The 60,948-nt window shown below is 43.7% G+C and overlaps 1 protein-coding gene and 2 long non-coding RNA genes across 6 annotated transcripts; 1 reads left to right on the forward strand and 2 right to left on the reverse strand.

The window, feature by feature from the left end:
- Positions 1 to 10,224: 10,224 nt before the first annotated feature.
- Positions 10,225 to 17,840, reverse strand: LOC147370634 (uncharacterized). The gene is made up of 2 exons (XR_015165388.1): positions 17,288 to 17,840; positions 10,225 to 12,899 (listed from the first exon to the last, which is right to left on the reverse strand). It is a non-coding gene; the product is annotated as an uncharacterized LOC147370634 (long non-coding RNA).
- A 9,095-nt stretch (positions 17,841 to 26,935) lies between these two features.
- Positions 26,936 to 58,944, forward strand: HOPX (HOP homeobox). Of its 4 annotated transcripts, none has more exons than XM_086405621.1 (3): positions 26,936 to 26,969; positions 50,014 to 50,173; positions 58,134 to 58,944. In XM_086405621.1, the coding sequence occupies exons 2-3, from the start codon at positions 50,030 to 50,032 to the stop codon at positions 58,209 to 58,211; spliced, it is 222 nt and encodes a 73-aa protein (XP_086261747.1). In that variant the 5' UTR covers positions 26,936 to 26,969; positions 50,014 to 50,029; the 3' UTR covers positions 58,212 to 58,944. The 4 variants fall into 4 exon arrangements, with proteins under 4 accessions (XP_086261747.1, XP_086261750.1, XP_086261748.1 ...); XM_086405624.1 differs by lacking the exon at positions 26,936 to 26,969 and adding an exon at positions 31,373 to 31,461; XM_086405622.1 differs by lacking the exon at positions 26,936 to 26,969 and adding an exon at positions 49,356 to 49,570.
- On the reverse strand, positions 45,344 to 50,681 carry LOC147370636 (uncharacterized). The gene is made up of 2 exons (XR_015165389.1): positions 50,328 to 50,681; positions 45,344 to 45,624 (listed from the first exon to the last, which is right to left on the reverse strand). It is a non-coding gene; the product is annotated as an uncharacterized LOC147370636 (long non-coding RNA).
- Positions 58,945 to 60,948: the final 2,004 nt, after the last annotated feature.

The following is a 60,948-nucleotide window of genomic DNA, read 5'->3' on the forward strand; positions in this document are numbered from 1 at the left end:
TCCTAGCAATTGAATCCAGTTCCCCTGCATTGGGAGCTCAGAGTCTTAGCCACCAGGGAAGTCCCAGGACTACTATTTTTAATATGAAGTATCCGTACCGAGTCCATACTGATGGACGAGAAGAATACAAAGACCCCAAATGAGGGGGAGTCTCTGTTATTTGCATACATTACCTTATTCAGCTATTACCTCAGTTGTCTTTTTTTTTAACATTTATTTATTTATTTTACTTTACAATATTGTATTGGTTTTGCCATACATCACCTCAGTTGTCTTTTAAGCAGGTGCTATGTTTTCTCCGCCTGAGGAATGTGACGGACAGGAGAGGATGACCATCACCCAGTGGTGGAATTAGGGTTCAAACCAGGAGCCTAACTCTGTAGACATGGTCTTGACGAGTATGTGGTATATATAAATATATATATATACATACATATATATTTGCAGTTAAAATATTTATGAAGACAATTACAAACATTAAAAATGCTAATGAGATAATGTTACCTGAAAGGTGAATGCATGTGCACAGTGATTTGTGATTTTCCGTGTACATGAATCTCTGAAGAGGCCGTAATCATGATATGCATGATGGTGATCTTTTCTTTTATTTGTCAAAGTCCAGAAAAGTAAGTATCAATCGTGAGCTGAGGAGTGAAGTCATTCGTATACAGTTCAGGTGTCCACACAGGACCAGCTCCCTCTCCTTCCTACTCTAGCACCCTGCCGCATCATGCCGGGCTGTCATTGTTGGTGTCGTTGTTTGTCTCCCCAGACAGCACCATTAGTTCAAAAGGGAACTAGGGATCAGAGAGGTAAAGTGTTTTGGCCAAGGCAGCACGGGTGGGAAGAAGCCAAGCATGGACTTAAATCCAGGGTCCTCTAGATCTGACCCTAGTTTTTCTGACTTCTATTAAAGTTTCTATTTCCATTCCATTATTCTACTTCTTTGAGAAACCTATATGCAGGTCAGGAAGCAACAGTTAGAACTGGACATGAAACAACAGACTGGTTCCAAATAGGAAAAGGAGTACTTCAAGGCTGTATATTGCCACCCTGCTTATTTCACTTATATGCAGAGTACATCATGAGAAACACTGGGCTGGAGGAAGCACAAGCTTGACACCTGAGCTGTATCAAGATTGCCAGGAGAAATATCAATAACCTCAGATATGGAGATGACACCACCCTTATGGCAGAAAGTAAAGAGGAACTAAAAAGCCTCTTGATGAAAGTGAAAGAGGAGAGTGAAAAAGTTGGCTTAAAGCTCAACATTCAGAAAATGAAGATCATGGCATCTGGTCCCATCACTTCATGGGAAATAGATGGGGAAACAGTGGAAACAGTGGCTGACTTTATTTTTCTGGGCTCCAAAATCACTGCAGATGGTGACTGCAGCAATGAAATTAAAAGACACTTACTCCTTGGAAGAAAAGTTATGACCAACCTAGACAGCGTATTAAAAAGCAGAGACATTACTTTGCCAACAAAGGTCCGTCTGGTCAAGGCTATGGTTTTTCCAGTGGTCATGTTATGGATGTGAGAGTTGGACTATAAAGAAAGCTGAGTGCCAAAGAATTGATGCCAAAGAACTGTGAGTGTTGAAGCTGAGTGCCAAAGAACTGTGGTGTTGGAGAAGACTCTTGAGAGTCCCTTGGACTGCAAGGAGATCCAATCGGTCCATCCTAATGGAGGTCAGTCCTGGGTGTTCATTGGAAGGACTGATGTTGAAGCTGAAACTCCAATTCTTGGCCACCTGATGTGAAGAGCTGACTCATTTGAAAAGACCCTGATGCTGGGAAAGGTTGAGGGCAGGAAGAGAAGGGGACGACAGAAGATGAGATGGTTGGATGGCATCACCAACTTGATGGACACGAGTTTGGGTGGACTCCAGGAGTTGGTAATGGACAGGGAGGCCTGGCATGCTGTGGTTCATGGGGTTGTGAAGAGTCAGACATGACTGAGCGACTAAACTGAACTGATCTATCTAGGAACTGAAGCCTGTTTTTAAAATACGCTTTTTATTCTGGAATAATTTTAGACCTATAGAAGTGTCTCAAAGATAGCATTGAGAATTGTGTATAGTCTTCTCCAGTTTACCCTAAATGTTAACATCTTTCAAACTTAACTTTTTCAAAGTTAAGGAATTGGTATTATTACTATTAATTGAACTCCAGACTTTATTCAGATTTCACCAGTTTTCTCACCAATAATCTTTTTCTGTTCTAGGAACCAATCTGCATGTGTGCATGCTAAATCATGTCAGTCATGTCTGATTTTGTGACCTTACAGACTGTAGCCTGCCAGGCTCCTCTGTCCATGGGGATTCTCCAGGCAAGAATACTGCAGTGGGTTGTTGTGCCCTCCTCCAGGGGATCTCCCAGCCTACAGATCTAAACTGCATGTCATAAGTCTCCTGTGTTGGCAGGCAGGTTCTTTACCGCTAGAGCCACCTGGGAAGCCAGAAACCAATCTAAGATACTGTATTTAGTTGAAACCCATTTTTTTTTCATACATTAAAGCATCAAAACCCACACTTTAATTCCAGTGGAAAACACTGTACAATTCTGGCTGTGGTTTTCCAAGTCTGCTCAAACAGCTTTTGGTTTTTTGAACATCTTTGGGGAACCGTGATTCTGACTATCATGAGGGCTTTGAGCAATGGAGTAATGATTATTCTAGCTGTTCTCTTGAAAACAGTTTTGGGAAGGGGTAGGGAGGCCAAGAAAGAAAACAGGGAAACTGGTAAAGAGGCTAAAGCAATAATTCAGCAGAGAAATGCTGGTGGCCAGGATCAGGGGAGGGGTTGTGGAGGAGGGAGTTGAGGTTGGATAAGTGATGGTAGGTTTTATGTGTCAACTTGACTAGGCTACAGTCCCCAGTTATTCAATCAAACATTGATCTGGGGAACTTCCCTCATGGTCCAGGGGTTAATAATCTGCCTGCCAGTGCAGGGGGACACAGGTTCAATCCCCAGTCCAGGAAGATCCCACGTGCCATGGGACAACTAAGCCCGCGTGCCACAGCTACTGAAGCCCACACACTCTAGAGCCCGCGCTCCACAACAATGAGAGGCCCGTGCACTGCAACTAGAGAACAGCTCCCACTCCCACAACTAGAGGAAGACCGAGAGCAGTAAACAAAGACCAGAGCAGCCAAAATAAATTAATTTAATTTTTAAAAATTATTTTTAAAAAACCACTGATCTGGGTGTAGCTGTGTTGACGTGATTAAGTTTCTAATTACTGTTTTGTTGCTAAGCCATATCTGACTCTTTGTGACCTCATGGACTGTACCAGGCTTCCCTGTCCTTCACTATCTGCCAGAGTTTGCTCAAACTCATGTCCATCGAGTAGGTGATGCCATCCAATCATCTCATCCTCTGTTGTCCCCTTCTCCTCCTGCCTTCTATCTTTCCAAGCATCAGGGTGTTTTCCAATGAGTCAGTTTCGAATCAGGTGGCCAAAATATTGGAGCTTCAGCTTCAGCATCAGTCTTTGCGATGACTATTCAGGGTTGATTTCCTTTAGGATTGACTGGTATGATCTCCTTGCAGGCCAAGGGACTCTCAAGAGTCTTCTCTAATGCCACAGTTCAAAAGCATCAATTCTTTGACACTCGGCCTTCTTTATAGTCCAACTCTCACATCCATACATGACTATTGGAAAAACCATAGCTTTGACTATTTGGACCTTTGTCAGAAAAATGATGTCTCTGCTTTTCAATACACTGTCTAGGTTAGTCATAGCTTTTCTTCCAAGGAACAAGCTTTTAGTTGACTTTAAATTGGGGAAATCATCCTAGATTCAGGGTGGGCCTGATTCAATCAGCTGGAAAGCCTTGTAAGTGGAACTAAGGTTTCCTTGATGAAGAAGTTCTGCCTGTGGACAGCACATTTGGCTCATGCCTGAGCATCTTCTCCTGCCCTTCCTCACAGCCCACGCCACAGATTTCAGACTCATCTAACCAGCTCTGCAATCATTTAAGCCAGTTCCTGGCAATACATCTCCTACAGGTTCTGCTTCTGTTGTTGAACCATATATATAGATACAGATATTGAATACCTTTTGTGATTTAGGTTGTTTTAAATATGAAACAAATTTCTAACGTGGAGCTGATAGGATATGCTGGTGGACTGGAAGTGGGATGTGAGGAAGAAAGGCATCAAGGATGATTCCAAAATTTTTACCCTGAGCAGCTAGAAAGTTGCTTACTAGTCTCTTTCTAAGGTAGGAATCAATCAACTATGAAAATCATCCAAAGGAGCCCATTCAAATGATATGAAAGAAGATACCCCATTTCCTCCCAAGGAAGCCCTTATTGAGAGAGGGTGTCACAGGCAGGAATGGGCAGGAGAGCCTAGCCAGCCTTGAGGCGGGCGGGCTTCAATCCAAGGGGAAAATAGGGACTAGAGTCCCCCTGTGTTTCCTGCCCCTCATGCAGAGATAGTGGGGTTTTATCCTGACTCTGGAAGAGCAGATCTTTTCACTGTCCCCTGCTGTGAACCCTACCTCCCCCGCTGGTGTGCACTGTGTGGCAACAAGTTAGCTAAACCCTGAGCCAAAAAACAAGCCAGGAGGGCTCAATAGAGACTTTATGAGTACATGCTGCTCTTTGGGCTTCTTTTTCCTGTAAAGGAACAGGGTGTGCTTGAAAGCAGAAAGTGACCTGGGTTTTTTATTTTGTTTTTTTAAAAAATCTTCCTGGAAGGCAGAAAGGAAAAAGGAAAGCACAGCATTTGTTTGTCACTCTTTCTGCTCTGATGAACACAGCGGTGGGGCCTCTGACCCCAACCTGGCCCTGAACAAAACTGAAGAAATGAAAGGGGCGCTTCCATAATTCTGGCTGCTCAGAGAGACACTGAGGCGGCAGAGCTGTGAGGTACCAGCCCACACACCAAGACCTCCATTTCTTCTACCTTCCAGAAGGCAACCAGCAAACTGGCAGTCCTGTTTCACCAAGCCTCACCGGCACATCAGCTATTCACAGAGAATGGAAACCTCCACCCCTGCGGGTCTGCAGTGGATTCCTCAGTTTCTAGCCCAGTCGTTGCCAATATAAACGTTTAAGGGGTTCTCCAGTAAATAAGTCAATGGACTTTCCATGTGGCACGTTAGTAAAGAACCTGCCTGCCAATGCAGGAGACTCGGAAGACGCAGGTTCGATCCCTGGGTTGGGAAGATCCTCTGGAGAAGGAAATGGCAACCCACTCCAGTATTCTTGCCTGGAGAATTCCAGGGACAGAGGAACCTGGAGGACTATAGTCCATGGGGGTCACAAAGAGTCAAAGACGAATGAGTGACTGAGTATATACACACACACAGGTAAATAAATCAATAGAGCATCTTTCATCTGAAGGGGCCAGATACTGTGCTTCTTCAGTCTCAGATCGACAGCTAATACTTTCATGCCGGGAAGCACTTCGTTAAACCAGCTAGTTTCCAGAACCTTCTTCCTCCCTGTCTCTCCTTCTGCACTGGACCTCCAGTGAGAAATCAGGAGCAGATCCTTTGACCCAGAAAAGTATCAGGTGTTTGTTTTTCCTAAAAAAGCCAAGTCTGGGACTTCTCTGGTGGTCTAATGGTTAAGAATCCACCTTCCAATGCAGGGGACATGGGTTTGATCCCTGGTCAGGGAACTAAGGTCCTAAATGTTTTGGAGCAACTAAGCCCATGCATCGCAACTAGAGAGTCCATGCCCATCAACAGAAGATCCTGTGTGCTGCAGCTGAGACCCCATGCAGCCAAATAAATAAATATTTTTTTAAAAAGCCAAGTACTCAGGTTTCAGGTTCACTTTGAGTGATTTCTGCAGGGTCACTGCTTCCTCTCCATCTGAAAGTCTCATTGCTGAGGGAAAATTGGACGAGATCCTAATCGCTCAGGTCTGTGCTGCAAAGAAAGTGAAGTATTTTTGTCCTACCTCCCTCTGCCCTTGATCTCTACAGGAAAGGGGGAAAGCCCCAAGGAGTCTAGTTTGGGGTAAAAACATGCACCATACAAGATTTTCATGAAGATTAGACAACTTGGGCCAAGGGCTTGACAACTTGGAAGCTGCCAAGGGCTCTACAGATGAGATATACAGAAGTCTTGGCTGAAAACCGACTTAGATTGACAAGCCTAATGCAGACACAAGAAACTGAAATGGTCTCTGTGGTCTCTGGAGGGGTGGGGGGCAGGGGGTGTTAGCCAGGCAAGGATGGGAACGAAATCTCCCAAAAGAAGACTAGAAGAATTCTCGACCCAGCAAAAAGCTGCGGAGAGGGGACTGCAAGTAATATAAGAGAATCTGTGGGGTTTTCCCATTTCTAGTCTCTAGGGCTTTATATGTATGAAGGACACACTTGGTGCCAAGGGCACAGCCCAGGGGCCTGTGGGAAACAGCTCCGGGAGCCCGTCATCTCCACAGTGCACAGGGTGAAGGGCATCCAGAGCGTGGGATCTGGGGAGCATAGGGAATTTTGGCTTCTATATGGTGTTTCCAGACAAAATATTTCTTCCTTTCTGTTCATGAAGCTTCTTTTCTGATGATCCTGGCAATGCAAGCTAGCACAAGGACTAAGCTGACCATGTCTGTCCCACATCTTTCCAGCTCTTTCCAGCGGTGCTTGGCAAAGGAAAACGAGGATGGAAAGTGTGACAGCAAAATGCCTCAGAAACATGCAGAAGGGGCCACTGCTGGGGAGGATGAAGACAAAGCTAATGTAAATTGATTGATGACTTGCTATGAGCCAGGCATTCTTCTAAGTATTGTTTATGTATTAAAGAAAGAAAGAAAGAAAGAAAGTGAAGTTGCTCAGTCATGTCCGACCCTTTGCGACCCCATGGACTATAGCCCACCAGGCTCCGTGGTCCATGGGATTCTCCAGGCAAGAATACTGGAGTGGGTTGCCATTTCCTTCTCCAGGGGATCTTCCCAACCCAGGGATCAAACCCAGGTCTCCTGCATTGCAGGCAGATGCTTTATCCTCTGAGCCACAAGGGAAGACATTGTTTATGTATTAGCTCCCTTAATTCTCAGTCCTATGAGGCAAGATAATTCTTGTCACCATTTAATGGATGAGGAAGCTAAGACACAAAAAGTAATTCTCCCAATGTCATGAGGGTAAAGTCAGGCTTTGAACACAGATCACCTACCTACATAATCTTCCATTCAGTGGATATAACATATTTCCCTAGCTTGTCATCAGAAAATGAGGAAACAACATGCCAGAAAGTGTAAGACACAGGGTGGACTGACTATAAAGATATAGCTAAAGATGTACTAAAGATGTAGCATCACAGCTTAGAAGGTAAAATGGTTTTGGCTACTGTATCAGTAAGTTACTCTACAAATAACAGAATATCTATGGGGCTTCCCAGGTGGCGCTAGTGGCAAAGAACCCACCAGCCCCTGCAGGAAACTGAAGAGATTCGGGTTTGATCCCTGGGATGGGAGATCCCCTGGAGTAGGGCATGGCAACCCACTCCTGTATTCTTGCCTGGAGAGTACCACAGACAGAGGAGCCTGGCGGGCTACAGCCCACAGGGTCGAAAAGAGTCAGATACAACTGAAGCGACTTAGCATGCACACACAGAATATCTAACCAAAATTAATTAAACATAAGGACATTTATTCTTTCACATAGCAATAAACCTAGATTCAGTCCAACTTTAAAGGACTGGATCAGTGATGTCTTCATGGATCTAGATATTTCCCATCTCTTGGCTCTGCCTTCCTGGGTATCTCAACCATGTCTCCCTCCTAACAACATGGCTGCAGCAGTTCCAGGCAACACATGTCAACAAGAATATATCCAGCAAAGAAGGAGTTTCCCATAAGGCTCTCAGCAGATGTCACAGGTCAGTTGTACTAAATTGGATCTCATGTCTGTGTCTTATGCTGCAGGAGAATCTGAGGATGTGAGTAGCTACAATTCACAGCTCTACTGAAAGACAAGCACCTCCAACAAGTCAGAATGAGGTTGGGGTAAGGGATGTGGTGCCACTAATTTGACCACCTAGTTATTGTTTTTATATTTTCCTTGTCTTCATCTCTAAGGTGTGGATGCATGAAGAACAAATCAAGGCCATGACAACACAAATTGCTAAACCATGACCCAAAGCCAGCTCCAGTCACGTTCCTGATCTGAGGCTGGGTTTAGATTCACATTGTGCAAAACATCCATTTCTGGTGCTGCTGTTGGTTATCTGAAGAAACTGTGCCAACAGTGAGACCCAGTGTCCCCATGGTGTTATGGATGATTGCAGCCTAGAGTCCCTAATTTTAGTCCTACTTTTTCCCACCCATTTAGAAAGAATCTATGCTTCTCTTTTATTCCTCAATCAAATATCTTCCTGCTCAGTCAAAGAGAGAGCTGAACAGTTAAATTGGATCATTTCCTCTTAATAGAATGTTTGTAAAATCCTAGAAATTTCTCATGGCCACCAGAGAGATGTTAGCTGTGTGCAGCACTAGAGTGACAGGAATCGTGACTGTTAGAATTAAGTTCAGCTGCAATAGGGATGTTAAACATGGCTTAAATATGACTGGTGTGTATTTTTTGTCTCGTGTAAAAGTCCTGATTTAGCATTTCAGGGCTAGTCAGAGGGTTCCACAGCGGGGCTAGCTAGGGCATGATCCTCTTACTTCATAGGGCAGACGTTCAGATTAAATAAGGTCATTTATACAGTGTCTAGTATCGATACATCATAAACCTTCTTTTGTTTGATAAAGAAAATAAAGGTAACTAATATTAACTGAGCTTTATCTATTAATATGTGTCCGTCCTGGGTAAGAGCTCTTTACATATTCACTCATTTAATCCTCACACCACCACTATAAGGAAAGGACTGTCATTATCCTCACTTTACAGATGAAGACACTGAGAGATCTGTTGTTGTTCAGTTGCTAAGTCGTGTCTGACTCTGCGACCACATGGACTGCAGCATGCCAGTCTTCCCTGTCCTTCACTATCTCCCGGAGTTTGCTCAAACTCATGTCCATCGAGTTTGTCATAGCTTTTCTTCCAAGGAGCAAGTTCTTTTAATTTCACGGCTGCAGTAACTGTCCGCAGTGATTTTGGAGCCTAAGATTAGGTGTCTTAATGAGATTGTGTCTTTAGTTAGTGCAGAACTGAGAGGTGAACCCAGCTTATGTGATTTCTGAGCCCAAGAGCATAACCACCCATCTGTACCACTGTAGCCCACGTCACAGGCCTCCCACCACCCCTCTCCCTCAGTCCTCTGGCTGTAAGACAGTCACAACAGGGAAAGTAAAGCATATGCTAAGGGCTAATTGGTAATATGAGGCAGTAGGGGCTGAGTGCTGAACGTGCTGTATGATTCGAACAGGGAGAGGCTCCATTCCCTGGAGTGAGCAAGGGAAGGCATCACAGTGGGGAGAGAGTGAGCTGGGCTGTGACAACTGGAGGAGGGTGAGCCAAATGTGGGGACTGGAGTGGGTAAAGGCTTGGATTCCCAGGTGGCTCAGTGGTAAAGAACCCTTCTGCAATGCAGAGATGCAGTTTCAATCCCTGGGTCAGGAAGATCCCCTGGAGAAAGAAATGTCAACCCACTTCAGTATTCCTGCTTGGAAAATTCCATGGACAGAGGAGTCTGGAGGGTTACAGTCTGTGGGGTCACAAAGAGTTGGACACGAAAGAGAACGCACCACCAAAGGCTTGGAGGAAGGAAATAGCATGTTTAAGAAATGACAAGGAAACCCTCCTGGCTAAATCATAGGATTCTTACAGAGGAGTCCTGAGGAAAGCATTTGGAAATGAAGATTGGAATTAGATTAAAAAGAAACTTGAATGTTGTTCTAGAAAGCTGAGCTGTATTCAGTAGACACTGGGTAGTCATTAGGGGGTTTTGAACAGTGAAATCACATGATGGAAGCAGTTTCTTGAGGAATAATGTGGTGGTGGGAGGGGTGACATGGAGCTTGGGAGACGGGCTAAGAGGCCCTCGAAATGGTCTGGACATGAGGTAATGTGAACTTGAAGTGTTAGCATAAGGTATGGATGGAATGGAAAGGACATGAGAGGCATTGCTAGAGCAGAAATGAGGTGACTGGTGACTGGAGCTGGGAGTGAGGGAACATGAGGGGTTGGGAATGACTGCCAGTTTTTAAGGGTGAGTGATGGGAGAATACTGTCATAAACAGAACCTCTGACTCTCGTAGTCAGAGGGGAACCCTGTGTGCCATCCTCTGAGAGGTCTCTATCAAGGTACCCGGACCAGCCAGTTAGTTGTCTTCTCTTTATTCTTTGCTGCAAAGTCCCACTTCCTCCAGAGAAGAATCTAGGGTAACAAGGGAAAGCATGGATTTAAAGTCAAAGATAGGAATTTAAATCTTCCCTGATTGTTACCAGCATGGGCACATTTCTTATGGCACATTTCTGTCACCTTGGACACATTTCTCCATTTCTCTGAGATTCAGTTCTTTTAAGTTAAGGACGATAACACATACTTGATAGCATTTCCGGGGGTTTCAATAACACAAAGCAACCCAATTGGTGAAGTGGTAAAGAATCTGCCTGCCAATGCTGGCAGTTTCAGTCCTTGGGTCAGGAAGATCCTCTGGAGTAGGAAATGGCAGCCCACTCCAGTGTTCTTGTCTGGAGAATTCCATGGACAGAGGAGCTTGGTGGGCTACAGTCCATAGGGTTGCAAAGAGTTGAATACGACTGAAGTGACTTAGCATGCATGCAAAACATTGTGAAGATTTTATAACTGAAAACCTAAACTAAGACTATATAATGAAGCTGAGCACTAAATTGGGCTCTGAGTTTCTCAGCAGCCAATGTGAAATGAGAAATAGGATGAATTTCCCAGTAGTGATTATGAAAATAGGCCTAAAAGATTATATCCACATGCTTAGGATTTGTGTACAAGACACAAAGATGGTACCTTGATATGAATATGAGATGCCTCAGTTTATATTCTTGCTCATAAAGAAGTCCACATCATGTACTGTTCCACCTTCAGTTCAGTTCAGTCGCTCAGTCGTGTCCGACTCTTTGCGACCCCATGAATCACAGCACGCCAGGCCTCCCTGTCCATCACCAACTCCCGGAGTTCACTCAGACTCAAGTCCATCAAGTCAGTGATGCCATCCAGCCACCTCATCCTCTGTCGTCCCCATCTCCTCCTGCCCCTAATCCCTCCCAGCATCAGAGTCTTTTCCAATGAGTCAACTCTTCGCATGAGGTGGCCAAAGTACTGGAGTTTTAGCTTTAGCATCATTCCTTCCAAAGAAATCCCAGGGCTGATCTCCTTCAGAATGGACTGGTTGGATCTCCTCGCAGTCCAAGGGACTCTCAAGAGTCTTCTCCGACACCACAGTTCAGAAGCATCAATTCTTCGGCGCTCAGCCTTCTTCACAGTCCAACTCTCACATCCATACATGACCACAGGAAAAACCATAGCCTTGACTAGACAAACCTTTGTTGGCAAAGTAATGTCTCTGCTTTTGAATATGCTATCTAGGTTGGTCCTAACTTTCCTTCCAAGGAGTAAGCGTCTTTTAATTTCATTGCTGCAGTCACTATTTGCAGTGATTTTGGAGCCCCCCAAAAATAAAGTCTGACACTGTTTCCACTGTTTCCCCATCTATTTCCCATGAAGTGATGGGACCAGATGCCATGATCTTTGTTTTCTGAATGTTGAGCTTTAAGCCAACTTTTTCATTCTCCACTTTCACTTTCATCAAGAGGCTTTTGAGTTCCTCTTCACTTTCTGCCATAAGGGTGGTGTCATCTGCATATCTGAGGTTATTGATACTTCTCCCAGCAATCTTGATTCCATCTTGTGCTTCTTCCAGTCCAGTGTTTCTCATGATGTACTCTGCATATAAGTTAAATAAGCTGGGTGACAATATACAGCCTTGACGTACTCGTTTTCCTATTTGGAACCAGTTGTTATTCTATGTCCAGTTCTAACTGATGCTTCCTGACCTGCATACAGATTTCTCAAGAGGCAGGTCAGGTGGTCTGGTATTCCCATCTCTTTCAGAATTCTTCACAGTTTATTGTGATCCACACAGTCAAAGGCTTTGGCATATTCAATAAAGCAGAACTAGATGTTTTTCTGGAACTCTCTTGCTTTTTCCATGATCCAGCAGATGTTGCCAATTTGATCTCTGACTTTTCTAAAACCAGCTTGAACATCTGGAAGTTCATGGTTCACATATTGCTGAAGCCTGGCTTGGAGAATTTTGAGCATTACTTTACTAGCATGTGAGATGAGTGCAATTGTCTGGTAGTTTGAGCATTCTTTGGCATTGCCTTTCTTTGGGATTGGAATGAAAACTGACCTTTTCCAGTCCTGTGGCCACTGCTGAGTTTTCCAAATTTACTGGACTATTTGGTGCAACACTTTCACAGCATCACCTTTCAGGATTTGAAATAGCTCAACTGGAATTCCATCACCTCCACTAGCTTTGTTCATAGTGATGCTTTCTAAGGCCCACTTGACTTCATATTCCAGGATGTCTGGCTCTAGGTCAGTGATCACACCATCATGATTATCTGGATCGTGAAGATCTTTTTTGTACAGTTCTTCTGTGTATTCTTGCCACGTCTTCTTAATATCTTCTGCTTCTGTTAGGTCCATACCATTTCTGTCCTTTATCGAGCCCATCTTTGCATGAAATGTTCCCTTGATATCTCTGATTTTCTTGAAGAGATCTCTAGTCTTTCCCATTCTGTTGTTTTCTTCTATTTCTTTGCATTGATCGCTGAGGAAGGCTTTCTTATCTCTTGCTATTCTTTGGAACTCTGCATTCAGATGCTTACATCTTTCCTTTTCTCCTTTGCTTTTCACTTCTCTTTTTTTCACAGCTATTTGTAAGGCCTCCTCAGACAGCCATTTTGCTTTTTTGCATTTCTTTTCCACGGGGATGGTCTTGATCCCTGTCTCCTGTAATCAAAGTATCATATAATCAAAGTGAAGCATACCTTACTAAATATACTTCTGCCTAGTAATAAGCCAGTCATAGTTTTAAAGTAAATGACTAAAGAAAAAAGCAAGGAAACGGTATGTTTGATACCTCAGGAGAGGAGAATGCAGTTTAGTAAATGTAATTTTGCTTCAATGGTCTGCCTAAGAGGAACATGCTGGTCTGAGTGGCATCTTGAATTATCTTAAACAAGATAATGTGCATGCCATTGGTTTCCCTTCACTCAAGTATAAGACCAGCCAATTACATGCAATCTTTCCTCACCAGAGAAATAACAGAGAACTTTGCAAATACTACAGGGCATTATGGTGCCTACCAGTCCTCAGGGAAAGGCTGCCACATAAGATGTCTGGAACTCTTTCCTGCAGAAACTTCCTTGAATTAAGAATAAAGGTTGCTATTATTGTTTTTGGCATAACACAAGACCAAAGTACTGGGGGTGGGGCTTGTTTCTAATAGAGTCGGTGATCAAGAAGATGACAGCATTATAGGACTAGAAGGAACACATTCCGTATCTTCAGTAGTATTATTATCATATGGCCTGAAGTTCCCAGATCTCACTACTCAGTAAGTACCAAAGAAACTGCACTGGGATGCCCACCTGCTGACTCATATTCCAAAGTCTTTCCTTTAGATTTCTGGGACTTACAGGGGAAGTTTTACAAACACTAATAACAAGCCTACTCCCAGTGGGTATCTGCTAGTCATCCTCCTTGTTTGCTGGGCATGGGCTAAACTCTGCCTTTCCTGCTGCCCCTCTAATGACTGCACAGCAAGGGGGAAAGTGGGCATGTGGCTTCTGGGAAGAGAAGATAAGGATGTGGCCATGAGAATCTGTCCCTGGGCTTGCCCTGGACAAAGCTTTAGTTCAGGGAATGGCAGACCTCTGCGTCTACTCCTGATTTGTTACCTCACCTTGCACAGGTCACCTTGGTGCCTTGGCTTCAATTGCCTTTACTAAAAATGGCAAGAGTGTTCACATTTTACAAAGATGTAGTGGGAACTGGCTATTTAATGATCGAATGGTATTTTGAAAACAAGTGCAAGGTAAGTGCTAGGTCAAGAAAGCCAAAGACTTGTGGCTTCCCTAATGAGACAGTGGGATGAGCCTTTTTTTTTTTTTTTTTGCTTTAGACATACAAAGAAAATAAAATTTAAAATGTGTGTATAATATTGAGAGAGACCAATATCAAATCCCCAAAATCAATAGATTTTTCTTTCAGTCAGTTCAGTTGCTCGGTCATGTCTGACTTTTTGCAACGCCATGGACTGCTGCACGCCAGGCTTCTCTGTCCATCACCAATTCCTGGTGCTTGTTCAAACTCATGTCCATTGAGTCAGTGATGCCATCCAATTGTTTAAGCCTCCTTAAATGAATTAGGTTGCTACATATGTGAAACCCAGGTTACAAGGAGACCAGATGGTCAACACTGAAATCAGATTGATTATATTCTTTACAGCCAAAGATGGAGACACTCTATACAGTCAGCAAAAACAAGACCGGGAGCTGACTGTGGCTCAGATCATGAACTCCTTATTGCCAAATTCAGACTTAAATTGAAAAAAGTAGGGAAAACCACTAGACCATTCAGGTATGACCTAAATCAAATCCCTTATGATTATACAGTAGAAGTGAGAAATAGATTTAAGGGATTAGATCTGATAGACTTCCTGATGAACTATGGACAGAGGTTTGTGACATTGTACAGGAGACAGGGATCAAGACCATCCCCATGGAAAAGAAATGCAAAAAAGCAAAATGGCTGTCTGGAGAGGCCTTACAAATAGCTGTGAAAAGAAGAGAAGCAAAAAGCAAAGGGAAAAAGGAAAGATATAAGCATCTGAATGCAGAGTTCCAAAGAATAGTAAAGAGAGATAAGAAAGCCTTCCTCAGCGATCAATGCAAAGAAATAGAAGAAAACAACAGAATGGGAAAGACTAGAGATCTCTTCAAGAAAATCAGAGATATCAAGGGAACATTTCATGCAAAGATGGGCTCGATAAAGGACAGAAATGGTATGGACCTAACAGAAGCAGAAGATATTAAGAAGACGTGGCAAGAATACACAGAAGAACTGTACAAAAAGATCTTCATGACCCAGATAATCATGATGGTGTGATCACTGACCTAGAGCCAGACATCCTGGAATATGAAGTCAAGTGGGCCTTAGAAAGCATCACTATGAACAAAGCTAGTGGAGGTGATGGAATTCCAGTTGAGCTATTTCAAATCCTGAAAGGTGATGCTGTGAAAGTGTTGCACCAAATAGTCCAGTAAATTTGGAAAACTCAGCAGTGGCCACAGGACTGGAAAAGGTCAGTTTTCATTCCAATCCCAAAGAAAGGCAATGCCAAAGAATGCTCAAACTACCAGACAATTGCACTCATCTCACATGCTAGTAAAGTAATGCTCAAAATTCTCCAAGCCAGGCTTCAGCAATATGTGAACCATGAACTTCCAGATGTTCAAGCTGGTTTTAGAAAAGTCAGAGATCAAATTGGCAACATCTGCTGGATCATGGAAAAAGCAAGAGAGTTCCAGAAAAACATCTAGTTCTGCTTTATTGAATATGCCAAAGCCTTTGACTGTGTGGATCACAATAAACTGTGGAGAATTCTGAAAGAGATGGGAATACCAGACCACCTGACCTGCCTCTTGAGAAATCTGTATGCAGGTCAGGAAGCAACAGTTAGAACTGGACATGGAACAACAGACCGGTTTCAAACAGGAAAAGGAGTACGTCAAGGCTGTATATTGTCACCCTGATTATTTCATTTATACACAGAGTACATCATGAGAAACGCTGGACTGGAAGAAACACGAGATGGAATCAAGATTGCCGGGAGAAGTATCAATAACCTCAGATATGCAGATGACACCACCCTTATGGCAGAAAGTGAAGAGGAACTCAAAAGCCTCGTGATGAAAGTGAAAGTGGAGAATGAAAAAGTTGGCTTAAAGCTCAACATTCAGAAAATGAAGATCATGGCATCTTGTCCCATCACTTCATGGGAAATAGATGGGGAAACAGTGGAAACAGTGTCAGACTTTATTTTTGGGGGGCTCCAAAATCACTGCAGATGGTGATTGCAGCCATGAAATTAAAAGACACTTACTCCTTGGAAGGAAAGTTATGACCAACCTACATAGCATATTCAAAAGCAGAGACATTACTTTGCGAACAAAGGTCTGTCTATAGTTTTTCCAGTGGTTGAACTGTGGTGTTGGAGAAGAGTCTTGAGAGTCCCTTGGACTGCAAGGAGATCCAACCAGTCCATCCTAAAGGAGATCAGTCCTGGGTGTTCATTGGAAGGACTGATGCTGAGAGTGAAAGTCCAATACTTTGACCACGTCATGCGAAGAGTTGACTCATTGGAAAAGACCCTGATGCTGGGAGGGATTAGGGGCAGGAGGAGAAGGGGACAACAGAGGATGAGATGGCTGGATGGCATCACCGACTCAATGGACATGAATTTGGGTAAACTCTGGGAGTCGGTGATGGACAGGGAGGTCTGGCGTGCTGCGATTCCTGGGGTCGCAAAGAGTCGGACATGACTGAGCGACTGAACTTAACTGAACTGAAAGTCATGAAAAATTCTATGCCATGTGAAGTTACATAACTAGGGGCATTAGGATGATAGAAAATTTGGGAGGGAATGAAATCCCATAGATAACATTTGATCATTACATTTTAACAAAAAGGACATTTAATCCTAAAATATTCTAATGACATTAACAGCCTTAATGAAAACCTTTCCTTAAAATTTAAAGAAGGTTTTTAGGACATGCAAGAATACTGGAGTGGGTTGCCATTTCCTTCTCCAGGGGATCTTCCTGACCCAGGGATCAACCCTGGGTCTCCTGCATTGTAGTCAGATTCTTTGTCCTTTGAGCACTACGCTGCTAATGGGTATGGCTTAACAAGTTACTCTGATAATCAAATTTCTTGACTTTAAACTAATTATTCTGGATTTTAATTGTCTTTTGAAAAGAGTAGAGCACATAGGAGAAAAGATGATCTGGTAACCTAGAAACATCTACTTCTCAGATTTCCCCAGAATCTGGGGGGCAGTTTTGTACACTCCCTAAAGCCAGCACTGCTGCTCTCCTTGCCATTCTTCCCCTTCGTTAGAGAACGACATGTGAATCAGGCTGAGAACGAAAATGTGAAGAAGGTACTGTAGGCTGGCTTTGACACCTCCGGTTATACTCTTGTTTGTGTAAATCAGTAAATTCCTCATTGCAGAGTTCTTTTTTCTTTCTACTCCCAAAGGTGTCCTAACTATGCAAAATTATTCCATCAATTGCCTTGAACTTCCCTCGTGGCTCAGATGGTAAAGAACCTACCTGCAGCTCAGGAGACCGGGGTTTGATCGTCAGGTTGGGAAGACAACCTGGAGAAAGGAAAGGCGACCCACTGCAGTATTTCAGCCTTGAGAATCCCATGGACAGAGGAGCCTGGCGGGCTACCATCCATGGGGTCACAGAGTCAGACACGACTGACTGAGTGACTAACACTTGCCTTGGACACAAGCTAGTTAGTTATTATTGTCCCAGAGTCTTGCATGCTGAATTTTCCAACTTTTGAAGACTTCTATTTTCAGTTAGACCCTGGCACTAATTGCAATGATTCTTATTTCATTTGCAGTCAGGGTGAGAGGGCTGGGGTGGTGATGATGTTTGAACTTTAAATAATCTCCTGGTCTTGGGGATCTTCCTAAAAAGGGCCTCCTCCTGTCATTAGCACTGACAGAACTCTGCTCCATTAATGAAGGACCATTTTCCCCAGTCATTTCCTTCCTTTCAGAGAAAGCCTGGATCCCTTTGACACCTTCATGTTCCAAATACTCCCTATCAGCCTGTGGCTTGTTTTCTATAATAGCGTCTTTGATTAAGGCCTTCTTCTATCAGGGCATTTGAATACACAATCCCCACCCCCCACCCCCACCACCCCGCCTCTCTTTTGTCATCCAAGTTCTTGCTTGATGCTTCTGGTCTCCAAGACAGCCCTCAGCCACTGCCAGGGATTAAGATGCCTCTGAAATCCACCCTTGTGCTGCAAATGCCTTGCAAAGAGTCTTTTGAAAACACTGACTTCTTTTCCTTTTTCATCCCTGAAACAGTAGTTACCAGGAGATATTCGGAACATGGCTATTAGGTAAGACACTGCAGACAATAGCTAAGGGGCAGCAAAGAAATTGAAAAGGCTTCATAATCCTTTACTTGTGCCTCCCAAGTGGTAGCTGCTAAAAGCGACTTCTGCAAACAGGCATCTGCTTCTGCCATTTACACTAAATCAGATGATCATAGAGCTGGGAGAGCCCTTAATCTGCCCTTTCACATTAGCCAGGGCCTGCAAGACTTTCTGTAGACTGTTCCAGGATCTTCAAGTGCTGTCCTCACGCCTACACCTGGAAAAGGAAAAACGCCTGGGGAGATGAGACATCCACTTCTTCTGGGACCAGAGGAAGAAAGATATAATTTTTCTCACCCAATCCTCTTTTCTTCCTGAACAATCTCTGGGTGGATATCAACCCCAGCCCTCAAATACCATATAAGATTGTTACCATTATCCTCATTTCACATATGGAGAAACAAATGTTCAAAGAGGTTAAATTACCAGCTTCCCTGGTGGCTCAGGCGGTAAAGAATCAGCATGCAATGGGGCAGACCCAGGTTCGATCCTTGGGTTGGGAAGATCTCCTGAAGAAGGGAATGGCAACCCACTCCAGTATTCTTGCCTCCTGTAGACAGAGGAGCCTGGCAGGCTAGAGTCCATGGGGTCTCAGAGAGTCAGACACAACTGAGCGGACTAACATTTTGACACTTTCGATGAAGTGAAAGAACTAGGGACAAGTGACCACACCAGACTGCACAGGACTAGAGGGTTTTCTGGGACAAGGGACTTTGAGAGCTAAAACCAGGACAATGCTGGGAAAGGCAGGAAGATTGTTTGCCCAAAGGTTGAACCAGGTCTCTAGAGCCTTTCCCCTGAACCCTGAATCATCCTCAGCCTGACCTCTGACCTTGGAACAGTTTGGACACGATGCAAAATGCAGAGTTCATTTCCCTTTGAGTCAGAGAACAAAGGGCCATCAGATTTGGGAGATCAGCTCGGTACAGCCAGTTGCAGGCTCCTCAGAACCACCGGGATGATGAGTTCGGGAGCTCCCTCTGCAGAGAGGTGAACGCCAGACACAAGAGCATGCACCAGCACTTATGCAATTCCCCACATCATGAGACATTTACAGGAGACCTCAAATCACTGCCCACTGCACTGCCAGGGCCTCATTACAGAAACCTCAGAGAAGGCCACGGAGGAGTCAGGCTTTTGCTGAAACGCACAGAGCAGGATTGAGCTGAATTAGTTTACAAAATCAGACCACAGCATACTTTTTTCAGGGATGATCTACAGTCCCTTCCCTCTTTTCTCCCCGCACCGCCCTCACCCCCAGGCTTTCTCTTTCAAGATGTCTCCCTGGATGACAGCAGACTAAACAATGATCGACTAAACACGTGGTGGAAGTGTCGCTGGAGCCCAGTCCTGAGTGGGTGGTCCCCCTACACACACACACACACACACACACACACACACACACACACACTGTGTCAGGTGTTACCCTCTCATTGCTGGATCCTAGGAGGGTAGGGGGTCCCAGGTTATTGAGGGGGAGGACCAGGGAGTGGATACTTACCAATGATAAGGGAGTGGCGGGTTTCAATGTTATAACAAGTGGTAAAGCTGGGCCTGGGTATTGAGTCTCCTCTCAGCCCTAAGTGGGGGAGCCATCCTTCTACTCTAGCTGCTGAGGGTCCCTCCTCTCCACCCACCCACACCTGACTCTGTCTTCTTGGAGGACAGAAGATTAAGATAGAAAGGGCTTCGAAGAGATCATTTAGTTGGACTCCCTCCTCACACAGGGCTGAGGCAGGGGAGGAGCTGAGAGCTGGCAACACGGCCAGCCCCGGAGTCCATGGGCGCCTCTGGGGTGGAGAGGAGGAGGCAGGAGGAAGAAGGTCTGTAGCTTCTGATCAAAACTCTCCTCTCCCTTCTGCTGATCTGTAATTTTAGCCTGAATTATTTTCAACCCTTTTTCCTCCACTATATAAAACATGCAAATCTCTCTGTTTTGTTTTGTCTTAAAACATCATATTTTTGTTAGCTCTGTCCTTTCTTCTTCCTCTCTGTTCCCAACTCAAATCATTCACGGAAGTCAAGTGTCTTAAATAGATGGAGCTCAGAGCTGGGGGGGACCGGGGGGAGGAGGAGGGGCCACTCTTCCTCTCCTTCTTGGGGCCCTGCAAGTTGCTGTTAGAAGAGGCTGCAGCATGGGCTCTGGGGTGCGTGGACTTCAGTAGTTGTGGCACATCGGCTCAATAGCTGTGGCTCATGGGCTCACCGCAACTAGAGAAAAGGCCCAGCAGCAACCAAGACCCAGCACAACCATCAATAAATAAATAGACTTATTTATTTAAAAAAAGAGAAATGGCTGTAAAGATCATCCCATGCAGTGGTCAGGAATGTGGACTATGCCTGGGTTGGACACCCAGTCAAGCAAGTTTTTACCTAAGGGTTTTGTTTTTCTTTACTCCAGTCTCCACCGCCTGTTTTCTAAAAGCACAGGGCCCATCCCTGAAATTTCAGTAGTGGGTGTGGGGACTCTTTCCTCACCCCATGTGTTAGGGGATTACGAGCAGGCTGAGGTGGCCCCAAACCTGCAACATCTTCCCATTATTCATGAACCAGGAAGCCTCTCCAGTGAGGCTCCACCCTGAGAAAGTCACCATGCTGCTTCTCTTGCAGCTCATGTCAGAGATGGTAGGTCCTCATGTTGAGGGAGGCAGGGGTGAAGCAAGGCATCTGGGCTGAAGAGATGCCCCCCTCCATCCTCATTCCACAGACAGGGTGATGTTCCTCATTACCAAGGGCCTTTTCCTCCTCTGATCATTAGCTGAATGGAACTTCAAAGGAAAACAAGGCCCCTTCCCTCCCCATTCATTAGACTCTGGATGAAACTAAATGGAATGAGAAGAAAAGGCAGCACGGGCCATACCAGATGGAACAGCCTTACCCAGGCCACTTTGTTAAGGGGTGCTGCTTACAGGCGGCAGCATTCTCACCCCCAGTCATCCGCTGACTCAGAACTCTGTACGGACAACAGATGGATTAGGTAAGATGATGGATTCCACACTGACAATGGAATACCTATGGTTCACTGAGAAAATGACCTAATCACTACTAGGTATACAACAAACTACAACGAATAGAGTGTGATTATGTTGTAACTGCCAGCCCCACTTCACCAGGGAAACTGTGACACCCACTGATGGGAGCAGCCAAGCGAGACACCTCCTACCCAGGCCAACTGGCATCCTTTTCTGGATCCAGGTTCTCTGTCGTCTGCAGATCCTTTTCTGCCTCCCACAATGTTCTGTTCTGCACCCCAGACAGGCTGGACCAGGAAGGGCATGCAGGAGTCAGAACTTCCACATCATCTATAGAGAATTCTCAGTCTCTCTGTCTACAAGTTCATACCTTGAGGGCAGAACTTCCAGCAAGTATGCTTCTGTATTTTAGTTACCTCCTCTTCCCCATCTGCTTCTGTACAAGTCAGATATTGGCCTTTGGGAAGTTTGTATCCTTCACAGTGAATTTTCTTAAACACTTTTGATAGTTTCCTGACTCCCAGGGAATAACTTCTCTCTCTGCACTATTGCTCAGTTGCATGTGCTCCCCATTCATACAGGGATGCACCCAGTGACGTCTAGCTTTGGACAGGAAGACAATGGCTATTCAGACATCACTGTCTTCTATGCGACTCTACCAAACATCTTTGTTTGTTGTAGTACTTGGGGGTTTTAGGCTCAAATACTTTATGCCCACCATGTGTGGGTTCCACAAAGAAGACCAAGGAAAATCTGGGGTCCTGTTTTAAGTATTAGCAGTAGCTACTAATTGTTGATTATATACCATGTTCTAGGCACTATGCTGTAATTTACCTGTATTATATCTGGTCTTTATGGCGAACCTGTGAGATAAGCATCATTATTCCCATTTTACAGCTGAGGAAACTAAGTCTGAGAGAAGTTACACAACTTTCTGTGGGTCACATGGATGGAAAGTGGCAGAGATGGGGCTTAAATCCAAGTCTGTATGATTCAGGAGCCCATACTCTTTCCTTTCTACCATTTTTCCAGTAGCTCAGCAAAAACACCTTTTTTTTTTTTTTTTTTAACCAATTCCTGGACATTGCTCCTTCCTTGTAAAGCATAACAACTAGCTCACTTCATCCTTTATCCTAATTCTCTCTCTTTTGTTTTTTCTTCTGCTAAGACAGCAAAAGAGATGATTTATTGTACATGTTATATTCAGCCACAACGGGGAAGAGAACTAGCCCAGAATGTCATAGGTCCAGGGCAAAGGAGCAAAAGGGACAGCTTCCATGTGAACAAGGTGAGTCTCCCAGAGGTGGTTGAGGGGATCAGAACGGCCATAGACATTCCAGATCCACTGACTGGTGGTCGAGGGGATCAGAACGGCCATAGACATTCCAGATCCACTGAGACAAGTTCTAGATAGTAGGCAATTCAGCAACTCGTGCCAGCGCCCCTGGCCTCTGGCTTCTCTTGTTTCTGCTTTGGTGGCTTCCATGGTGTACAAGTTTACTTGGACCTCTGCCTCATCTTTCTCCTTTTGCGCTTTAGCCTGCACTTTCACTTCTTTCCTCCACTCTGTTCTGCTGTTTCTCAGAAGATGGCACTGAGGCTGAGAGCCATCCTAATTCTCTTGATGGTGACAACAGATAATTCCAGAAGCTCACCGCAGGGAAGAGGTCTAGAACAGCAAAGCAAGGGAAAGTAATTACCCATCTGCAGGTGTTAATTTGAAGTGTGTTAACCACCAGGAGAAAAAAAAACACACGTGCGAATTACTGTATCAACCATATATTTCTAATTCACACATCCCAGGCAAAAGCTGAAGCTCTCAGGCAGAGGCAGATGCCAACATGTGGGATTATGTTGTTCACCAAAAAATAATAAACAAGAGGAGGAACAGGAAACTGAGCCTTAAACCCCCATACCTTGTTTTGCAATCCTTTCTATAATTAGTTGCATTATTGGACTTGATGTTTCTAAGAAGTCAACAGCTCTATCAGCCCCATTTGATATAGGAGAAGATGAGAGGCTAACAGATTGCATGCTATTCCTTGGATATGCAGAAAATCAGTGGTCATATAAAGACCTAGGATCTAAATCTATAGGAAAAAAAACCACTGTGGTCAGCTACTTCCCTTAATTATGGGTTGATGAAATCGTTTTAATTCTGCTGAGAGCGAAAGCAAGATTTTCTCATTTAAAACAGGTGCATGCATGCATGCTAAGTTGCTTCAGTTCAGTTCAGTTCAGTTCAGCAACTCAGTCATGTCCGACTCTTTAAGACCCCATGAATCGCAGCACGCCAGGCCTCCCTGTTCATCACCAACTCCCGGAGTTCACTGAGACTCACATCCATCGAGTCAGTGATGCCATCCAGCCATCTCATTCTCTGTCGTCCCCTTCTCCTCCTGCCCCCAATCCCTCCCAGCAACAGAGTCTTTTCCAATGAGTTAACTCTTCGCATGAGGTGGCCAAAGTACTGGAGTTTCAGCTTTAGCATCATTCCTTCCAAAGAAATCCCAGGGCTGATCTCCTTCAGAATGGACTGGTTGGATCTCCTTGCAGTCCAAGGGACTCTCAAGAGTCTTCTCCAACAACACAGTTCAAAAGTTCAATTCAATTCAAAACTTCACAGTTCAATTCTTCGGCGCTCAGCCTTCTTCACAGTCTGACTCTCACATCCATACATGACCACAGGAAAAACCATAGCCTTGACTAGATGAACCTTTGTTGGCAAAGTAATGTCTCTGCTTTTGAATATGCTATCTAGGTTGGTCATAACTTTCCTTCCAAGGAGTAAGCGTCTTCTAATTTCATGGCTGCAGTCACCAGTTGTGTCTAACTCTTTGCAACCCTATGGACTGTAGCCCAACAGGCTCCTCTGTCCGTGGGGATTCTCCAGGCAAGAATACTGAAGTGGGTTGCCATGCCCTCCTCCAGGGGATCTTTCTGACCAGGAATGGAACCTGCATCTCTTATGTCTCCTGCATTGGCAGGCAGGTTCTTTACCACTAGCACCACCTGCGAAGCCCCCACTTAAAACACACCCACGCAAATTGAAAATCCAATTTTTGAGTCCTGGATGGTTCCTAAACACTAAAGCCGTTGAGGCTGTCATACTTCAAAGGACCTCAGATAGACAGAACTGTTGGTAGCACTTCTGTACCACCTCTCTGTTCACTGGACCCTGATTTTGTTCAGATAACAGGGAAACTTGTCTGAGGAATATGGAACCTTTCCTCCGGGTTCATGAGATAAATTTTGATCAGTGTGATTCATTTCCTCCCTGCAGATGATGGATTTAGCCAATGTGGTATTCATGTGATCCACTTCTCAGCAAGAAGACATAACTGGAAATTTGCTGATGGTTTCTGGATAGATTTTTCTCTCTGACAAAGAGAGATACTAAGGAGAAAGCCCACATCACCTCCTACCTGTCTTGTTGTTGTTTAGTTGCTAAGTCGTATCAGACTCGCTGCAACCCCATGGATTGCAGCACGCCAGGCTTCCCTGTCCTTCAGATCTTCCAGAGTTTGCTCAAACTCATGTCCGTTGAGTTGGCGATACCATCCAACCATCTCGTCTTCTGTCATCCCCTTCTCCTCCTGCCTTCTATCTTTCCCAGCATCAGGGTCTTTTCCAGTGAGGCAGCTCTTCACATCAGGTGGCTTCAGCTTCATCTAAGGATGAAATGTGCCAAACTACTGCAGCAACCTGGCCACCATGAGAGGTGGTAACACTGCCACTCTGAAGCCTACAGAATGAAAAATAGAAAAAGTCTGGGTCTTGAGGACCTCATTGCACCACTGGACAAACTGAAACCACATACCTGCAGAGTTCTTAATTGATGTAAAACTGCTCTATGGTTTCAGCCACTTTTAGTTTCATCCCCATGATACACTGGATAACGAGAAATAGCTTGTAACCAGTGCATTTATACAAGAGCGAAAAAAATGCGTCTGGAGCAAGATAAGACTCTGCTGATGTCAGACTCTATCTCTTGGGATGCACAGCCTTCAGAGGAATTTAGAAACTGAACAAGTAGCATATATTTATTGAGCAAGCACCTGCTTTGTTCCGTACACTGTGCTGGGTGCTGGGTTTACAGGACTGGACAAGTAGGCAAGGTCATTAAGTCAAGGAAATCACATTCTGGGAGACTAATGATAAACAAGTAAACAAATAAGAATAGGTGAAAACATTCTTAGGCAACTTTCAAAATATTGCTTCAAATCAATCCTGAGTATCATCAGACACTGGAACCAGAGGTAGGGATTCAAATTCTACCTCTACCACTTGCTGTGACCTTGGGAAAGTCATTTAATTTTTTCTGAGTATCAGTTCCCTTATCTGTGAAATGATGATATTAAAAAAACTAACTCATAGAATTGTGAGGATTAAATAAGCAAGCAAACTCTCTATAAACCATTTTGCCCAGGTGCTGGCGCGTAGTCAGTTTCTCTAGATCCTAGATGATGACGATGATCATATTCATTGTCACAAGAATTTGTGCCAGGCACTGTGGGTGTCAAAAGATGAACAAGACATAGACCCTGTATTCAAGAAGCCTGGGAGGCGAGAATCCAGATTTGGCCACAGAACAGTCAGAAGTTAGGCAATGAATTAGGAGAAACAAAAGAATTCCTCTGGTAACCAGGGATGGGGTGGGCTAGGCTCCCTGTCTCCGCTTTTCTCCCACACATGTTTTATGACCATTATCCCCTTTTCCAAGAGAGAAAGAAATATTCTGAATGATTGCTGCTCTTCTTTCACCTATAGCCGCTGTTCCCAAGAGAATCAAGTGGGCCTTTTCTTTCTCCAGTGAAGTGAAAAATATAGGTTGTGTTTATCTGGATGGTACTTACCAGTATGGGCTACGTACCAGCAAATATACACAGATGCTCTCATAAATGATCTCACCAAACCCTGTCTCCCTTCATCCTCTTAAAATCAAACCCACTTAATGTGTTTAGTGTCATGCAGTTGACTATTAACTCCTGTATCTAGCTGTCAAATCCAGATAAACACTGACTACCTGGGTCCCCACACCCACACACATACCCTCACCCTTAGGAAGCTTTCCTCTGATGGCCACACAAATCACTGAACATGCACCCTGAGAGTGCATCTTCCCACAGCCTTGCTCACCCACTGGTTATTTATTTGAGCTCTCATGGGGAATCCTGCAACTCTCAGCTAGGAATTTCATTAACAAAGGGAGAGGAGGGACAACTGGGAGGACAGTCTAGATGCAGAGGGAAAGAAATTAAAATCTCTTTCAAAGGAGACCTCACATTGTATCATCCTAGCCTGATCCTCCCTTATAACTTATTTGTACATTCTGTGCCTGAAGAAAAAAAAAAAAAAACAACTTTTCATTGATTGGGCTATTGCCCAGGCTTTTAGTTTGTCATCCTGTCCACGGAGCTGCAAAATCAACCTCAAGCCTATGCTTTGAAATGAGGCAACATTTAACTGGAAGTCCATTCAAAATAAGGAGCTCAGGCCAAGGGTCCAGGGTCCTGCATTTCTTCCTTTTTCTCTCAGCTGCACCTCTCTCATCCGATCTTGGTGAAGAGTTCTCCTTTGCCAAGAAAGAGATCAGGGATAAGAAGGCAGTGCCGAGAAAGTTCCACGAGACTCTCAGAAGTCACCGCCTGAATACCAAACCTGAATTACCAGGAGAGATGGAACGCTCGGCTGTTCTCCTCCTGCCCACGCTGCAGGTTTTTCAGGTCCCTGCTTGAGCGTGCACTCACAGGCGTAAATAAACGTGCTATCCACAGCCTGCGTCAGCCAACCCAGCTATTTAAGCAGGCTGGCATCAGCTAACTCAGCATCCAAATCCAGCGCTTGCCTTTGCCGCTTCCACGTAAGTAACTTTCAGAGGTTTGCCTTTCAGGCAGAGGAATGAACTTGTGTAGAGACTGGACTGAAATGCTGTTGTGACCCTGTTTGCTATTCTGATAGGAAAAGGTAGAGACAAAAGGGAGAATTAAAGAGCCGGCCCCAAGCAGGGAGCCAGAGAACGATGAGGGGTGTGAGGCATCAGACGTTGGCAACCCTGCCTGGGGGTGGAGGGGCATTTGGAGCCAGGGGGAGTCTGTGTTGACCTTTTGACTAGCAGGTGAGATGTTTTTTATATCTCTCCTATCTCTGAAAGACACAGTGAAAGCAGCGCTTGTAGGACTGTGCTCAGCGCATATGAATTTCTATCCTTTAGAAGTCAATATTGCTATTCTACACCTTAGTCTAAAATCAGATATAGTATTGTTTAAAAATATTTTTTGACCCAAAAGGAGTCAAAATTTCCAAAAGGGAAGGTGTCTCTGGGTTGATTAGAGGTGGCTCCGCTGAGAGTCTGCAATGCTATTTGTTGTTACTTCTGGTTCTCATAATCCTTATCAGTTATAACAATGAAAACATTGACCTTGTTTAAGATGAAAATAAACATGCTCTGGGGCTTTGCAGAAATGTAACTTTGTGATATTTGAGCACCAGGTATCTAGGCAGATTGTTAAGTAAAGTGAAATAAGAATTAAAAGGCACAACATACCACAAAGCTTAGGTGAGAAGATCTTAGACGAGGAATGCAAAAAAATTCCCATGAGGTAGCATTGACAGTCAACAGGGCCCTGGAGTGTATTTAGTTCAGTAGGATTAAGAATAACCAGAGTCCAGAAAACAAAATACAGGTACTTGGGATTAAGGAAGGAAAAAGTAGGGGGAGCAGATAGTAGGGGGTATATAATTAGACATCATATTCATAAGTGCATAGGACTAGAATAAGGAATGAAACATGATGTGACTTCCATGTGTGTGTGTTAGTAGCTCAGTTGTGTCCAACTCTGTGCGACCCCATGGACTGTAGCCCACCAGACTCCTCTGTCTATGGAATTCTCCAGGCAAGAATACTGTAGTGGGTTGCCATTCTCTTCTCCAGGGGATCTTCCCAACCCAGGGATCAAACCTGGAATTCCATAGTTCCTCCTTTTGGATCAAGAGTCTGGTGATGAAGAATCTGGGGAAATCCAAGAGCTTTTTCCATGTAGTTCCCCTGCCCTCTGCCCCCAGTACTCATCTGGACGCCCATTTTCTGGATCCCTAGCAGTCTATGCGGAGAAGGCAATGGCACCCCACTCCAGTACTCTTGCCTGGAAAATCCATGGACAGAGGAGCCTGGTAGGCTGCAGTCCATGGGGTTGCTGTGGGTCGGACACGACTGAGCGACTTCACTTTCACTTTTCACTTTCCTGCATTGGAGAAGGAAATGGCAACCCACTCCAGTGTTCTTGCCTGGAGAATCCCAGGGACGGGGAAGCCTGGTGGGCTGCCGTCTCTGGGGTCGCACAGAGTTGGACACGACTGAAGTGACTTAGCAGCAGCAGCAGCAGTCCATGACCCTAAATAAAGACTCAGATTTAAGAAAGTGCATAATTTTTTAACTGAGCTGAAGCTGCTGACTAGGAACCTACAGAGAGGTAGTGGGGAGTCAAGACCCTTAACACAGCAGGCACTTCTTGCCACCAAACCGAAGCTCAGCTGTAAGGTCATAAAGGTCTGATTTCCATCGAGCAAATAATGATTAAGGGGCTTCTCTGAGCAAAGGTTAGTTGGGGGCCAAGAGGAAGAGAAAAGAAATATAAGGTGGCTTCTATTCTTAAAGAGTTTGAAATCTCAAATACAAGGATATAAGAAGCCAGCAAAAAATTAGTACAGACTGCATTGCACAAAATGATAAAATATGCAAACTACTCTATAGGAACAGCAAGCAGCTCAGTGGTTACCTGAGACAGGGGAGCTGGAAAGACAGTTACGCAGATTAGGAGGGTTTGGGGGTGATGGGTGTGTTCACTATCATGATTAGGCAACCATTTCTCACTTGTGAAAACTGATCAGATCACACACTTTAAACGTGCAGTGTTAGAAGCCAGTTATACTCAACAAGGAATAATTTAACAATTCACCTTTTTTTAGATAACTAAAAGCATTTCTAATAATCTGCCAATGCAACATAATGAAAATGAGAAACGAGTATTTTGGGGGAAAATTAACTCAGTAAATAAAGTGAAGGCCCAAACCATCAAGACTGTGGACTTTTATAGAACTGGAAGGGTCCCAGAGATCATCTCAGGCAGGCCCAAACCATCAAGATTGTGGACTTTTATAGAACTGAAAGGGTCCCAGAGATCATCTCAGGCGGTGGTTGTGCACCTCGAGAAAAATACCTGGGATTGAGCCCCGCCCCCACCTGTTAAATCAGAACCCAGGAATGGGTGGTTCCAGTAATACTGTTTAAAGCTCTGCAGGTGATTCTAATGTGCAGCTGGGGATGGGAACCAGTGAAACCCAAACCACTCATGAGACACATGGACAGGGCAGGGCCTGCCCTCGGCCACATGAACCCCCAGCCCCTTGACCATCGTGTGCCAGGGACCCAATTGGATAGTGATAGGACCTCAGAGGATGAAGGACCCCCAAGACCACTGCTTCTGGGTCCTCAGCACCACACTTCCAACTCTAGCTAGGGAAGGATATCTGGCGTATTTCCAGCAAATTCTTGGAACCCAGACACGTTCCTGGTGCCAGGCATGACGAATTAGTCAGAGCCTCAAAGGTGCATTATTTAAGGATTGTGCTAACGTGTGAGAAGGGATGTTTCAAAACTAAAGCTTCCTTTTGTTTCCTACATAATATCTAATCTAAGCCAGGGGATTATAATTATTGAAAAGAATCAGGGCAGATGCATCAGGCGCTCTGCTCTGGGGGACAGCCAAGTCGGTCTTTCAGGAGCTAGCCCGGGTTCTCAGCATTGGGATGAGTCTATTTGGCACCACGGGTCTTTTCATCATGATTCCCAGGGCAGCTGGGGCAGAAACATGAGCGGAGTGGAGTTTGTGGTTTCTGTTCTTCCTATGGGGCCCTCACCTTGGCACCTGTGTCCATGCAGGGGCAGGTGTGGGTCTGCCTTTGGGGCCGCAGAGCCTCACCTGCTCTGCCGGGGCCACCTGCCATGTTTCAGGTGGTTTCTTCCATTTCTCCTCCAAGTCCAACAATTTCTAGGGTCTCATCCCTTAGGGCTTTGCTTACCCAGTTCTGGAAAACTAATTAAAGTAATAATGTTAATAGACAATGATTGTTTAATGAGTTATGTCCCTCCCTGGTATATTACATAGGTTTCAACAAGATAACACATCTGGGAGTTCTTTGAATATAGTTACCATTGGGAGGGAGTAATCAGCAGAATCAAAGTTTTAGGCAAAATGTGCTGTGCAGGAGACCTGGGTTCAATCCCTGGGTTAGGAAGATCCCTTGGAGAAGGGAATGGCAACCCACTCCAGTATTCTTGCCTGGGAAATCCCATGGACAGAGGAGCCTGCCGGGCTATAGTCCATGGGGTTGCAAAAGAGTTGGACATAACTTGGCGACTAAACCATCACCATCACCATATCCCTATTACTCAGAATCCCAGGCAACTTACTGGGGGAAATTATACCAAAATTGGGAGTTTTCAATAGAAGTCCTGCAGTCACTTCCCATATGGACCTTCCTACACATTGTGGGCCCTAAGAGATTTCTTTTTATGAATGAGTCTATTCTTTGTTAAATGCATTCATCCTCCTCAGAGATGGCTGCCTTTCATTTATCTTTCTGAGAAATGGAAAGTCACCATCAGGTCACTACAGTAGGGATTGCTGCTGCTGCTGCTAAGTCGCTTCAGTCATGTCTGACTCTGTGCGACCCCATAGACGGCAGCCCGCCAGGCTCCCCCGTCCCTGGGATTCTTCAGGCAAGAACACTGGAGTAGGTTGCCATTTCCTTCTCCAATGCATGAAAGTGAAAAGTGAAAGTGAAGTCACTCAGTCGTGTCCAACTCCTAGCGACCCCATGGACTGCAGCCCACCAGGCTCCTCCGTCCGTGGGATTTTCCAGGCAAGAGTACTGGAGTGGGGTGCCATTGCCTTCCCCCACAGTAGGGATTAAGACGTCAATAAATTCTGCTTCCAGGGCTCTATAAATATTACCTGCTTCCTTCTCAGGGCAGAAGGCTGGCACTGGCAGAGCAACTTGCCCAGGCTTAGTGACAAGGGGCCTCCTCCCTTGGGGACCCAGTCCTGCAGCCTGGGGCAAGGTGTCCCCTTAGTTCCTGTGACTCTGACAGACTTTCTTGCATTTGGAAAGCTCAGATTGCTGCAGCTCTCGTTGGCAAGTGGTAGCTATACTAGGGTAGGGCCAGCCTCTGAAGAGGGGTGTGATCAGGGTGTTCTGAACCTCTCTCCGGGGAAGCAGAGTCTGCCAGATACAGGAGCTACACGGCACAGAGTCCTGACTGGTGAGAACAGCCGTGAGCGAGGAGGGGAAAGGTGAGCATCGTCCTGGGCCCCTGGAGACCAGGAGACAGCAGACCCAAGCTCTGGGGTAAAGGATTAGACTGTTGCCACCAGGGTAGCACCCTCAAATTTGCTTTAATGCTGCAGATGAAGCCAAATGTTTCTTCTTCTTACCATTCAGTTTCACCAAAAAAAAAAATTTTTTTTTAAAATAAGTGACAGGTTTGCACCACTGATGAAATAGGGTTGTAAAACAGTGACAGAATTTCTACCTTCTTGGTATGACATGTCTGAATATTTTCCCTTCATCTTTGTTTCTAAATTCTCTCTGTGTGGAATGGCTTACTTTTCTTGGATATACATATATATTTTAAGGCTGTGTCATGATCTGTCACCCACATCAGTTTTTGGATTTTGTTGATGGTTTCCTCCAAATTGAAAAAGCCAGGTGAACAGGGCTATGCAATGATGAATTGTTAGAGGGGTGGCCTGTGGCCTGGAGTGATTTATGAAGTACTAACCTGTGTTCTTGCCTGGAGAATCCCAGGGATGGGGGAGCCTGGTGGGCTGCTGTCTATGGGTCACACAGAGTCGGACATGACTGAAGTGAATTAGCAGCAGCAGCAAACTGCCTATTAAAAACCAACACCTGAGGAGGGACTCCGTGCTTCCATGCAGGGGGCACAGATTCAATCACTGGTCAGGAACTAAGATCCTGAATTCCATGTGGTGCCGAACCCCTCAACAACTGAGGATCCCAAGGTGGCCCCTGGACCACACCTGTCCTGTCCACAGGCCTTGGGCCAGTGGAGAACAGGCTTGAGGCTGCAAAGGAAAGGGCCTGTCCCCACACAGTGGTTGCCTGCATCTGCCCTCTTCCTGGCCCGGCTCCCTTAGCCTCCCCTGCCTGCCAGTGACCTCGATGTGGCTTTAGGGTTCCAGTGCTGTTGATTCTGAGCACAGGCAGGGTCTGGGTCTTATGAATGCCTGACCAAGCAGGTGCAGATCAGGCTGTCCTTTTTAATGGCTGGGGAAGTCCCTTGATCTTTAGGTGATAAAGTAAACACTCCTCCACAGATCTCCAAGGTAGACAGGTCCTCACAGGGCAGACAGCCTAGCCTGGGAAGCAGAGCAGGAGTCTGGTGGTCAGGAACCTGTTATATTTTCAGCTCTACTTCAGCTATTATGGAATTTTAAGCAGGAGGGAAAAGCCTAAAACATCAGTTGTTCCAGTGGAGTACTACTAGTGCCTCCTTTCATTCTAAAAAATACCTGACCTTGAGCAATATACTATCTGGTCATCTGTGACTACAGTATATGAAGGTAGAAGAGAGTAGGATGAGTTGCCCTGTATCTTGGGTTAGTTGGAGGTTGAACTGCCTGTGAACCCAGGCCTCCCCACTCCTCATTCTGGCCTCTCTGCCAAGTCACTCACTCCCCAGTGACTCAGGTTCCCTGTGGGAAGCATTGTATCCATCCTGCCCGGCCAGAGAGCTGATTTATTTATATTGGCGCACCAAAAAGAAGTTCAAAATGAATGCTAGGGGTTCAAGGAAACTTGTGATCAACAAATCACAAGGTCAAGTTACTCTGATATTTGCTTTAGGCTCTTGTTAGCGCATGGCCATGTTTAGGACATGATAGAAGCTCTTTTGAAAGTAGAGAAGTTAAGCTTCTCAGGTGACATTAGTGGTAAAGAACCCATCTGCCAATACAGGAGACTTAAGAGACTCAGTTTCGGTCCCTGGGTCGGGAAGATCCCCTGGAGAAGGGCATGGCAACCCTCTCCAGTATTCTTGCCTGGAGAATCCCATGGACAGAGGAGCCTGGAGGGTTACAGTCCACAAGGTTGCAGAGTCGGACACAACTGAAGAGACTTAGCACGCATATTACTTTTACCCATCCTTGTATAATTTCTTGTGATTTACTTCTGGTGGTTTTGATAAAAAGTGATCAAACATAAAAATCCAGTCAGATCACTCATGAATGAACTATTCTATCTTTATATGTTAAAACAAAAACAAAGTCACATACAACGTAAGGCAGACACTGATCCACTCTAATCTCCTTGTGTAACTGGGCAGGAAACTAATGGCGCTCATTCCAGCTATTAGATCTAGATGGATCACGAAGGAAGCTTCCTGTAATTCTTAAGGCCATGACAGATCTGTTTAGACAGTCTAGTTTTTGTTGATGTATTTTCGTTTCCTTCCTGTGTGCTTGCTCCCTGAGGAAATTTACATAAACGATTTTCCCCAGTGCTTATATTCCCTCCCTCCTTTCCAGATTTCTAGTCTACTGGTCCAGGAGCGAAATATGTTTTTAAAAAATCTTTAATTCAATAATTTATGCCTGGAAGTGTCTATCACTTTATTATATGTTCTTCACGCTCTTTGTGAATAGTAGAGTAGCATCCTTTGGAGATGACTAGAACTGAGGTTTATGAAGCATGTGTGAAGAAGGAGGGAGGTCTTCTCCTGCCTTCATTAGCCTGGTACCCAGTTCAGGGTTCCACAGTTTAAAAGGAAAGAAAGTCTTTCAAACTAGCTCGAAAGAAACAAGTCTATGAGGAGTGGCAAAAGAACCCTATGCTGTTTAAATTGGGTGAGAGAGGGCTAGAGAGTCATTTGATGATGGCACTGAAAAGCATGGAGTATGTGGACCTGGAGGTCAGTGACCAGCTATTCACCTTGCCCTTTGGGGAAAAAAGCCAGCCCAGGTAGTCTGCACATGAAGAGTATGAGGTAAGCTGTAATATATTCCCTCATTATGCAGCAATTACATTGGAAAGAATTATACAGGCAAGCTCTGAAAGATGGGGCAATCCAACAATATTTTCGTCTTCAAAGTCTTTTTTTTTTTTTGTCTTTAGGCTCATGTGGAATTAACATATTCCTTAACTCATAGTACACACAAGACTCTTCTTAGGTTTTATATCTCATTCTATTTCTTTTGCTCTCCCAGTCTCCCTCTTTCTTGCTCTCTCTTTTAACTCAACACCACATTTTTATGGTCTACCTGTGTTGCCAATTATATTTCTAATATTTCCAATGCATTATTTCTAACTCCATTTTAATAGTCTGCTACTTGATCCATTGGTTTATCTAATCCTATAGTGTTAGACAGTTCTGCCGACAATTCTCACAAATGTTGCTATAATGAATACCCTCACAGGTATAGTCAACCACCGTTTAGATCTGGTTGGTGGAAGACAGGGGATTGGAGTGGAGTGGGCTAGATGGCCTGTGTTTTCTCTAAGCAATATGGAATATTGAGTCACCCATACAAAATGGAGATGCCTGATATTGTAACTTCTAGTCTAGTATTTCATGGAGAAGGAAATGGCAACCCATTCCAGTATTCTTGCCTGGAGACTCCTGTGGATGGAGGAGCCTGGTGGGCTGCTGTCCATGGGGTCACACAGAGTCGGACACGACTGAAGTGACTTGGCATGCATGCATGCATTGGAAAAGGAAATGGCAACCGACTCCAGTATTCTTGCCTGGAGAATCCCAGGGACGGAGGAGCCTGGTGGGCTGCCATCTATGGGGTTGCACAGAGTTGGACACGACTACAGCGACTTAGCAGCAGCAGTAGTCTAGTATTTCAAACATTTAGAAGCTTCACTAAGTTTCTTTTATAAGACTTTAAAAACTGATTGAAATAATTTTCTAGAACTTAAAGAGCGTGATCTTCAGCAATCACTCCTTCTCAAAATGTTATTTTCTTAAACTTGAGTTGGCAGTTTTAGAAGCATTTCATTTCTTTGTATTGCTGACTGATTACTGGACAAAGCAAATGAAATATTTTAAGAAATCTTATTAGGAATAAAGCAGAGTGAAGTTTTTATGGTGTTTTGCTATATTAATGATCGCAAAAGCTGGTGTTATCAGTTGCCCAACATTGTATCCTGAACCACTGAAAGCTGGATTAGAACCTTAACAATGGTATCTTATATCTATACCATGTTTATAATTTATAGTGATATTCATAAACTTAATCTGTCTCACTGAATCCTACAACAACCCTGTGAGACAGGTGGAGTAGGATTATAGCTTCAATTATAGATGAAGAAATGGAGGTTCAAAACAATTAAGTGAGTTGTCCAAAGTCACTTGGAGACTTAAGTGCTACTGTTGGAAAGAGCATGCAGGTCTTCTGATGCTCCATCCAGGCTCTTTCTGCAAAATTATATCTGATGCTCAGAGAAAAGATCTACTGTAGGTTCAGAGCTAGCTTTCTGGTATATCTGTCCTTTCCAATTATTTTGTGATGTTAATGGTTAGGCTAGAGCTGCACGCCCTCTGTTTATCCCATTAGCTGAACACCTGTTCATAAAAACCACTCAATGGGGGAAAAATAAGGCCCATATAACTGAGTATCATGGCAACAAGCAGCATGCATGGTTGGACTTTGGCATAATTTGGAGCTCTACAAAGAAACCAGGTGTGTGTCATTTTATCCATTACTTAAAGTACAGTCATAAAATAAGAATGGTAGTTGGACCATAAAAAATAATAATTGATTCAAGTGTATTTGTGCAAAGAGATAATTCCATTCTATCAAAGAACCTTTCCAGCAAATGCACAAACAACCTGAAGAAGTTACGCCTGCTTGCACTGGGCAGGTTTCAACAGCCTGTGAGCCAGCAGCCTGAACATCTACTGATCATGCCTGTGTAGTCCCGTGAAGGTGCCCAACTGCTGTTCCTTACTAGGTAATTAGGACTCAGGCAAAAATACTATATAACTCAGCATACATTTTGAAAATTAATAAATCATGATGACATGTCTCCAGAATTACAAATGAACAGCCCTCTTCAGAGTCAGGCACAGGAGTGAGAATATTTTCAGAAAGAAACTAATTTTTTTAACATTCTAAAGTGACAGAATGACCACAGAGAAATATGACAGTTCTACTTTATTCTGAATTATCTATGCATGGTTTAGAGGGACCAAATTTTTAAAATACCAGACTGATTTCCATCATCAGAATTTAAAGTTTATTTTTATTTGGCTGTGCTAGGTCTTATGAGGGATCATAGTTGCAGCATGGGGAATCTAGTTCTCTGACCAGGGATGGAACCCAGACCCCTTGCATTGGGAGGGCAGAGTCTTAACCACTGGACCATCAGGGAAGTCCCAACTTTCAAGTTTTTGAGCATCCTTCCTTTTCTATGCAACAAACACATGCACCTCAATACTGACTTAATATAATTAATGTTCTAGATAAAACATAATTAGGAAGCTTAATGGGTGACACAAAAACTAATATTAAAAATATACTCTAAAACATAAAAAGAATGTTAATCTGCCCTTTTGACTTACTTGTGCCATTTTTCTTCTCCACAAACTTCAGAAAGTTGATCTTTTGTTACTTGATTCTAAGTTTAGTAGTGCAAATTTGTCTTTATGTTTAATGGTTTTCTTTAGAAATACCATAACAGAAGTCTAATTTCTTCGTGTGTTAGAGCATCAGACATTTTTCAAACAGAAGGCTTGATGATTCAGTTTTCTTCACAAGTCTCATGCCTCCTGTTTTATCTAGTTTGAAAAGGCTTGGCTGTGTATCATGGAAATCTCTAGTACAAGCCATTTTCGTTTTATTTATGTTTGATCATAGGACCAATCTCTGTTTGATATGTAATAGGTATTCACACTTACTAAGCTCTAGTACAACTCTGCTAACAATACCCAAAGCAGGCCGAAGCCCAAGCATTATTCACCCTGTGAGATAAATTCTATTCTGTGTATTCAAACTGAAATAAAAATGAAAGTTAGGAAATTTGAAGCTATAGTGTATCCTCTTACCTTTTAACCATAGAGCTGCAACAGTATGCTTTCTTGAGAGCAAAAAGCAGCCTCCTATTCAATACTTTGGGTAGGTATATGTGGTCTGTCCTCAAGATCCTAATAAGGCCTGAATCTTGCTAATACATAACAGTAGCTCAGATTCCTAAATTCAAAGGAGAATTTTTACTATCCTACACCAAAGTGAGAAATTTAACGTTTTACATGTAATGAGGGGACCGGACGTCTAGATTTGCCTGGACATTTTTCATATAGGCCTGTTGTTCTGGTGTAATTATTCAAGTATCCCTTTTACACTTAAATGTCACCACTCAAGTGATGACAAATTGTATGGCCATGTTAATTTAACAGATAGACTGAATATTAAAAAAGCACTGTGGCTCAAAATGTTTCTTGGGTCCCTCAGTTGTCCTTTGAAGTAGAAACTAGGTACAAAGTGCTGCGTAGATCATGGACACACCCTAGGGGGACACTGTACTCCCCTTTCTCAGGTCCATGACATCATTAAGCTGCTGATGAAGAATAACATGAAAATTCAAAACCCAGGCCATTCTCATCATCAGAATTTAAAAAGAGAAACAATCTCAGAGGTCATCTGACCCAATAACTTGACTTTTTCTGGCTGAAGAAATAATCATAACACTCTTGGAAATGTGTATGTTATTTTACAGCTTTCTAAGTTGTTTCATGAGCATAATATTCAGTAATTTCACTGGATCACAACCAGAGTAAATAGGCAGGAAGGGAAGTTTTTATTCACATTTTACAGAGAAGAGAACTAGATTTCAAATAAGTTAAAAAAACAAAAAACAAAACCCAAACCGAAAAAACCAAACCTCAGCCAAGATAATGTAACTATTAAGTAGAGGTGTTAAAGTTGAAATCAGCTCTGACTTCTAGCTCAGTGATCTTTCCATTATTCCATACCAGTTTAGTATTTTCACTCATTAATGAGGATTTATTTAACATGTATCCCCTACATATAATTCATCTGTTAAAAAAACACAAACATTCCCTCTTTGGAGAAAACTTTATTTCTGCTTCTCTTTCCCTTCCTATCTACAAACAGCTCTGGTCAGCAACTGAACTGTTCTTGCCTAGCAGCACACTTAGGGACTGGCTAAAAGGATGAGGAGGAGAGGACCATGCAAAGTAACCTCTGGCTTTTTATTTACCATTCACATCGTTAATCGTATCTCAGATGACCTGCTTTTCACATCAATCCTTCTCAACATTCCCCGTTTCTTCTTCCTCTTTCCCCTTCCTTAGTTCCTCTAGGACACACAGACAAAATGCAGCTCTAATTACTATGCCTTCATCAAGACAAAGATAAGCTGTGATTTTTGAAAATAAAGTTCAATCAATATGCGTTTGATCATAAGCCTTCACTACACACCCAACAAAGTGTCAGGGACTATTCTGCATACTTCACAGGCATCAAAGTTGTGCCATCAGCCTATAATATTCTCAAAACTTTCCCTGCCAAACCCCTTTCATATCTGCACCAAAACCTCATCTCTCTCAAGTCAAATTTTAATCAACACTCCTTTTTCTTAAGCATTGCTTTCAAAATAAAGAAATGATTTCTTATTAAATTTCACTAGGATAATTTATCAGGATTATTTTCTATTCTTTTCCAGTTATGAATTATATAGCATTTCAGTTACATTCCCTTTTGTGGGTTAGCCTGGGATTCTATTTACTATAATTATAATACTATAGTTTACAGTATTATTTCTAGAGAAAAATTTCTGAATTCATAACAATAATAGTAGAAATAAACCTTTGAAAAGCAACCTGCTTACAAAATGGAGATCTCCTCTAAGAAGATTATGGAAATGGGATTGCCCTCTTTCATTTACCCATTTATTTCTAAGGAGGTAGACTGAGTGCTCCACTTGTTTCGCAAAAGGAGTATAAGGTTTTATTATTGATTTTCACTGTTTTCCTATGTTTCCACATACAAATCTTTGGATTAGAACATGAGTTGGGCTATCAATGAAAAGAACTCAGTGTTCAGGCAAAGAATTTTATGTCCAAAGTTAATTAATGATTAATTCACTGCTGGAAGTCATTCACTTCCAACAGTTTTTCATAATATCTTGCTATTTTCTGTAAATGGCTATAGAAGGTCTGGACCGCTGAAGGATTTGTTCCAACAATAGTCTTAGGAAGTTCCTTAATTAAGTCAACAAAACTGTGTACATGTAGGGGTTAAAATAGCAGCAATACTCACTAAGAGCCAGCTGATCTGGTTGGAGCCAACCCATCTGACCCATTCTATCAGATGCTGTAACTCTTTCTCGTTTGTGTACTATATTATTCATATAATGTCATCTTTCAAGTACATCTGTACCAATTAAAGAAGAGCATGTGTGGGGAAAAAAAAAATGCTAGCCTGACTGATGGTGCTGCTAGTATTAACTAAAATCACAACTAATCCATTTAGCTGGGTCAGAGTCATGTCTGGTCACCAGGGTTGAGAAATGTGTCACAGGGAAGAAGCTCTGCTCTCAGACCAGCCCCACCCCACGGAAGCTGGAGCAGACAGGGGACACAGCCTCACTCCTGTCCTAGGAGCACCACTCAGCTTGACTGCCCCCCTTCCCGCAACCACCTATCAGGGTGCTTCTATCTACCTAGCTACTTGGTACACAGAGGTAAGGCAGTGTAATGGTTAAAAACATGGATGCAGAAATTACACTTTCTGGGTTTTAATGCCTGCTCTGCCACTCACTTCATTTGTGACTTGGAGAAGGTTATACACATCTCCTTGGGGAAAGTGTATAATTTCCATCATTTTACACATATATTAAGTGGAGACAATAAGAGTGTCTATCACATAGTGTTATTGTTCTTCTAACACTTAAACGAGTCAATATGTCTAAGACATTTAGGACTGTGCCTGACACATAATAATTACTCAATATATATGTTGTTGTGAGGTTTCTGTATCTGATTCAAAAATAGGAATCAGCTCTGTGTTGTTTGGGGCAGTGAGAACCAAAGGGCATTATTAGGAGGCTAGAATGTTATTTTTTCCAGTGTTATGTTTTGGTTTTGAACATGGCAGGTCCTGATTGTTGAAAACACAGAGCACTGTCTTCCTAACTTTTGTCCTAAATCAAGTCAGGCCAGATGCCATTGGCTACATTCAGTTCAAAAGACACACGGTGAGCACCTATTAAGTGGTAGACACACCTAACGAGTGCTGGAGAAATGGAAATCTGTAAGAGATGACATAAACACCAAGGAAAGCCTATAATTTGTTGGGGAAGACAAGCCCATGAACAAATTATTTCAAAACGACTTCAATTTGGTCATTATTCTCATAGGCCAAGACAGCCTCAAAAACTCTCCTCACCAATTCATAGAATAATTGTTCCTGCTTATTAACTTCCTCACTACTCACCTTCTGTCCTAGTAATGCTTTCTCATTAGTAGATGAAAGTATGTTAGGGAGTGGTGGTGAGGAATGAGCAAAGAAACTAACATTTTATGGAAAATATCAACTGCTAAGTTCAAATCAATATACAACATGTAGAACTGCTCATGAGAAAACCTGCCACCCTCATCTGGTTAGTACTGAGAAGTTCCATCTAGGAATATCTCTTAAGATGGAGCAATATATACAGCATTTGATTTTTTTTTTTTTTTCTCTCAAAAAAAGGTTCTTATTTCAACCATTGTGCATTACCATTCCAGAAAGATAAAAAAGGGATTGAAACTCAGAAAGAGTGAAACTTACAATTCTTACCAGTTTGCTACCCAGAAGATGCCCTACTGAACTATGGTTTTTAAAAAACAATAGTACAAGGACTGGGGCTTCCTAGGTAGTGCTAGTGGTGCAGAACCCTCCTGCCAATGCAGGAGACATAAGAGACATGGGTTCTATCCTTAGGTCAGGGAAGATCCCCTGGAGGAGGGGATGACAACCCACTCCAGTATTCTTGCCCGGGAAATCCCATGGACAGAGGAACCTGGCGGGCTACAGCCCATAGGGTGGCAAAGAGTCAGACACGACTGGAATGACTTAGTATGAACACATGCATAAGGATTTCCCTGGTGGTTCAGGTCGTAGGACTCTGCACCCCAAAGCAGAGGGCCTGGGTTCCATCCCTAGTCAGGGAACTAGATCCCATATGCTGCAACTAAAATCCCACATGCCACAAGGAAGACCTGGCACTGCCAAATAAGTTAGTTACCTAAAAAAAGTAGTATTTTCCATAAGCAAACACTTTACAGTTTAGAAACACTTTCCTTACAACAATATCATATGAACTTTACAACAGAGCAGTGAACTAGACCCAGGTGTGTATTATTATACCCCTTCTTTCCACGAAAGAAATGGAGGCTCAGCAAAGTGATATTTCAAACGATTAGTGCTCAAGAGTTCTAATTATTTGACCTTTTCATTACATTGGCTCAAGTTTCAGTTTGCTTTTAATTCTGCTGGGTTTCCTGAAATAGAGGAGCTTCTAAGGCAAGAGGAAAGCAAGTCTAAAGAGGAGGACCTGGAATGTACTAAGCCGGATTAGCAAATACACAGGACACATATAAAAGTGGGCATAGGATATACAGAACTTAAAGCAAGGCAGCATTTCATATTTTTAAGTCGTGGCTTAACTCCTAAGAGATACGCAACCCCAGAGCAGGGCTGAAACGCTGAAAACTAAATCTGATGATACCTTCGCCTAACAAAACTTTGAGAAATGAGAGGTGCTTGGGGTGGTAGCATTGCTGGTGACCAGTGGAATGAATGAATTCAAGCCCTAAGCCTTCCTGCCCCGTGGAGTCAAGAGCAGCATGTTTTGGGAGAATAAAGCGTGCTTGTCATTGTGAGCAGGCAGGTGGTTCCGTGAGTGCCCATAGCTGTTACACTGGATCAGAAGTTAAGAGTTCAGATCATACCAGACAAACTTGAATGCTTCCCCAAAAGGTACTTCAAAGTGTGGAGTCAGAACAAAACCTGAAAGGGGGTGATTTCATTCTCTCTGTTGCCTTGGTGTCAAGTAGATACTAGGGCTTTCCCAGGAGAGGTGAGGAATTCTACAAGAGGGTTGGGCTGTGGCAGCCACTAGGGAATGAGGCTGGAGAGACCAGTCAGTCAGAAATGGCCTGCCTGCCCCAGTTCCAGCTCTTCACTAAAGGGAAAGACCATGACCAAAACTGGAGCTCAAAGATCCAAGCAGATGATTTAATCATATCTTAGAATTTCTATGACATCAAAAGAGTGTAAGGAGACTGCATTTTGGAAGTAGGCGTCAATCTTGCTTATGACATCAAGAGCTGATGTTACAGCTGTGGCCAGAATAAAAAGGGGAATTCTGAGTCTTCCTCTGATGCTGTAGATAAGTTAGTTAACCTTTCTTGACCACAAAGCAGGACCAATTCCATTCTATTTCTAAGAGAGGATTGTGAGCAAAACTGAAAGAACTAAGAGTAACCCACTTTTAAACTGGAAGGCAGTGCCCCCATGGCCATGGTATTGCAGTTCAAAGACTGAGCACATTAGTTGATCTCACATGTTTATATCTTATTTTAAGCCCACAACCAAATAATCTCTTTTATTCTTCCTGCCTATCCCTACATCCTTTCTTCTTCCTTATTCAGTTGTTTTAAGTCCATCTCTGTCGTTTTGATCTGGAGACTTTGATATTTGCTTAAAGGGTGAGGGAACAATAAATTGATACAGCTAACACATTTTTTAAGTGCAGAGCGAAGTCCTGACTCCCAGAAGCTCTGTAGAAGGGAAGATAGAAACATTTTTAGCATTATACAGACAAAAGGCCTGCTGTAATTAGTTTTCCATCCATCTTTCGCATTGTTCTTGGTCACCAGTGGAAATAACGAGCTAGCCTGAAGACAGTCTAAACTCTCCAAAAATACCTCAAATCTCCTTCTGGGCTCCAGCAGGAAACACTCTTTTTATACACTAAATAGTAAATGTATGGAAAATTTTAGCACAAGAAGTTAAGCAGGATGGAGACATAAACAGCTTCAAGAAGGTTTAGATATTATTCATGGACACACACACACAAAAATCTAACCATTTTGGAAAAAAATTAAAAAGTTTGCCAATACAAGTGTTGATGAGAATGTCGAGCAAGGAAATGCTACCTACTGCTGGAAGAAGTACAGTTTTTCTTTTTTTCATTTTCAGTTTTTTAAAACTAATCTTTATTGGAGTATTGTTGCTTTACAATGTTGTTAGTTTCTACTGTACAGCAAAGTGAGTCAGCTATACATAAATATCCCCCTCTTTTTTTTGGATTTTCTTCCCATTTAGGTCACCAGAGAGCATTGAGTTCCCTGTGCTATATTAGTCCCCTGTTCTCATTCTTTATCTATTTTATATATAGTATCAATAGTGTATGTATGAGGAGTATAGTATAGTTTTGTTCAACAATTTTGGAAAAGAAGTTGGTATAATGTTGTAAAGCTACTAGTCACATACCTTATGACCAGTTCCACTCCTAGAGAAGTCTTCCTAAAAGTGCTTCAGAGGACATATACAAAAATGTTCAGAGACACAGTGTTCATAATAATAGCAAAACACTGGAGACAACCCAAATATCCACCAACAGGAAAAGACATAAATACATTGTAATGTGTTCACTAAATGGAAACAACTGAATATGAATGAACTTCTCTACACGCTGAGATATGAATGGATCTTGAAAACATATTGATGGACAAAGCAATCTACAGAAGAATTATATATAGTGTGATATCGTTTTTATAGATCTCAAAAACATAAAGACTTTTAAAAAGCTCTTTTAGGGATGCATACACATGTGATACGGAGAAGGCAATGGCACCCCACTCCAGTACTCTTGCCTGGAAAATCCCATGAACAGAGGAGCCTGGTGGGCTGCAGTCCATGGGGTCGCTAAGAGTCGGACACGACTGAGCGACTTCACTTTCACTTTTCACTTTCATGCATTGGAGAGGGAAATGGCAACCCACTCCAGTATTCTTGCCTGGAGAATTCCAGGGACAGAAGAGCCTAGTGGGCTGCTGTCTATGGGGTCGCACAGAGTTGGACACAATTGAAGCGACTTAGCAGCAACACACATGTGATAGAACTAATTTTTCCACAATATTGTAAAGTAATTAGCCTCAAATTAAAATAAGTAAATTAATTTTTAAAATTAAAAATAAATAAAAATAAAAGACTAATTTTAAAGAAAAATGCTAAATCTTCTAATTTCAAGGTAATAAATATTAAAAAAGAGAAAAATATAAAAAAGAAAAAATTTAGGTCATCTGTATTCCCACAGTCTAGATATAAACACTGTTAACATTTTGTTGTATTTTCCTCTGCTTTTTTTTAACAAGTAAAATTGTAATCAATATAGCATTAAAAAGTCTTTTCGTATTTAGATTTGGAACCTTGTTTATCTGAAGACAGCAATGATGCTAAGTGTGTAGGAAAGGTGTATTTATAATCTAATGTTCAGTTTTAAGTTGTATTCTGTAAATTGTCTATATAAATAATAACTTAAACTTTAGCATTTGCTGCATTGGAAAATTCAAAAATTTATAGAATCGTTTGTCAAGGTTGGCAAATCTCTTCCACTGTAATCTTTGGTTTCTAAATCATTTATGGAACTTTGTATGGTAATAAGGTAGAAGGATTTTACCTTATGATGGTCTGCTTTCTTAAATTCTAATCTTGGAGCTCCCTGGTGTCGCAGTGGTTAAGAATCTGCCTGCCAATGCAGGGGACGCAGGTTGGATCCCTGGTCTGGGAAGATCCCACATGCTGTGGAGCAACTAAGCCCATGCGCCACAACTGCTGAGTCCGAGCTCTAGAGCCTGTGCTCTGGAACAAGTGAAACCACCGCAACGAGAAGCCCGTGCTCCGCAGCAAAGACTAGCTCATGTTCACCACAGCTAGAGAAAGCCCGTGCAAAGCAAAGAAGACCCAGCACAGCCAAAAATAAATTAAAAAAAAAATTCTAATCTCAACACAAGAATGTGTTTTTCTGTGAGGGAGGGGATATATGTATAAGCTTAGTCATGCAGCAGAAAGTTAACACAACATTGTAGAGCAATTGTACTCCAATTTAAAAAAAGAAAAAACTTCAAAGAAAATAGAATTTCTTTTTAAGATTTATTTTATTTTTTGGCAGTGGCGGGTTTTTTGCCACTGCATGAAGGCTTTCTCTAGTCGAGGTGAGCAGGGGCCACTCTTCATTGTGTGCTCTGACTTCTCATTTCGGTGGCTTGTCTTTTCTTCACAATGGCTTGTCTTTTCATCACGATGGCTTGTCCTGCTGCATGGCCTCAGTAGTTGTGGCACACTGGCTTAGGTGCTCCTTGGCACGTGGGATCTCAGATTCTTAACCACTGAATCACCAGGGAAGCCCAAGAATATGTTCTATTTGAAAAAGATTTTTAAAGGGTTTTATATTATTTCTGAATTTTTCAAAGCATAGTGAAATTTCTCTTAATAATTCATAATATTAAAGACATTTTCCACATTCCTGACCATATATACAAAAGGTAAATAGTGTAATGTCTAAATTTCTTCTCCAATGTATATTTTTAGAAGTTTATTCCTTTAAAACTACCTCAACCTACTGTCTGCTCAAATGTTGAGATGATATACAGCAGCAGAGTTAGAAGATACTTTAAAGCATCTTTACAGTATAAGAAATAAGAGGTCTTAAATGTTTATAGTTGATTTTAACAATTAAGTTGTAAAATCTTGTGAGAGCCGAAATATTTTTTGTGTCTCTGCCATGCTGGCTTCCTACAGTGTGGTTTTGGTTCAGGAGGTCTGTAGTGGTCCTGGACATTTCTACAGGTGATTGTAAGCCCCAGCAGGCATGAGAACTACTGTTCTAAGCTTAAAGACATTAACCACCAGGTTCATATTTGAAGAACAAACAAAAACAAGAAAAGTCCTTTCCTTTAACATAGCCTTGTGTTAGCCTGAGGAAGCAGATCAATATTCTACTCCTATGTGTCAATTTCTGAGAGATATTGACAGCCTGGGTGATCCCCCCTGGCACTCCATCCAGAGTGGCTCAGTAAGTGATAAGGGAGAAAACTCTGCTTCCAAAGACCCACCACTATCCTTGGAGAAATGGTGGCATGTTATTTTTTTCACTTAAGAAAATACAGAATGGTTCAAGAGCACGTTGCTTCCAGAAAGTTTACAGTGAACATAACGGAGACACAAGCTAAAGTAAATTGGGGGATGACCCTAAAGAATGATCCATCTGCTTTCTTTGTTTTGTCAGTTCACCATGGGATGGTTTATGAGGAGTATCTGCCACTGATCACTTTTTTTTTTAATGTATTTATTTTACTGTACTGGGTCTTAGTTGGGGCTTATGGGATCTAGTTCCCCGACCAGGAATTGAACCTAGGGCCCCTGCATCGGGAGCGAGGATTCTCAGCCACTTGGACCACCAGAAAAGTCCAGGAAGTCCCATGCCACTGATAACCTTTTTCTCTTAGTTTGATATTTTCGGCATTACAGAGAGATCAGAATGGCTGGGAAGGGGAGAAGAAGATGGTAAATGTGAGCCCAGAGAGATTTCTGCAGGTCCCAGCTAGTAGCACTCTCCATGAGCTGGTTCATATAGGTGGATACTTTCAAATAAATAAATAAATAAATGACTATAGGATTAAGGGACAAAGGTAAAGCTGTAAGATTGGCACAAATGTCTATCCAGGCATTGAAATTTACAAAAGAGCCAGCAGCTTTCATTTAACCTCTTGCAAAGGTTTATGCATTGTCTTCTTGCAACCACAAAAGAAAACACAACCACAGGACTCTTTGAATGTTTCATAAGATATTAATAACCACAGCAATGATCAACGTGTGCTCAGAGTAAAGATTAAGAAGCTTTAAAATATTTTTAGTTCCTTTCATCTGACATTGTTTAGACTACCTTCAGAGATATTTTTCAACAGTTTCCTTACTGGAAAGAGTTGAGAAGTTTTATAAGGCCAAGGTTACTAGGGTGATGTGATTTATAAATTTCCTTTGAAAGAAAGAGAGGGAAAGAAGAAATGGAGGAGCAGCAGCAAACACATGTTAACCAAAGACAACTGAAACGACAGAGACTGAGCTTTGTGGGGAAATAAGAGGTAGATATCTCAACTGTGGTTAGATCTTCTATCCTCATTTCTAGAAATCAAGTTTGTTTGGTGTACCTAAGAGAAGTAGGTACTTTCTAATGGTCCTCCCATAGCAACCAACCAAGTCCAATGCCCTTAGTCAAATAACTCAAGGAGAACTTTAAAGCCAAGTGGACCTATCCATAAAACTTCATATAAAGTCCTATAACAGGGAGCCACAAAAATATAAGAGAAAATGCACCTGATTAAGAATGTGTCACCTTTGAGTTGTGTAATAATGGTTAAGAAACAAAAAGAGGGAAAGAAGTACACGAGGAATAGTCCTTGAATCTGAGTTCAGTTTAGAAATTTGTGCGTTTGATGAACACTTCTGAAAGACTGGGGATTCTACAAAGAAGCAGCAAAAATTTTCCTGGAAGAGCCACCGTAACTGTGTCACTGGAAATAGTTGGACTCTTTTTAGGGCAAGGAATAAAACCAGAGGCAGGAGTTTCCTCTCGCCTGTGTTTTCTTTTTTTTTCCAGGCAAAATGAGCAGTGGTGGGTGGTTCCAGTGGGCAGGTTTGGCAGGTTGGTATCCTATGAGGTCAGTCAATGCCCATTCAAAATATAAACAAGCCCCTGCTTGATTTTTTCTGCCAAACTAAAGACAGGATGGCCTGTTGAGAAGGATCTAGAAGAGCACAGTACTGAAAGAGAAGCCAAGGCTTTTCCATTCTATGATGCTGGGCATCAAGGTTCTTTCCAGCTTTGAAGTTCTGTGTCAAAGAAAGAGGGGGACAGGCACCAACAGGAGAAGAGGCATTTACGACCTGGCTTAACCTCATCCTGCCTCACCACTGGGACAGGCATCACTGGGACAGATTTTAAAGTTAGGGAGCACAGAACTGCCTAAAAACACCAAGATTTCACTATAAGCTAACAACTGGTTTGACCCCAGGATCTCTCACAGTAGAATGATTTCTTGTCTCACCTCTTCAAGTGACCAAGAGGAGAAGGAAAAACATTTAGGGAGCCCAGGATGCAGGTCACAATAGAAAAGTTTATCACAGCCTCGGGGACATTATGCAGGCAGGTCAGTGGATTGTGGCTCATCCCCAGGTACAAACTACATCAAAATCCACTCGGGATTGTGCTGGCTGATTTTGCAATTGTTTGTTAAAACAACAAACCAAGGTGTTTCCCACACATGTGCTTGTCTTTTACTGTCAGAGATGGCAAGTCCTGACCTGTCTGTCCCAAGTCCTCAGCCAAGAACTTGAACACTCTAACTTCCTACATCTCAATACATCTTAAACTGGGGGAAGGGGAAGGGTGCACATCTGCCATTTTTTGGCCCCATTTCAGAGGCTACTTAGGTATGAGATATGCAGCAGGAAGTCATGTTGCCTCAAATCTGCTAGAACAATCCATACATGCATGCTAAGTTGCTGCAGTCGTGTCCGACTTTGTGACCGCATGGACTGCAGCCTACCAGGCTCCTCTGTCCATGGGATTCTCCAGGCAAGAATACTTGAGTGGGTTGCCATGCCCTCCTCCAGGGGATCTTCCCTGACCCAGGGATTGAACCGGCATCTCTTATGTCTCCTGCATTGGCAGGTGGTTCTTCACCATTAACGTCACCTGAGAAGCCCCTGCTAGAGCACTATTTGGCTCTAAAGTAAGGAAATATAAAAGACCTTGAAGCTGGTCAAACACCCGTTCTCTTGACTTTGCAGTTATTTTTAATACAATCACAGGGGATGTCTGATTAAAAAGATAGTTGCTGTAGATCCTCCTCAGCTGGATTTGGGCTCTGTCTTGGAAATCCTTATCTAGAGAGGCTCATAGTGAAGTGGACTCTACTGCACCCTGCGGGAATCATGTCCAGGCCACGCTGGGCCATGAAGAGCCGGTTGACAGGAAGCTTCCTACTCACAGCTTTAGTTCGAAAAACCTGGGGTAGAGGGATGAAGAAGGTTGCAGATTTCAGGGTGACTCACACAAGCCCTCAGGTGGAAATTTCTCCTGCTGCTCAGTCCCTGGCCCTGGAAAGTGCAGGGGTGAAGCGCTGCAGACCTATCTCCACCTCTGTAAAAGGCAGAGATTAAAAGCGCCGCCCCCATTTCCCCAACTGTGAAAAGTAACTTCTGCCCTCTGGGTCATTTCTCTGAAGGAGGTGTGGGGTGTACCGCCCTCCCTGGAGAGGCTGCAAAGTGCTAAACCTCTTTAGAGGCAGCAGGGCTTGCAAGGGTGAGGCGTCCCGCCGTGGAACCCGGCTGCCAGCCCAGCGATCCGTCAGGACTGTCACCAGAGCAGCTCCCTCTGCCCGGAGGAAGCGTTTGAAGGCGGTTTTTCAAAAATCACCGCCGCTCTTCCTCCACTCCTTCCTTAAAGCCTCAAGGCGGGGAGGGTGCGGCCGCCTCCTCCTTGCATTGCCCTAGAGCAGGGGCCCCGGGGAAACCTGTTGTAAAAACTGGGGTCAGGAGGGAGGCCCAAGGACGTGCAGGGATCCCCTAGGCGCGCCCCCGGAAGGGCCCCGCGCAGGCTCCCGGCACAGCCTGCAGCGCGGGACACCCGCGCGCCGTGCCACCGCAGGCGGGGACAGCCCCGCGGGCTGAGGGCACCCCGGATCGCCGTTCCTCCCTGCGCTCTGCCCACGGCCTCGCTCATCACCGCCGCTTCTCCCTCTCTAGCAGCCGTGCCGGAACCATGTCGACCGAGACCGCGAGCGGCCCCACTGAGGACCAGGTGGAGATCCTGGAGTACAACTTCAACAAGGTCAACAAGCACCCGGACCCCACCACGCTGTGCCTGATCGCGGCAGAGGCAGGCCTTTCAGAGGAGGAGACCCAGGTAAGCCCCGGCGAGCGCCCCGCGCGCCCACGCTCCCGCCCCTCCGGACAGCCTAGATCTCGAGAAGGTGAGGGCCTCCCTCGCCCTCGGCTCCCGCCTGGCCTTCTTCCCCCGGATCTATCAGCGTTTCTGCCCGCACCCCGGGAGCCCAGACCTGCATCGCTTCCACCGCAGCATCCCTGCTTCTCGGCTCCACCCGCGCCGGGTCTGCCCTGCACCCCAGCCGAGTGGCTCCCGCAGAAGCTGCTTAGAAACCCCACGCCCGCCCTCCCGTCTGATTTTCCTCTCTCCCCTGCAGCCAGAGAAAGCACTCTCTCCTCCCGCCGGGCTGGGAGCCGCGTCAATGAACCCACTTTTGTCTTGCTCTCCCAGGTTTAGTTCCCCTCTGGGCTCTGAGCGAAACCTGCCGGAAAGGCGCCGTGTTCGCCCACTGAGCCCAGCGTCCACAAATCTATTCCCAGCGGGAATGTCAGAGCTGGACGGGATCGTAGTGATAAGCTATAAATTCAGTCCTCGGGGTTGGTAAACGAGGAAACAGGTTCAGAGGGAGGGAATTGTCATGACGGCACAGGTCGTTATGCATGCTCTTTACACCACATCTCGCTGCAGCTTCCGCTCAGCTGCAGAGCTAAAATTGAAGGGAGTCAGGAAGATTTGGTTCCGATTTTTAAAAATTCCACGGTTCTAAGGAGATCTAGGATCTTCTTTTTCTGGAGTTTTCTGACAAGGTAGACATCTAACATTACAACTGAAGGGAGCGAAGAAAGATGTCACTGTAAGTGCACTGATTTATTTATCTATTTTAAAAACTTCTGTATTATCCTGAAAATCGTTTAGGACAGAGAATGTAACACTGCCCAGGATTTTAGCCACTAGGAGCTGGCTTGAAGGAGTACTGGCTCTTTCAACCGACTTTTTTTTTTTTAACCCCTGCCTAAACTCTGACTTCTATTTTCCCTTTGGTCATGGAAAGACAGTTATGCCTGATAATACCACTTGGAACTCCTCTAGCATCTCTCCCATGGGAACCCAAAGCACTTCACACCACTAGTCTCAAGTCTAAAGCAGAGACTTTCTTATTCTTCCCATTTTATAGACCAGGGCATCAGACATTTTGTTCTCTCCTCACCATGAATCATAACTTAGATGAAGCTTAAGAGCCTGTAATGGGTGCTTCAGTGGATCAAGACCCCAAGATACATCTTGGATCCCAAGTCCAAAATGATTTTTACTAACTAAGCCTTTGAACGTGGTGGGCTACAGTCCATGGGGTTGCAAAGAGTCGGACACGACTGAGCGACTAACACTTTTGAAGAATTTGCCTGTAGGAGATCCTCCCATTCCTAGGTCCAACAGAAAGTCAAACATATCTTTTTAGAGAAGGAAACAGCTGTCTGGCTAACCAGAACCAGAACTTAATAGAAGGTAATTTAGTGATTTAGTGTAACCCAAGTCTAACAGCTCATGTTTCTGTGAACCACCCCCTTTTTCCCCAGGAGGCAGCCTGCTGAACTTTTGTCATTTAAAATCCCACGCTATATTTAGAAAAGAGGAGTGATCACAGAGACAGTAACTCAACTTCTTAAAAAGAAAGCTATGGATTCACTGTGGGCTCTGTGAAAGTGTTAGTCACTCAGCATGTCCAAGCTCCTCTGTCTGTGGGATTTTCCAGGCAAGAATACTGGAGTGGGTCACCATTCCCTTCTCCAGGGGATCTTTCCCACCCAGGGATTGAACCTGAGTCTCCCACATTGCAGGCAGATTCTTTATCATCTGAGTCAGATTCTCCCTTGGCAAGTTACTGTCATTCCCTTATCCAGAAAGCAGAATGATTACATTGACCTTTGTAAGAGATGATGCTTGCCACCTATTGTTCCAGGTATTCTCCAAGTATTAAATCCTTTATTTTCTACAACAATGCTGTGAAGTGGGTGCTTTTGGCCCCATTGCACAGATAAGGGAATTGATTTACAGAAAGGTTAAATAATTTGCTTAAGTCCACAGCTGGGAGGCGGCAGAGCTGGGATCTGTGGCCTAGCAGTCTGGCCCCCTGGCCTGGATGCTTAAATACCATGCTGTTTTGTCTCCACAGAAAAGAAATGGAAACAACTGGATGGGATGGGAGGAAAGGACTGAAAATTCAATTTATGTTCTCTTTCTTCCTAAAAAAAAACAAAAACAAACTATACCATAAATGACAGTCATCTCAGGCTGCATTCAGTCTTTCCTCAGGATACACCTTATATGAGAGAACTGCACTGAAATCAGGTTTGAGGCAGGAAGAAAAAGAGGGCAGCCTTCTGTAATCAAGGTCAGCCAGTTCAGACCCCTGCACAGCAGGTTCCTCCACCCTCTCAGGCAGCCCTTCTCCCATCTCACCTCTTCTCCCACCCTCAAATAGCAAATGGGCGACCCAGCTCTGAAGTGAGCCTTTGCGGGGATGAGTCAGCCTCATAGCAGGGCCCTTTGCTTCCTTTTCCTGCCACAAGGCCAACACCTTCTTCCTCCCCGACATTGCCGCAGCTTGGTTTTACCCCTTTGTCTTCCAGCACCAACCACAAGGAAGCATCTGAGACCCAAGAGCTCAGAGAGAGGCGAAATTGAGCCATTTCAGAGGAAGAGGCTTCCTAGGTGACCCTCTGTCCGCTCTTATCAGATCGGATCTCATCTTCCAACTTCCCATCCTCCCCCTAAACCCGCCATCCCCTTAACCCCCTGCCAACCGTCCCACCCCCACGGGGACTGGTGGGCGAGAACGGTCTCCCTGGAGGGACCCTGTAAATAACTGATGGAGGCCAGGGTGTGCTGGGCCTGCACATAAGCAGTGTCTGCTATCAATACTTTCTCTGTTTCTTTTATTAATGTTGCCTTTTTCCATAAGAAAAGGTCGTCAAAGCCAAGATAATATTTATTTCACATGCTTGCTCTCTTTATGCCTAATACCACCCACTTCCAGAATTGGATTCATATTCTTTTTCCTAGAACAAGGAATACTAGGAAAAGAAAAATAAGCATGCTATGCTACTGTGAGATATTAACAGTTAATGCAAGCTGATTCACACTGCTGATACTTTGGCAAAAGTAAGACTAAAAGGTTAAACTGTTCCCTGACTGGGGACTTTGACCCCTTTGTAACTGTCCCATTGTAGGACAGTGTTCTCTATGTGGAGGGACACCAACAGGAACCCAGCATGAGATGAAGGATGCTCTAATGTAAATAACTTTTTAAGGTGCATTTGCTGGGGTCCTTGTTATTCACTCATGTCTAACTCTGCGACCCCGTGTACTGCAGCACACCAGGCTTCCCTGTCCTTCACTAGGTCCTAAAGTTTGAGCAAACTCCTGCCCATCAAGTCCATGATGCTGTCCAACCATCTCATCCTCTGCTGTGCCCTTCTCCTTCTGCCTTCAATCTTTCCCAACATCAGGGTCTTTTCTAATGAGTCAGTTCTTTGCATCAGAATGCCAAAGTATTGGAGCTTCAGCTTCAGTCCCAGCATGGATTTTTTTCTCATGACAGTAATTAGATTTCCCCTATATTTAAATTAGATAAACTTTACAGAATCCCAACCCCTGTGTCTTTTATTATTTTTGAAGTCAGTGTGAGAAGGGGCTGGGAAAGCTCTCATCAGCCCCTTGGGAGGTTAGGATGATCTGCCATTTTCTATTATCACCGATTCAACCCCAGTGTAGTTGCATTGGTTCTTAGATTGGTTTCCAGAATTTTTGTCTCCTTTTAATATCCTGGGATTCTTCCCAGAACCCTGGTTTTAGTTGTTAAATGTTTCATCAGTGGAAAAAGACCTCTAAAGGTCTCCTCCTAGAAAGAATGAAATGTTAGTCACTGGAGTAAAGGACAGGAACAGTATTATTTTGCCTCAACCCCTCCACATCACAAGGTCTAATTATCATCTCTTCCCTTGGAGTAAATAAATCTCCATCAATGGGTGAGGCTAATGAGGGCATCTGTTTATAAGCAAGCAAAGGATGAATGTCTATCCCAGGGGATGACCGACCAAAACAAAGAAGAGACAGAAAAGCCAGGTGGAAAATTAGTCTCGACGTGAGTGAGATGTGATAAGATTCCGCTCTGAAGGTGAAAAAAAGCAAGCGAGGTGTTTAATAGTTTTTGTTGGAGAGCAACTGGTTTGCTAAATTATTATACATGTGTGTGATTTAAAATATATATCTTCAGAAAATAGCTGAGCTTTTCTTGAGCCTCCCCCCATCCCCCAATGCTAGGGTTCAACTTATTAAGTATTCGGATGCCAACTCACCAATTCACAAATGTGGTCATTGCTGACGTTATTTTCAGTAACTGTATATTAATATTCTGCTTCATTACTCATGTAAGAATTGGCTCTTCTGAATGAGTTCAGCTCAATCATTTTGTCCTAAACGAATCCTGAAAGAAAATGAGCCTTTCTCCCTCCAAGTTTTAATTAGTTGGTCTGTAAAACTCTGCCGTTTATTCAGCTCTAGTAACTGGAAATTCTGTTGAATCAGACCTTGTAGCCTCAAAATCCCTGCAGAGACACCTCATTAATGAAACTGGAACCAGATTCCAGAGTTAACTAAATACACACATGGATCACCGAAGCAAATATGCCCATCTTTAGCTGTAGAACATTGGCTGAAGTGTGAAGTGTGAAGTGTTAGTCGCTCAGTTGTGTCTGACTCTTTTTGAACCTGTGGACTGTAGCCCACCAAGCTTCTCTGCCCATAGAGTTTTCTAGGCAAGAGTACTGGAGTGTATAGCCATTGCCTTCTCTAGGGAATCTTCCCCACCCAGGGACTGAACCCGGGTCTCCGGCACTGCAGGCATCTGTGCCACCAGGGAAGCCCAGAGCATTGGTTAAAGCCACCAAAAACACCTGAGTTCTCTATTCTCCTTAAGGAGGGAGACCCCTAAGAGTGAAATACTGCATCCAGAAAGCAACCCCTAAGAGAAGGTTTCCCTAAGGGCAATCTGCTGCCACTGGTTTTCAATTCTTTTCTCTGCTGCCACATCCACAGTACAAAGGTATATAAGACCACAGATCTCAGTGGCTGAGTAACAGACTTCCGTGTGTAAACTCTGTTGAACAGTTAGGGCAAAGTATAGGCATGGTCCCTTGCTGTTCAGCCAGCTGAGCCTTGGTGCAGACCCTAGACCATCCTGTTTCCTCACTTCCTTCTAGCTCTCAGGCCTTGAGACACAGAAGCACTCCTTCCCCCGTGGTCCTCGCCCTTTCTTCTCATCTTGGGTGTATGCTGACTCCCTAGATCTCTGTAGAGATGAGGGCCCTGGAGCCCACCCTGTTTGCTGGGAGGCTGTGCTAAGTCAGAGACGTCTAGGTGTCACCACACAATCTCCACACCATCTCCATCAGCACATCCCAGGTCTGGTGTCCATCCCACAGCTGTGTTCTTTCTCTCTGCTTCCTTTCTGTCCCCTCATCTACTGGCCCCTAGAACAGGTACATTTTAAGTTCATTTTATTTTTTAATATTTGTTCATTTATTTGGCTGTATTGGGGCTTAGTTGCAATGCACAGACCCTCTAGTTGTGGTGCATGGGCTCAGTTGCTCCCAGGCATGTGGGATCTTAGTTCCCTGACCAGGGATCGAATCTGCATGCCATGCATTGCAAGGTGGATTCTTAACCACCGGACCACCAGGGAAGTCCTGCTGCTGCTGTTGCTGCTAAGTCGCTTCAGTCGTGTCCGACTCTGTGCGACCCCATAGACGGCAGCCCACCAGGCTCCCCCGTCCTTGGGATTCTCCAGGCAAGAGCACTGGAGTGGGTTGCCATTTCCTTCTCCAATGCATGAAAGTGAAAAGTGAAAATGAAGTCGCTCAGTCATGTCTGACTCCTAGTGACCCCATAGACGGCAGCCCACCAGGCTCCCCCGTCCATGGGATTCTCCAGGTAAGAACACTGGAGTGGGTTGCCATTTCCTTCTCCAATGCATGAAAGTGAAAAGTGAAAATGAAGTCGCTCAGTCATGTCTGACTCCTAGCGACCCCATGGACTGCAGCCCACCAGGCCCCTCCGTCCATGGGATTTTCCAGGCAAGAGTACTGGAGTGGGGTGCCATTGCCTTCTCCGAGGGAAGTCCTAGGAATAGGCAAATGTTAGAAACCCTAACCAGGACAATAGAAACTCCCTAAGCTTCCCTCTTCACTTATAGTTGAGCTGACTGGCGCTCTAACTTCCTCAAGTTCTCAGAGCCAGTTGATTAGAATAGAGCTTCCTGTTGGCAGGGCCCAGGACTACAGAGCCCCCAGTGGTCACCTACTCAAGCAGTGAGGTGGAGAAAGTGTGCCATGTTGTGTGAAAGGTTGGGAAGCACAGGAGAATAAAGCCTAGAGGTTCCGTCCCTCCCATAGAGCCTTCTACTCATCGTCTCCATGTAGATCAATGCTTGCTGCTTCTATGCCTTCACTCTTCTCTCTTCAATGTTGTTTTCTGAAAAATCCAGATCCTTTCTGGCCAACCTGCTTCATACTCCAGACTCTTCCCCAGCATGGATCTCCTCATTTCCCCTTTGCAGAATTCCCACCCCTCAGTGGTATAATAATATACAAGCATGTTGAGTCGTGTCTGACTCTTTGTGACCCCATGGACTATAGCCCCTCCAGGCTTCTCTGTCCGTGGAATTTTCCAGGCAAGAATACTGGAGTGAGTTGCCATTTCCTTCTCCAATGGTATAATCTCAATGGTGTAATTATGTTGTAATTGATCCTTTTGAACTGTGGTGTTGGAGAAGACTTTTGACAGTCTCTTGGACTACAAGGACATCAAACCAGTCAATCCTAAACAAAATCAGTCCTGAACATTCATTGGAAGGACTGATGCTGAAGCTGAAACTCCAATACTTTGGCTACCTGACAAACTGACTCATCGGAAAAGACCCTGATGCTGGGAAAGATTGAAGGTGGGAGGAGAAGGGGACAACAGAGGATAAGTTGGTCGGATAGCATCACTGACTTGATGGACATGAGTTTGAATAAGCTCCAGAAGTTGGTGATGGACAGGGAAGCCTGGCGTGCTGCAGTCCATGGGGTCAAAAAGAGACAGAAGCAATTGAGCGACTGAACTGAACTGACTGATATGTTGTAGGGCAATTTTACAACATATGAAGAATGTTTTAGCCTTCACATGGTACCATGTCTAGAACTATCCCATCTGGGGTTTTTCTAAATCCATGGTTAATTTTATGAGGTATGAATATTTGGGTTACACAAATCTAGAAGATTTTGAGTAAACTGGGAGTTCTACTCTATCTTTTCTCACTGCTCAGTGGCCCTGGAGCAGGAAGATTGGGCCAGACTACTCCATAGATTCCCCCAAAAGAATTGCCCCAAGGTTGTCCAGTGCTTGGTTTTTCATTCATTTTATTTAACAAATTTGAATGAAGCACTGTGGATGACCAAGGCCCTTGGGATCATCCCACACTGAGGAGGTAAATCAGTTATATAGATTTATCTGGGGCAACAAGGAGATGCTTTGATTTCTTTTATCATTCAACAAACATTGATTAATCTCTGTTAAGCCCTTATGCTAGGGGCTAATAACGATAAGACGGATGCAGACTCTGCTTTCATGGCTCTTATCTTTTAGAAGGAAATGTAGACTAAAAGCAAGGGAATGCACAAGTTAATGAATTCATTACAGATGTTCAAAGTTCTGTGAAGGTAACCAAGTATTAAAATAGAGACTAAGGAGATGGATAGAGAATCTACTTTAGATACAACGGTCAGGGAAGGCTTCAGTGAGAAGGTTTTATTTAAGCATAGGAAATAATATGTACAAAGGTCCTGAGACAGAAAGGTAGGTATCACAGTGAGAAGAACCAGCCCTATGGGCTCAGTTCTTACTTCCCTTTTTTACAATTGGGTCACAGAAGCTACTTTGAGAAAGGGAATGGACATTTTTCAATATGTGACAAGTAATTTTGCACATTTTCCTCCTCCAGAAATGGTTCAAGCAGCGCCTGGCCCAGTGGCGGCGATCTGAAGGCCTACCCTCTGAGTGCAGATCCGTCACAGACTGAGGAGTTGGTGGGCATTGGTGCTCCCCTTCATGAAGACCATCTGCTATTTCTCTTTTCAGCTTCATCAAGCTATTTTGGTTTTTCAGTGTAGCGTTGTTATGTCCCACTGTTAGCTGTCCTGCTATTTAACACAATATTGTATTTTTTTTTAATGTACATAACTAGAGAAGATAATAACAATTTTTCTATGTGCAAGCACATAGGAAGCTGTGTGCAGCAGCTTCTGTGTAAGGCAGAGGTGTGGCTGCAGATGGTGTGTCTGGCATTTCCTTTTGAGTCATGATGACAGATGGTGTTAAAAACCGCCTAAGTTTCCTTTTGACCATCACCTCCCAGTAACAATTTACTGTCAATATCCATTTCAGAATGGTCAAGGCTTCTGTTGAAAAGATAACATGACCAAGAGAAAGACACATTTCCTTCTAATTCCACTTCCCTAAGTCATTTTCCTTGTGTTTCATTTAATACATTGAGTGAGAATACAGAGGGACTTTGACTCATGTGGATTTCATAAAGCAGTTCCTTGGATTATAGCTGAATTAACTTGGAAAGCACTCAGGCTGGAAGACAAAAATCCCAACTGGCAAAAATCAAATAACTAAGGGGGAAAATCCACAAAAGTCTTGAATTTCCCTTGTTTAAATACATTTGTCAATTTATTTTGCTAAACAAAATGAACTGTTTTTTGTCTCTGAGATGATGTTCCAAATAAAACCTTAACATTTTGTGAAAATGCACTGAGTCCTCTGCAGATTTTTAACTGAATAATAAGCATATCAAAGGAAAGTAGAATAGCTCAGCATAAGAGCAGCCTGACAAAAGAGCTGTCATTTTCTAATCCTTGCTATTCAAAGTGTGGTCCAGAACTGGCATCATCAGCATTAGCTGCAAGCTTGTGAGAAAAGTGCAGAATCTCGACTCCAATCCAGACCTACTGAATCAGAATCTGCATTTTCAACAAGCTCTCCAGGTGATGTACATGCGCATGAAAGCTTGAGCGGCACTGATCTAAAAACTCTACAGTCGATTTGCATCCATTTTCTATTATACATAGCACATGAAACAGCTTAGCGGGGTCTATGTTTGAGTGCGTGAACAGTAACTTAATTACAATGGATCAACCAAATAGGCTTTCTATATGTTTGTTTAATTGACTGTTTTTACATAAGACATCAGCAGGTAAGGGTGACAAGAAACTGCAGTCATTTTATTTTCCTACTTTCCTATCTTTAGCATGTGGCTCATGTGTTCATGGAAACAAGATGGGTGCGTTTTAAATAAAAAAGGAAAAAACAAAGGGCAAATGCTAGGTAAGACTCTTCCCTTTAAAAGTTTCTGGAGGCCCCTACCTAGGGACTTGCACCTACATCTCATCAGCCAGAGTTGGGTCACATGGTCACTCCCAACTGCAAGGGAGTCTGGGAAGGTGAGCATATGTAATTGGGCATCATACTGCCTAAAGAAAAATTAGGGTTCTCTTGGTAAGGAAGAAGAAAGGGGAGGATGGATATTGGAAAGGCCACTAGCAGTATCTGCCAACCCAGCCCAGAACGAAGCTGGTGTGCACTTCTGAACTCTTACCTACAATGCGGGCACAGTCTTTTCAGTTCTTTATAAAGAGCCCAGAATAAGAAACAGTAACAGTTATTTGGAATACAAATGTTTACAAGATCCCATTAAACATCCTCGGCAAGCTTCCTCCTCCTTTACCTTAAAACATTTCTTCTCTAAACAACACACAGTGGACCAGCATCCGAGCAGAACTGCCTCGTCTGGCAGACTCCTCTGCAGCCCAGTCGGTGGTAGTCGGAGCATCTGTCAGCACATGGCTCGATGCTGACATCATGTTCTGGAAAGAAAGAAGGGAGATGCACAGGAATGTGTGCACTTCATAAACACCTGCATAGAGAGAGCATTCTTTACTGTTCAAAGCGCTTTCATAGTCACGGTCTAACAGGGAAAAAATGCACTGTTAATATTACAGTAGGCAAAGCAAACCCAGACAGAGCATGGGGACGTGCCCGTGTCAGGCAATGAGAGAGATACTAAACCAGGTCCTAGCCCCAGCTCAGAAGTCTATCCAACACACCAGAGAAATGATTCAAGAACAAGCCATCCAGAACGAGAAGAGTTAACCAGCTGAGCAGAAAGTGCGCCTTTGGCTTGGAGTTGAGAAGCATGTTTATGATAGAGGATCACTTCCTGTGTTTATCTGGCCCCAGAGTCGAATCCTTGAATGGCAGGTGCTGGAAGGGAATGAAGATCGAGTATCCTTTAACGAATTAATTATTCAATTAATATATGTATCTAACTAGGGTCATTGTTTGTTCATTTCTTGCATTTGAAGTATTCCTTGATGATATTGTTGTCATAGTCCTTAACCACCACACAACTGCAACCAACCACTATGCCAGGTTTTTCTCTCTGTCAGTGTTTCAGGGCAGTCTACCCACTGCCCTTGTTTCTTGTTGTCATCGGCCTTAAGGCTGATTTAATGTTCAGCAAGTGGAACAAGCCCGGTCTGTGCTTCTGATGGACTGGCTGTAAATTGGAGGTTTCATGTTCTTCTCCTCCAGGTGGATTGATTTTCCAGAGCAGCTCACAGAACTCAGGAAAAGTTTACTCCCTAGATTACCAGTTTATTATAAAGGCTGTAACTCAGCAACAGTCAGATGGAAGAGATGCAGAGGGCAAGGCTTGGGGGAAGAATGTGGAGCTCCCAGGCTGGCTCTGACGC

The sequence above is a fragment of the Bos grunniens genome, chromosome 6 (assembly GCF_055505025.1).
Source record: "Bos grunniens cultivar Pamir isolate PY7600 chromosome 6, Bosgru_T2T1.0, whole genome shotgun sequence".
Lineage (NCBI taxonomy): Eukaryota > Metazoa > Chordata > Mammalia > Artiodactyla > Bovidae > Bos > Bos grunniens.

Coding starts and splice junctions, on each gene's coding strand:
- HOPX (XM_086405621.1), top strand. CDS start 50,030: ATGTCGACCGAGACCGCGAGCGGCCCCACTGAGGACCAGGTGGAGATC. Junction 50,174..58,133: donor TTTCAGAGGAGGAGACCCAG/GTAAGCCCCGGC, acceptor TTCCTCCTCCAG/AAATGGTTCAAGCAGCGCCT.